Source organism: Falco rusticolus, chromosome W (assembly GCF_015220075.1).
Source record: "Falco rusticolus isolate bFalRus1 chromosome W, bFalRus1.pri, whole genome shotgun sequence".
NCBI classification, from domain to species: domain Eukaryota; kingdom Metazoa; phylum Chordata; class Aves; order Falconiformes; family Falconidae; genus Falco; species Falco rusticolus.
In genome coordinates this window covers 7,079,460-7,151,342 of record NC_051209.1, presented here as the reverse complement: position 1 = coordinate 7,151,342, position 71,883 = coordinate 7,079,460, and the positions used below count along the sequence as shown (strand labels likewise).

The following is a 71,883-nucleotide window of genomic DNA, read 5'->3' as shown; positions in this document are numbered from 1 at the left end:
AACATAAAGCAGATCATGGTCACCCAGCTACACACAACCTTTGCCTCATCGCAATTAACAAGCAAAAAAAGAGGAGGATAGAGAATGTCTGAAGAGAGATGTAGGAGAGGAAACTGGAGAATGTCTGACCTAAGAAGAGATGAGAGAACAGCTGGGTATTGTGAAGGAGACTAGGAAAGATAAACATGGTTATCTAGTGTTTAATAGGTGTCTGCACGCTTGTAGAGATATATAGCTATGTAACTACATGAACGATTTCTGCCCTGAGCCTGGTGGAGCATACAGCTGCGGTTTGTGTCCGGGCTCAGATGTAAATAGGGGCTTCTCTGTTATGGTAAAAGTGTTTCTCTTTGCATAAAAAAGAGAGGGAATGAGGGGAATGACCCCAGAGGGATGTTCAGAGAAGGCATGCGATGTTTCGATGTTTCGAACTTTTTGACTGAACCAGTTCTTGTTTGGTGTGCCCTTCCACCTACGTATAATGTTAATCCAAAAGAAGCTGATATTGTTTACACTTTGAATGTCGATAATTGTCTTTCTGTAGATGCTAATGTAGTAGGAGGCTATGATGGGAAAGTGTCGCAGCGGTTCTTCTCTTATCCAGAGTAACAGCAGGGAAAGCATTAAAGAGTTAAATCACCTTGTTTGGTAGGCAGTTAAGAATGTGAGTCAAAATTGCCACTGCTTTTTGTCGTTGGTTCAAGGACATGGCTGTCAGGATTTTGATGGTATGTGCTGTGTGGATTTTAGGCGCCCCATTGCAGCAACATGTTATCAAAATCTGAGAAAATGTCAGCCTTTTTGGCATCCATTCACTCAATTGGCAGTATTGTTTGTTTGCTGTTACCTTGGTTGCTGTCATGTTTGCAAGGGCCCTGCAGAACATGGCAAACCTGGTACTAGCTGTTCAAAAACAAAAAGGGGAAATTGTAAAATTGTACGGAACAGAGACAGTGGGTTATTTTGACATTGATAATATGCCTTAGTTGGTTTTTTATTTGTTCTATTACTTGTGCCTTGTTTTTGCTCGATTTCAGGGGTTCTTTTTGTGCAACAGGAAGGGGGAGATGTAGGACAAGGCCTCAAGGACAAGAGTCCAAGTACTGATAGCCTGATGAATAGACTTGTTAAAACTTGTAGGGCACAAGCCCTGGGAGCAAAGGAACAAGCTAACTGCAGACCCCTGAGCTGTCACAGTTGAGGAGGCAACCAGACGGACAGAGAAACAAGTAGCCAGATAAGGGAACGGATGGCACCAATATGTAATCAAAGCCGCGTAGAAAGAAACTCCCTAACCTTGGAATAGAAATTATTGCTATGTCAAGATAAACTAGTAAGTTCCTATTGTTCTAACAGTGTGCCTTAAATATCAACCAATCAGTGTTTTTTACACTTAAGATTTAACCAATCAGTGTGTAATATGTAGAAGGTAGAAACGTATATAATTGTAAGAAAATCACTAAGAGGGACAACTTGCTTGCATTAAGCTGCGTCCCATCTCTTCATTCGCCGCATTCCAGTAGTATACAAATACCTGCAAGGGCGATGTCTTCCTGCTCTTGTGACATGGAGTTGTTTAGGTTTTTATGCTAAGCTACTTGTCTTTTTGTCTGTGAACATGTTTGCTGAGGATTCCAGGGGTGGCATATATGTATGACAAACTTATTTCAAAAGCAGCAATTTGAATAGCTAAACAGTATTTTTTAGGAAAATAAGAATTGCAGAACAAAAGTTAAAAAATCCTTAGTACATTATGGTTTGTGAGATGATGTTTCAGTGTAGACTATCACTTGTGCTTTTGTTTCTTTTTCCATTTAGATTGATAAAAAAAGAGTAAAGATTTTAGCAGAAACATGGATAAAAGCCATGACAAGCTCAATAAAAGAAAGCAGTGTCTGCTCTCCTGATTCAACAGTGTCTTCTCTTTTAACAAGCTATAGCATTGACAGCAATATTCCATACTCAAACACCTTGATCCACTACAAGGGCAAGCTTTACAGCTCTGCTTCTGAGGCTTTGGAGGCGTATATTGAAAATTTTGGTTTAAGTCTCACATCTTCAGAAATAAGCACTGGAAAAATCTGCATATGTCAAAGCACTCCCAAACAAGTTAAGTTTTCAAAGCATCATGCCACAGGAAAACATGATATGTCTCTGCAAATATGTTGTTTTATAAGTTTTGGGGTTTGCCGTTCTGTTCTTTTGTTTTCACTGCCCGTGGTATTGCAGCTCCTCATCTTGCACCGGGTGTGTTTTGTTGAAGGAATAGTCCCCGCACAACTGCGTGCAAGTCTTTATGGTGGTACAGTAAATGGTGCTCCAGTTTCTGGAGTAAGTAACATAAGAATCTAATTATTTGAGGGAGTTCCCTTAAACGGGGCTCTGTCTTGGAGCAAAATTTGCCTCTTATCCATGGATTTTTGAGATGTACTTTTGGGACTGAAGTCTTACACAGCTGGGTAACATTTATGGGTTTGAATTGGCTTTTGTTACTATTAGTTAGCTTGAATAAAGATTAATTGATTATATGAACTTTTATGAGAAGTTCTTGAGTAGATAACTGTGCTTGAGCTAATTTATAATGGAAATGCTTTGGCCGTTACATCTAAAATAACAAAGTCCTAAGTACAGGCACGCTTCATACCTGAAAAAGGATGCTTTCCTGGGTTGCATTGGCATGGATAGCTATGGTAGCATGTTGTATTATTCAGGGCTTTTTTTTTTTTTTTTTTTTTCCCCTGTAGCCTATAACCTTCCACTAGTTTCACACCTTTCTTTTATCAAGACGGCTTTTTTTTAGCAGTGTTTAGCTTTTGGATTGTATTTTTTCAATACAAACCACCTTATAGTTATGTTTTACTGATCTCCCAAACAAAAATAAGCTTTCTGATTATCACTAAAAATGAGAAACTGTTCTATGAAACGTGTCATCTCCTCACATTTTACTCTGAAATTTCCTTGTTCCTGTTCTTTGCAGAAGTCTTATTGGCTCCATTCATGTATTACCTAGTCTGTCTTGTATGCTTTTTATTAGCTGTATGTTTTGTATCTTACAGTAGTCTCTAATATCAGTAACTGAAATCTCTATATTACAGTGGAAGTGAGGGGAAAAAAAAACACAACCAAAAAAACACTTCCAGGTACTAGTTGAGGCAAACCTATTTTTGTGAACAAAGAGCTTCATAGCTTCAGTAAAAAAAAGGATTTAATGCTATAATTCTTCCCTGAAAAACTGTCAAGCATGTAAATTTCTATAGAATCACAAAATGGGTCTGTAGGCCCATTATCTGGCTACTTGTCTTGCAAGCTACTGCTTTTAGCCACCTTTTTCTCTAGTAAATGTGCTCAGTTTCAGTATGGGGAAAGCCATCCCTGACATTACTGTGTGGAGGAAGCATCACTACTAGGCCTGAAATACTAAGGATGTATCTGCAAAATATACAGTTCTGAATGTGAAACTAAAAATGGACTGTATAATGTTGACTTCTTGTTTCTCAAATAAAAAATATTCAAAGCTGTAAATGTACTATGAAAGGAGGGGTAACTTGATTGGTAAGGTTCTTATCAAGATCCTGATTAGAAATGGAACAGCAAGAGCTGTAATTCAGTATCCCATGGTAAAGAATATATTTCAGCTTTAAACTATTACTTCATGTTAGATCTTACAAATGTATCCTGGTAAGCTTGAAGTATAGAGAGTCATGTAAAATACCTTTGTTTTTCAGCACTGGATGATTTTGATCGGCATGTGGGATTGGGTTTTCTTGCTTCACCCTCTAGAAGGCAGAGTGAGTGTGACCCAGATTCGATTAGTCTTGTGACAGAAGATCTGTTAGCGTTTCCAGCAGATGGATCACTACCCTTTGTCCAACACAATCCTCTTATATCAGAGCATCAAAGTAGTGAGTGGAACAGATGGTCCCTTAAAACATCTTTCTGCCCTTGCCAAACATCATCACTTGATACTGCAAGTGGTTTCAGTCTCTAGGAGAATGGGAAAGTTGTTGCTCACCAGAATCCACAAAAAGACTTCAGCAAAAAGAAACATGTGTCTGCACCGGTTAGGTGCAATTCTGTCTCCTCTAAAGGAAGTTTGAGACTCTTGTCTTTTGCAGAGAAATATAACGCTTCTAAGAATTATCCAAGGTGACTTACCAGTCAGAAGTCTGACTTAAGTGTATCTGGAATAAGTAGTGTTCCCAATTTTCATTACCCAGTCTGGCTTAAGTGTTACAGCCTTTTTTTCTGGATCAACCAAAGAAAGTGATGGTCAAAGTTCTAATATACAAGGCAAAGCTTCCTCTCCACAAGCTTTTGAGATCCTGAGAAAAAGACACTCTGTAGATAAAGACTTCTAATTTTTCTGAACAAAATGCTTGCCTGGATCTGAGAGGTGATAACAAAGTAGAAGGAAGTTGCAACTATGACAGTCCAGATGCATGCTTCCCATCTGATAACTCATTTTCAAGACATACTAAAAAGCCATTTAGAGGTAACTATATTTCATATAACTTATGTTTTAATTTTGAGGGTATGCATATAAAGACATGTATGGGTTTTTTAAATCAACACTAGCTATGTTGGTACAGTAGATTTATTCACTTCCATTTCTGACAAATCCCTTGAAGCACTTACTAGTAGCTGACCAAGTTAAACAGCTTTTATACTGTTTAGTTTTCATATATAAATCAATATTTAAGTATTACTTTTACAGCAAAGTGTATTTATTGCCGTGGCATATTTAGTACCTTAATGCAAGATAATGACATTAGTTCCTTAAATACTTTAATAGAATTTCAAGCATTAAATTAAATTACATTAATTGTAACCCTGGGGGAAAAAGATTCCTAAACATGGTGTAAATGAACCTGTCAAATTGGTAAAAAATACAATTTATTGTGCAATCTTTTTCTCTACTTTATGCAGTCAGCAGGAGGTATTTGTAACCCATATATTTAGGTTATCTAGTGCCTTCAGTTTGTGTGGAGACTTTCATTTCTCATGTAGCTACTCTTTGCAGCAGACCATTGCTCTTCTGAAGCCAGAAGGCTGTCATGTGGTGAAGCACCATCTTTGTATTATGAAATATCAGCAAGATTTGCTTTGATATGAAAGATTAACATTTCAAAGTGTTAATTACCTTCACTTTCAAGTTGATTCATTTAAAAAGAAAAATATTTTTTTGTTATGCAAAGCATAAATATTGGTCTCCCCATTTTCCAAGAGGTTATATATAAAAACTAAGTTAAAATGTTTTTTATGTTGTGAATTCAAAGCAACAAAATGTCAGATATGCAAATATCTGCAAATACCTTCCTAATGTGTATGCATGATGAACTTTGCATCCAGGGTTGTATCTTTTTTTTTTTTTTCTTCACACAGAAAATTTTATCGATCATGAATAGGCTAGGTATAAAAAAATATGTGAAAACGTGTCTGTCACTTTGAGTGCTTGTCTCAACCTATTTTAAAATGTTTGTCCCATATGTGATTTGCATGTATATGTTGCGTGGCTTCTCTCCCAAGTGTCTGTAAAAGCAGCTCTATAGAAAAACCTGTACAAAAATAGTAAGAAAACTAACTTGAGAACTTACAGTATTAAGAAGCAATATTAAATATTGCATTGCAAATTAATATTGCTGTTATTTTCTATAGCATGAAAGCACATGAAAAACATTAATCTTGAATGCTGCATATGATACTTAGCTTACATAAGTTAGAAAAAAACCCCATTTGACTACTTTAAATACTGTACTGGCTAGAACCTTGCAGGTCCCATTTGGTACTGAAGATTTATGTGCCAGACCAAGATAACCAAAGGAGCTGTATTGGTGCTGTACTCTCTGTAAAATATTTTTACTGCTAATTGATCTGTAGTAATTTTGAGTATCACATCAAATTAAAATATGGAAATAATGCCCTTGAAGATGGTTGGACGCATTGCGTCCTTGTTTTTTTAGAGGACCAGCTTGAGCTGCTTACCTTGAAGGTCAACGGAAGTCTGGAGAGTTCAACTGAAGATTTGTCAGATAATCTGAAAAATGATGGTAGTTCTACAACAGATATACTAGGAGCAGAGATGACATGGGAAAAATGTTCCAGGTGCTTTGTAAGTCAATAAAGATTTTGGACTAATCTGTTTGTGAAAATGCATAATGTATATAATTGCTTTTATATATAGATTATAAGTAACTGTGCTGTGGCATGTACATAAAAGATTTACTGTTAGATTTCTTGCTAGTGCGAAATGTTTGATATTTCAAGGTCAAGGTATTGGGGCACTGCTTTCCCTTTTTCACTGACTTGCAAGGAGTGCTATCAATATTACTTATTGTTGCCTTTTAGTAACATCTTTGTATATCGATGATATGTAAGAAATACTTGTTTCAAGAGAAAAATTATTTCATGGAACTTAAATTGACATATTTACTAGTTTATGATTAATAGTTTATGAAAAACAAGTTAATGGTGGGAAGTCCCTTGTTTAAAAAAAGCAGTGGAGCCTTGGGAAGTTTTGGAGCAGTCTTGGGAGTGAAATTCTGGTTATCCCAAGAGCTGAGAGGTTATTTCACAGGATCAAAAGTGCTAAAAATAAATACTAGAATTTCCTATGGTTTTGAAGAAGCAACTTCTGTGTACGTGGTTCTGGGTGTTGTCTCTTGGCTTCCCTTTACCTCAGAAGATTTTGAACTATTGGTTAATTTTAGCAATATTTAACAGGCAAGAGTCTCAAAATGTAGCATTCCTGCATGTGGTAACAGAAGTGGTACTACTCATGCTCCTGTTGAGAGAGAGGCTAATAATCTAACCTCCTGCTAGCCACCAGAATATTAGTGGAGGAGTACCAAGTGTAAGAAGAACACTATTGTGTAATAAATTATAGCTAAGAAGTCCTTACCTTGCATTTTTTGTTGATGTTTATGGCTACCCATGTTTTGATTATACTGGAAAAAATAGTTACAAGTTTCTCTGACATACACCAAAGTGCTGAAAGACTACTCTGTGCCCCCTTGGTGTTGCAGTGATGCGGTATATCTGGTTTCATCATAATGACTATATCCTAAACCAATTATTTTAGTTTATAAGCCTGTTGTTATTCTCCATTGCATGTTTAATGTTGGTTTAGCAAACCACCAGTGCCTGTGTGCTGTGAGGATATGGAGAATGCTCTACCATTCCCCAAGGCAGATATCATACACAAATTCTTGGAAGACTGTTTACATGACAAAAGGTCAGTAAAAGTGAGTATGTATTTCTGAGTGCCCAAAATATAAGACTGGTAAATATTAGAAGGGGGAGTACCTGTAAATTGATTTTTCTTCTATAATATATGAAGTAGAAAGTCTAACTGAAGTAGTTTAGTCATATTTGAGCATGATGAGTTCATAGTTGTTAAATCCTATAATCTAACCTTTGGTCACAATTATGATTAAGAAGGCATCTAACTATAAAATGCTTTGTTTACTAATAGTTTGGCTTGTACACTTCATGTTTTGTTTAAATAATAATTTTCCTGCATCGAGTAAAAGAAGACATTCCTTTTGTTACTGACGTATTAAATACTACTAATTTCATAGTCTGGCTGATGTACTGTTAAATATGAGTCAAGTTCAAGAGGTAAGTTAAATAATATATTTCTTATTATTTATGCTGTTGCACTGGAATTGGATTGTGAATTGAATTTGCTCTTCTGATTATTCATTATTTTATTCCCATTCTTACATATTAAACACCTTCTTGATAGTCTTAATACTGTTCAGTCTTTAATTTTGATTATATGAACCCTTTATCCTTTTCTCAGCTAGGGACATGAGCATGGAGCCCAGTATTCTAGTTAAAAGGCATACTATTAATTTATGTGCTGGTATATTTACTTTCTGCCCTATTGTCCTTGAATCTTAACTGCTCTAAGATTCTGTTTTCCTATCTTGTTAGTAAACAGAGCACCCCCCTTTAAGTTCTTCCACTGTGGTACGTACATCTGTTTCCCAAAGGAGTTCATTGATACAGAACCGAAGGCTGTGCATGAATAATTCAAATTATTCTGTCTGATGCATGGTGCTTCACTGTATTTCATTCTTCATGCTTCCCGTTCTCTTGGTTTTACTAGATAATCAGATGTTTCTGGACACAAGCATCTCTAAATTATCCACAAACTTTTTTCACCTTGAGTTAATTTGCTTTTTTGATTATAGAATGAGCAGATACCATATAGATGCTAATCATATGAATAAATCTATGTTTATCATTAGGGAAGCTTACTTGCTCTGTCAGTCATGAAATGTTGAAACATGTTCCAGTACTGCTGTCATAGCATTACAGGGACTGACAGTCTTAATGTTCTTGGATTTTTTCACACAAGCCAGGGCTGAGGCCTTTCTGTGTTGCTTCAGGCCTTCCTAACCATTTATGTATTTACAGGGACTTCACTGACAATACTGTGGCATAAATGAAGACAAACCAGCGTAGCATCATACATGTACAATTTATAAATAGACCTTTGAAGAATAGGTAGAAATAAACACTCAGAAATCAGTCTTTAAAATTGCTTCAGGGAAACTTCAGAAGTTGTTTATTTTATGTGCACTGCAAGACCAACTAACTCCTTGCGTTTTGGTTTAGGAAAATACTTTTTCTGGAGGTCATCATCACAGGCCCCTTGAAGCTTTGAAGCTAATGTTGTTTAAACTTCAAGCAATTCAGGGAAGTTTAAGCCAGAATGAAACTGCTGAGCAAAAGGAAGAGTTTGAGAAAGTAGTCAGTTTCCTTATGTCATATCTTGTCACAATGGTTGTGTACATATCTGGGAAAAACTGTTAGTTCTTTTGTTTCCAGTCTTCATAGAATACTGGCAGCAGATTCAATCCAGTTTGCATCAGAATATGCTTGTGACTGCTGTGCCCTGCATCCCCTCGGCCTTGTTGGAGGCTCAGCGCTCCCTCTCGCTGCGGCGGCTGCTGTTTTCGGGGCACTGCCTGGCAGGGCGGTAACTCCAGCGGCCTGGGCCCTGCTGCAGAAAGCAGCACCAGGAGATGGCGACATCTCAGGCAGTCCTGCCCGGAGAGAGCAGGCTTGCTCTCCGCTGCTCTAGCAACAGCTGTGCTTGGAAAAAGTTACTTTCTGGTAATATCCCCGTCAATTATTTCAGGGACATGTATCAAAATCCTTGTTTCCTTCGGCATCAGTGAGTTGGTATTTTTGTGGCACTATTGTTTCAAAACGATTTCATAGACTTTTACCCTCACTGTTTACCTTTTTCAGTGTTGCTTGCATACAGTTCTTAAACCCTGTGTCCTAGGCTTGGGTAGTGAATGAAATTGCTCCATATATACCTGGATCAGGCAGGCTCGGGGAATGGGCCAGCAGGAACCTCACAAAATCCCACAGGGGTAAATGCAAGAACTCATACCTGGGAAGGAAGAAACCATGGCAGTAATACAGGCTGGGCACTGCCTGGCTGTTCTGCTGAAAATGCTCATGAAATAGGCATTTTCATGAAATGAAATGGGTCTTGGTAGGTACAAGCTGAATAGGAGCCATCAGTGTGCCCTGGTAGAGAAGGAGGAACAGCAGGGCCCGGGCTATACGGACAGGAGCACAGGCAACACATCAAGAGAAACGCTTGTCTGTCCCTCTGTATCCCCCAGCACTTCCTAAACCACATCTCTAACGCTGCATCCAGGTTTAGGCCCCTCACTTCAGGAGAGATGTCAGGAAACTGGTAGAGGGGTACCTAGGTGTGTGGTTGGAGGCTACAGCACTTACCTGGGGCAGGGGGCTGAGGGATCTGGCCTTGTTCAGGCTGGCAGAGAGGAAGTTTGGGGGGATCTAATTGGCGTCTTCCTGCGCCTTTGAGGAAGGTATCAAGAAAATGGAGCCAGGTCTTCATAGTGGGACACAGTAGAAGGATGAGAAATGGGGATGAATTGAAACAGGAGGTTCACGCTGGATATTGGGAGAAAGTTTTTCACCCTGCAGATAGCCAAGCAGTGGAGCAAGTTGTTTGAGAGAGGTTGTGCAGTCTCTGACCTTGCAGGTTTTAGAGATGTGACTGGATAAAAGCCCTGAGCAACCTGCTGTAACCTCATAGCTTCCCCTGCTTTGAGCAGGAGCCCACCTCCTGAGATTCCTCCCAAGATGAATTACTTTGATGCTATAAAGTTGTTGGCAATCCTTTCCAATGCAATGTGCTATAAAAGTTTCCTGTTTTCTGGCATATTCAGCTATTCTTCCTTCCCTCTGTTAACATTTTCTTTTTTTTTTTTAAGCTTTCTGAAACAGCAGAGGCTGAATTAAAACTGTGTGACAGTGAGATAATCGCTCTTACTAATTCTATTCAGAAGTAAGTGACCATTGATTTTTCTGGCTTTTCAATATTTTCAGAAAGTGCAGAAAGGATATGATCAATTAGCTAAGAGCTGTCATGTGATCTGAAAAGTTTGTTAAGAATAAGCCAGTAGTGACTAATTAAAAACATGGTAGTTCATGGAGCAGAGAAATAGCTAGTGGATAGTTGCAGAGATGTACTCTGTAAGTAAGCATTTGTATTTCATTTGTATCAATAGATTAATTACTGCTACTCAATAGATTAATTATTGCTACACATAGATAGACTTTAAAATAATCAGACTTGGAATAGTATGTAATGCAGGACAAAATATTGTGGTTTTCACTACAGTGAGAAAATAATTGCTGTAAAACAGATTTTATTACTGAAATCAGCAGAGTCCTACTAAGCAGTTATAAATAACTAAAGAAATAAGTTTGAGAAAAGGCAGAATGGAAAATGAGTTTATTATGTAGGACACATGTTTCAACGAAACTGTGTTGCAGTATAGTTCTATACTGTAATGTAAAAGTAAAAGATTTTAAAGGATTTTTGAATTGAAAAAAATACAGTGACTTTCGGTATTGATCTGCTATTTTATGACATAAGTTCTGCAGTTTAATATCCTGTGTTAAATATCCAGTTTGTAATAATTTAATAGTAGCTGTGTGTTTGTGTGAGCACCTGTATTTGAGAAGACACATTTAAAATTTCAGTTGCAAAAAGTATTTTCTCTTAAACATCTTGATGTATTTTATAATCTCTACAACTGATTAAGTGGTACAGTTAGACATAGAGATGTAAACTGTCTATAATACCATTCAAACTGTTAAACTATGAGAAATCATTATCCTTTTGTCTTAAATGTATATAGTAATGTATACACTGTTCTTAAAGTCTTCATTTTTCCTAATCTAGGGCTTTACACCATTTGTCACATCGGAGAAGTCTTGTTGAAGATAACAGTAACCAATGAGAAAAGACTGATGATCATGAAGATAAACAAAAAATAAAAATAATCTGTGAAGCTGATACCTAGAAGTGTTTTAATATTGTATAATTTAAATAACTTGTCAGCCTGACCACTAGTCAGAATTTTTTTTGAAGGCTGAGCCAGTGCATGTTCTCAGAAATGTTGTATTCACTATTTCTGTACATATTTGTTCTTTTTAGTAATTCAAAGCATAATTGAGTATTAGTGCTGCCAGCAGGATCTAACAATATGTGACAAGATATACCACTTTTTAAAGAATATTTAATTAAAATAATGCCAACATTTTAATGGAAGAATCTGCGTGTTTATAAGAATTTACAAAAAAATTATTTGGCCAGTTCTACTCATTGTTTATTACATGACCTGTTAGAAATAGGGGGAGCTCAACATCGTGTGTAAAGTTAAGCAGTGAGGTTTAGCAATAAAATTACATAATATTTTCAGTGCTGTTCATTCTAACAGGACTTGAGTTGATGTAATTGTATGCTCCTGGTTCCCTGACCACAAACTTACCAAATATATTGTATCAAAAAGCATCTGAAGTCTTTTTGAATTGTCCTCCTTTCACACCCCAGTGAAGCCTGGTTCTTTGGGGAGAGAAGGCCCTTGTTTAGGGGCATCCTGTTTAGGGGCATGGAAAGTTTCAGCTGAGCTGATCCAGAGCTGTTTGTCACTGTTACTGGGAAGTCCTAATCACCCTTCCATTTTCCTTGGCTTTGTTCTTGGCTTTAGAGCATATAAAATCGTTCAGTGGGCCTAAATAGGCAGAGAAGTAATAGATTATTTCTTCCCCCCACCCCCCCAGCATAATTGAATAGAATTAGCTCGTGAAAGCCACTGATAAGCACTGGAACTTGTGCAGGGGAGAGAGGACTAGAACTTATGCCATTTGCCAACAGCAAATTGAGAGGCAAAGAGAAAAGCTGTAAGTAATAACTTGAGTTGTGAACTGAAATATATTGACAAACATTTTGAAAGGAGCCTTTTGTACCTCTTCTGAGGCTTACATAATGTAGCCTAGCATTTTGTGCTGTCAGTAGGCATGTCGCCATACATTTTGTTTTTCTAGTGAACTCTTTCCTTTTAATCTGCGTATTTATGTATGTACACATGAGAAAGCAGGTACTTGAGCATGTACTGATTCTGATAAATTAAACCAGAAGAAAAAGTAAAAAGATTACCTATGTATTTCTCCCATCTTCCTGTTAAGAATTAGTAAGTAGAGATAGAGTAATAGATGACTTCATTTTATGGCTGTCATGACATCATGAAAATATACATAGGTCATAAGTAATACATAGTGTTATTTCAGGCAGATGTTATTGGCCTTTCTTAAATGCTGCGCTAGATCAGAGTATAGAAAATAAAATCACTCCTAGAAAACTTCCTTGTAGAAACTTTTTATAACACATTGCATTGCTGAGATGTGAATGTACAAACCCATTGATACTGTGGGTATAACTGTTGTCTGCATTAAGCTGCTATCTGTTTGCCAGAGGTAATTTTATTAAAAGAATTCAGATGTGCAAAGAAAGATGAGGTGTTTTTCCTGATGTCATATGTGTTTGTGTATGGATTACAATGAATTTGCTCTACTTTTGCACTACTCTGGATGCTATGTGTAGGTGGTTACACACAGTATGTAAGCTGTATAGTTTTGAACATACCTCAAATGCTCAGCACAACTAGTGTGACGCTGCTTAAAGCCATCATAGCTCTCCTGCTCCTGAATGTGGTTTGTGCTTTTATAGCTCACAGTAGAAAAGCAGATTTATTCATCTAGGTGTATAGGTACTCCTTGGGGTGCTGGTAGCGCAAGCGAGGCGGATTCCAAGCTAAGGCTCTGGTGCCCTGTGAGAGTACTTAGAGGTTATACCACACTCCCTTTGTATCCTGCTTGCAAGGGTGCATAGGACAAATGTCAAGCACCCCCTTCTCCCTTAGAGCTTCTCTTGATGGTAGGGCAGGGTTCATTTGCTATTTAGTCTTTTTTATTAATTCCCCCTTGGAGAATCCTCATACCTATCCCTACTTGTGCGATTCCTCATTCTTTGGAGTTGTTGTTATTAGCCTCCAGATATTTTTGCTTTATCAGTTTAATGCACTTTGGAGAATTTGGCACAGGACCAACTTTTTTTTTTCATAGCGCACAGACCTAGGTAACAATGAAAAGTACTGTTGATATTAAATATTCCTATTTACTAACTTTTGTGGGCCAGGTATGAAAGGCTTTGATCATGAATAAGGTCCACTGTGTGAGGTGCTGTACTACACAAGATAAAAGTACCTTAAGTGTGTGAAACTAAGCAAGTAAGTGGCGCAATTTCTTACTGTAAACAATAGGAATTCCGGTAAGAATAGAATCAAATAATAAAAGAACCCCACCATTATTCAGTAAGTGGAGACACCTGTTCTCACATAAAAATATTTTTTTAATGACATCAAGCTTTTTATGGCCATTAAAGAGTATTTTAAAGAGGGATTTGATCCTTATCACTAGAAAAAAGTAACTTTCATTGTCTACACTGATCACTTCTTACAATTATAGCTGGAATTTAGTTTGCTTATAAGCTAGGATAAAGAAGTTGCCACTCAGGAAAAACAACAGAATATGTAAATCAAGTACTAAACAAAAGTAATTGCTATATTTAAGATATCAGTGGTGTTCTTGCTCTTGAGACTAGATCAGAGAAAAGGAATTTTATTGATCTAGTCTTCTGTAGCGATAGTGGGAAAAACAAAAGGGCAGCCAGAAAGAGAGGCCAGGGTTTGGAGGAAATAAATAAAGTAGCAAGACTATATAGGAAAGAACTGTTTGCTAAGGATGTACGCAAGTATTTGTGATCTTATGTATTTGCATATACAGGAAATTTTTATGAGGAGGCCACTTCCTGAATTACAGTGTATATATATCAGTAAAATGGAGCTGAGGGAAGTAAAGGCTTTGATGAAGACTAGTATTGTGCTCTTAAATCCTGTGAAGATCCTGTCCGGTGTAAGACTGTGACTTAGCATAGTGGGAGGAAATTAGATGGGATTTTTGTCTGGGGGATTTTAGCCCTTTAAAGACTTAATGACAGAGTCCCTTGTGATACTGATCTTGAAATGTAATCACTATATGCTGCAGTTATCTTTTCCTTTGTAACAGTTCTTTTGTATTAGGAAATCTCTCTGCATCGCTGTATTCACACTGATACAAAAAAGCGCTGATGTAAGAAAACTTAATTTCATGCTCTAGATAGCATGAAGGCTAACAGCTCTGCCAACAGAGGGTTAATTTGGCTAGAGTTTATATCCGTTTTATTCGCAAAAGGAGGATCTGAAAAACTACAAACCCTACAGTTGTTCATTGTCAACCAATTAATTCTTTTCCTATGTAACTTTGATGCTGCCAGAGCAGTTGTATTTGTTTTCCAAGAGATGCTTATGGATTCTCACATATATATAAATACCTGGAATTTTTAAACCCTTGAAAATCATGACGTGTATTTTCTTTCTTGTTGATCATGGATTCTGTGATCTACCATGGTTTTTAATTTTTGTGTTGTTACTCAAAATATTTGGTCAACTTTATAGTTGATGGGTCTCTTAATGTGCAGAGACAATTGCTGCTGAAAGGAAAATGAGAAAAACTTTTCATTAATTTTAATTGACCTGATCCTGCTGTTGCCAATTTAAATGGCTGAGCTTTTACAGCTCTTCCAGAACAGAAAAGAAAGGACTGCTGAGGAGAGATGGGCTTTTATCTCATAAGGAAAAATAAGTGCTGCTTTAAGTTTAGACTTACCAACTTGGGAAGGAAGGCTTTAAACTAGAATTATAGGGACTGATGATAGAAGAATGTAAGTGTTGTCAGTGGAAGGGTGACCAGAGGGATAGTAACCATGGATGTAGAATTTTTATAAAAAGGATTGAAGCAATACGGAAAACAGGCTATCCTGCTTAATGTTTACATGTCTATATTAGTTCAGACTGTATGGAAACTAAATGGAAGAATGTACAAGGTTCTAAAGTTGTGATTTAGACAATGTAAATGTTTACATAGTGGAATATTTCATTTGTTAATGAATTAATACAGAAAAAAAGTGGAGGTGGCTTCTGAAGAAAAAAGGAGGGAAGACACGTTTCTCTATGAATATTTACCTTTGTAGTGAAGCTTAGAATCTAGAGGGACATAATCTGTTAGAAGTATCTTTTTGATAATAGAGGAGAAAAAAGCCAGGGTACTGTTATGTTGAGGACCTACCACCAAGATCACCAAACCAAGGAGGATGAAGATGGAAAGAACATTTTTGAAAACAACTGACAGAATAATTTGCCTTGAGGGCATAGATACTAGTTAACCAAATATATGTTGGGGAAAATCAACTGAATACACAGTATCCAGGGTATTTTTAGATTAGGGTGGTGTCAGGTTTTGATATAGAAGGTGAAGTTTAATACAAGAATTTTCTTACAAGGTTTTCAAGATTTTTAGACAGAAAAGAGGAAGAACAGAAAAAAGCAATTAAAAGAAATTCAAAGATCTGTTTGCAAAATCCTATGAAAAAAATCTAGGAAAAAAGTGCTCAGGAGTTTAACAGTTAATAAAAATACATATATTGAAGACATAGTTGCAGGATATCCTAATATGGAACAGTGAAAATAAATGCAATAAGTCTTGCAACCCTCAATGGTCTTCCAGGAAGCATAATGGAAACGGCTAGATTTGTCCCTAAAGATGAGTCATCTTGGGCTTTTGTGCTTTTTGGAAAGTCCAAAGCACAAAAATGAGAGATAAGGAGAAAGAGCTTTCAAAGACAGTAAAATAACCCTAAAGTTCCTTATTGTTTATGCTAGTAAACGATAGAAACCTTATTGATGTAAGGGAGGACCAAGGAAAATTTGGCCCATGACCTCCCTACAGGGTAATACATGTTGTCAGGGAAGGTGTAATGTTTACTTAAAACATACATCAGCAGCAATGGGTGGCAGAGAAAGCTCAGATTATGGCAGGGACCATGTGACTGATAGGTCTTACACAAGCTACCCGTGTTCAGTGGACTACACCTACCAGCATTAACGCTAAGCTCTTGGAGAAATGGCTGAAGCCATCTTCAAATTTTCAGTAAGGTTTAGAATTCGGTGCAGTCCTATAATGGTCTTACCTTTTAATGACAAGTCAGCCAAATGGTACCAAAGAATTATAGGGGAATCAGTTCACCTCAGTTTCCTAGAAGTTCAGAAGCACATAATCAAACATTGAATATATCAAGGAAATGAGGGGGGGGAGCAGGAGAGAGAAAGGTTATTACATACGCTATGTATTACACAAACCTAGTTTCCTTTTTACAACTGGGTAGCAACATTTAACACTTGTGTGCCTCAAAACGAGGAATAATAGTCTATATTAAATTATTTTTAGGGAATTGTAAAGATGAGTAGACATCAGTGCTTGTGTTACCGAAATCTCGGAATGAAGAACTTATCGACACCAATGTGATGTAGATAAGCAGACACTTCTTTATTGACGGCCGGGTGCGTGAGCGAGTCCTCTCACGATCAATGCACACCAAGTTTCAGAATCATACACCATATATAGAACTTATTCATACATATTCATTAAGTATTCATGCATAATCATAATATTTCCCATAAATCATTAACATATTCTCCTCCCATATCCGATTCTGCGCAGTAGAGCTTAGAAAGGTCCAGAAATGGGTCTGGGGTACGATTTGGGTAGGTGGTATATGAGTCGGTGGTCGCGATCTCCCCCTGCCGGAATTACCTTTTACTAAAGTTCACGGTTTCTTGGCAGGTAACCACAAGCTGTTCCAGTCGACTCTCCCCAGTTCCCATTAATCCTATATACTGACATTTCAATACACTTTCTACATACGAAAGACTAGTTAACTACAAAAAAACCTTTCAAACCCTAAAGTTATTACCTAAGTTTTAACAATGGTTCTAGCCCATTCTTCTGGCCTTGGTACGGGATGTACAGAGGATCTCATAGCAGCTTTTACTATATAACTATGAGTTTCATTAAAATATATTTCTTATCCTTCTATATTTCTATTTTATAAAATTATTTTATAAAATCAAATAATCAATCAAATAAAGTCAATCAATCTTAACTTATTAGCAAATCTGTAACACTTGGAGAGCCGTTAACAGTGAAGTTATTTTCTGTTTATTGTCATAAGGCTGTGGAGTTAGAGAACATTGAAACAGTTGTGGAGATAGAATAGCTGCCTAATAGGGAGGGACTAAAAGGCCTTGGACCTTCAGCTTGGAGGGGGGAGCATGTGTCTGATGTTGCTCAGATCCTACAGTACAGAAAGATAGGGGGCCTTTAAAGGAGCTTGCAGGATATCTGTTTAGGACTGAAAAGTGCTCTTTGGTTTGACCTGCAAGCAGTAAACTTAGGAGGTCAGGGAGTATCAGCAGGTTCAGAAAAGACAAAGTCATGGAATTTTTCATAAAATGAAATCTAAAGAGAAGGAGCTGTTCCCTCTAGCAGCTCTCATCCAACAGTTATGCAGACGTGTGAGGTATGAAAGGTGTAACCTGGACATAGTGGCCAGGCTATGCTCTCCCTTGTCATTTCCTAAAGTCCTGCCAGATGGAAAATACCGGCCTGGATGTACTACTGGTCTTACCTAGTGGGACATTTTCTGTGTAATTTGGTTCCATTGTGTGGGGAGGTAAAGTCTGTTCTGTTGCAGCAGGAGTGATTTAGGCTTAGGAAGACCTTTTTAAAAATAATAATATGTAAGCAGGGAAATGGGTTGCCAAAGAAGTTCTGGAACCTCAACCGTTTTTGTGGTTGTAAAAGTAGATTACACAACCAGGCAAAACTGTAATTTAAATGTATTAGGTCCTTAGCATAGGTAAAGGAAGTAGATGAGCCTCGCTTTTTTTTAATTCCCCTCCAAATATTTGATGGTTCAGACTCTGTCTCATTATCATGTCGTGTCTTAGGGTTCATGTGATACATGAATAACATTAAATCTGAATGCGGAAATTGTCTGACCTTTCTGTTTTAGTTTAGTGAAGAAGAGTTATTTGTATTGCACCATATTTCTGCACAATGTACTGCACTAAATGCCATTCATGTTACTATGCAGAAGATGAGTCACTTCCCTGGACTCTGTAACATAACTGAGCACATATCGGAATTAACATCCTTTTGTTTTAATGTTCTTCTTGTCTTCTGTGGACCAATCTATTTCAGTTTTACTAAATGGATAACCAAGCATTTGAAATGCATGGAGAGAGCATACAAAGTTCTTCAAAAGGAAAAGAGTGGCCAAACAAAGAGGTACCAGTCATTTTCTTTTACAGTGCTATCAAAACATTGTTAATGCAGTCAGTCTGAAGATTAAACACTTATTTTGTAATACAACCTAATCCTATACTATTCAGAAGGTCCTGAAGAAAATAAAAGCTGTAAAGGGCTTCAGTTTCAGAGGTCCTGAAGTGCATAACTCCATGTGCACTAGCTAGGATCTGAACTGTGAGACATAATTCCCTGGCCCCGCTTAAGTTAATAGCTAAATTCTTTATCCTCTAACTACTGGGCAAAGTAATTATCTTTGGAGGATTCCCCATTGATTTTAACAGAAAGACCTACTTAAAAGCTCATCTTGTGGTAATGTTTAGTATCTCTACTGAGTTACACATTAGAAAACTGTTTCATCTTTTCTTCTTTTTTTTTTTGCCCTTGGGAAAAGTAATTCTCTGTAATTTTCCCATTAAAGTTTTTGCTTCTTGGGATTTGAATTAACTTCGTGCAATAAGGTCTGGAATATCGCTCATAAGCCATTACATTTGTTTGCAGTCAGCACAGTGCCGCTTCTTGGCTAGAAATAATCCAAGGCTTGTGATTTTCTTACAACATAACTCACTCCCCACAGTTGCGCTGAGGTTGAATATTCTATGTGAGTTATTATTATGTAATATGTACAGCATTCTTTTGACTTTAAAAATAATTATTGAATTGGTGCCACTACTGTGAAAATGCTATAAATTAAAGGTCCTTCAAATCTGGAAAATGGGGATTTTGAATGCATTTAACTATAAAGCCTTGAGCTCTGATGAGACTGTGGTCTGAGTGCTGCTGTTGTGATATTTGATTGAACACAAGCTTTAAAAAGGGAGTCATTTAAACAGAAGAAAAGATTATTACCAAATAGTATAGGGTGATATTTTGAGCATTTCTCTGCTGGCAAGTGAAATGTATTTGTAAAGAGCTTTTGTCAAATAGACTTATGAAAAAGGTAATTTTGTTAAAATTAGCAAGTAATCTTCAATTTTTTTTTTCATTTCTGATTGTCTAGCTTAAGAAATCAACATTCATAGCTCATTTTCAGGCACTCAATGTCTGAAAAATCAGGCCTTTAAAGGTACATTAAGCTGTGCATGCAGAATCAGTAGAGTTCTAAGGTTTGGGGCAGATAATGCAGTCTCTATTCATCTGAAGCTGCAACTCCAGCAGCAAAAAAGGTTAAGGGGTAGGAAACACTGAAAATCCTCATCAAAGTGATGGTTCATGGTGCCAGAAGTGCCTTGGCCTTCTATAAAGAGCTTGTGTGCTTCTGTTTGCCCAGCTGCTTCTCCCCTTCACCCTCCTCCAGAAGTCTGAATGTCCACAAAGGAAATTTTCGGTGAAGAAATGATGCCCAGAGCATCTTCTCCACTACCACGGAGCTGGGGCCGTGTGAGATGTGCCGTAAAGCAGCAGCAGAATTTCTGCCCCAGGCATGAAAGTTTGCCATGAGTTGACACTGCAGGTCTTCAGTGTTTTGTGATATAAATTAGAAACGGCAACGGAAAAAAAAATGTTTAACAGTTTTTAAGACCCCAGGATGATGAAGATGTGCTTTTACTTGATGAAATAACAAAAGGACAGCAACAATCTGATAGCATACGCTATAAGTTTTCCCTGTGCTGGGCCTAGTGCTTTGGTTGTACCTATGTTTCTGAAGTTTTGATTACAAAAGAACTATCACAAAATTTCTCCTGTGTGTTAAATCCAATAAAGCTTTCTTTTTGGGTGAGGTTTTTTTTTGGTTGGTTTTTTTTTATTATTTTCAGGAAAGAAAGGGCAGCTGGTCCCTGATGAAAACCTTTCTAGTTTGTCTGTTGGCCTGTGTTATCACCACTGCAATAGGAGTGCTGGTCCTGTCCTTGGTCTATGTAAACAACCCGGTCTTTATGAAAGAGACAGATGTTAAAGATGATGGCGCATCTTCCCCCAAACCAGATGAAAAAAATGTGGATATCAGATTCCAGTTCATGAATCACCTGGGGAAATCAAAGGTAAATTGTTCATCTTGTGCAATAATATTCTAGCATTGTATATAGAAGTTTAATGAATTCATTTCACCTAACTATTATTTAAGATTAGTTGATCAGTCTAAATCTGTTATTCAGGCTTTTTTTATAATCCATGGGGAGAGACACAAATTTCCTGACAACGTTTCACTCCAGTTCATAGCAGATGTTGGAAGTGCTATGGATCTCTGGAGTGCTTCTTGGAGAGCTAAATAATTGCTCCAACAAATTAGGCTTGCAAGAGAAGGCAACCATTTTATGTGTGATTCTGAAATTACAGAGTATGAAATTCTGAGAAACAAACCCAGAAAGATCAAATTTTAATGTAAGCTGAGTAGCACACTAACCTTTTCGTTCTTAGGACTGAATTTAAACAAATTGTGATGTTGCAAGAAAAAAATTAATTGCATGATCTTGTTTCAGTGAGCTAAATGGAATTAATTGGCAATGTAATGAAGCCCTAGGAACTATGTAGTTTTTGTTTAGGTGTATTGATACTCACAGAAACTTATCCTTTGAGCAAACTCTGAAGACATACTCCATCTTCTAAATCTATCTTTATATATGTAAAAAAAATTCCTGATTAATTTCTGCTTTTCAGCAAAATAGGGAAAAGGATCGATTAGGTAGTAGGGCAGTTTAAACTGACAACAGCCATTTTGGCATGTTTTCATGTTAAATCTAATTTTCAAACAGAAAATGTTTTTAAGAATGGAAACAAAAGTGTTTAAGGGGAGAGCAACCCTTTTAATATGACCTTCCTCAGTGATTCTTTCAAGTAAAAAACATGTTCTGGAGGCGGTACAAATACTGGGAAAGGAATAGTTTCAGGTGCAAATAGTTTGCAACCATAGAAATTCAGGAAAATGCCTTACTTGGGAAGTGTTCTAAATTATTTTAATCTAAAAGTTTAAGCATATATGCCACTGAATTCCCAAATCAATGTCCAGAATCATGTAAAAAGAGGAGGAGCAGATAATATTGTTCTTGATGTCACTCTTTAGCTCTCACTTGTAGAAACAATACTATTACACCATGACATGAGAAAGTATATAAATGATTGTGAAAAGTGACTAAAATACATACAGAGAGAATCCTCACTGAGAAAAGGAATAGGTACTTTCAGTATTGCACAGTCCAATAATTTTCTGAAATATTTTTGGATTGTTTGGTCACCACTGTCCACAATTAACCCAGTTCTCCACTCACACTAACTTTACAGGTACATGTGTACCCAGGTGGCGAAATTCAGTGGGCGAGATTCAGGAAGGATGCAAATGAATATCAAAGTGATGAAGAAATGGAATTTGGAAAAAGTATCAATAACCATCGCTCCAAAATGACTTTTGGAACCTTACAGATCAAAAGCAAAGGGCTTCGGGCTCCCCACTGGCACTTTAATGCCAATGAACATGGCTACCTACTACAGGTATTATCTGATTATTTGAACTTTCCCAATTGGTTTTGCAGTTTAAAGCATCATATACGTATAGAAGATGCACATATGTAAAAAATAATTACATATACATTATATACAAATGTTAACAGGTAATAAAAGCAAAATTACCATTGATTGATGCATGACATCAGTTTTCTTGCTTGAAATAACATTTTCAAATGAAGATGCTTGAAATAGGCTGTTTAATGTTGTTACTCACCTGAGTAGCAAACACCTGTAGCTTCCAAAGAAATATGAAAACTGAAGTCAGAGGAGACTTTAGACACCTGAAAGTTACATAATTTTATTTACTTATCAAAGTGCTTACAAAGATTAAAGTAATTAATTTAGAGAACCTTTGCAGAATCAGAGAGATGAACGACTGTTAAGGTTCTTAAGAAAGCCTCTGACTCCATCCCCTGTACTGATCCATGTTAAGAACACCTAAAGCATATCTCACAGTTTTCTTCAGTTTTTAAAAATTTTCAACAAAGGAACTATTACAAAATCAAAAAGTAGCTGTCTCCCATGTTTCGTCACACAAACCATTAGAACGTTCTGGTACACAAAACATTAGAATGCTCTGTTACACAAACCATGAGGTTTTTAATTGAAAAAAAAAATAATTCTAATTTCTCCCTTTGTATTGGCTTTGGAGAGCTTCAGATCATCTTTCTTTCTCACAACTTTTTCTGCATGGAAGACTCTTTTATTCCCATACAGTCTTCTCTTTCCTGGACCAAATACCTCTCCCCTTTCCCCTCCAAATAAATCTCTTTGAAAAGGTTTGCTGTCTCACCTGAGTGTCAGATTTCCAATCTGTAAAAATAAAGAAAACAAAACCAATAAATAGAATTTCTTTATTAATTTATTATATACCATGAGGAATTCAAGATAGCATATTAATTTGAAAACAAAATTATGTTTCTTTGGAAGCATAGGTGTTGGAGAATGGCTGGATGAGAAGGGTCACAGATCAGTAGAGCATTTGTACGAGCAGAGCCAAGTCTAACCAGTGTGCTATCAAGACTAGGCCTCAGCTGAGGTTGCCAGCTGTGCTGATGGCTGCGGAGTTGCAGGGACACCACGGCCTTAACAGGCTTCACAAACAACTCTAAGGAGGTATGTGCAGTAGAGATAAAGAAGTTATATAAGCTAGCTCACTGCAAGTAGGAGGACCATGTAAATGAGTAGGTAGTGATTCTAGCCAATCATAGACTGCCGAGTATGCATAATTAGATACACTGTATAAATAGGAGCTATTCGGGCTAATAAAGTGAATCATGCTTTATCACTCATACTGAGTCGGCTGCGTGTGATTCCCTGCCGCTCGCACATAGGTACATAGATCTCAATTTTTAATTTATAGCTAAGAATAATTATTCATATTTTGACCAGCATCAGAACTGAATAGCTCCAGCTGGATGGAGGATCCTCCTTGGATTAGGGCATTCCACAAACACCTGGGCCTCTGTCCAGCAGTTTTAGGTCAAAGATGACTCCTTTATAGGTGTTCAGCATCTTTAATAAGAAATGGTTTAAGTATGCGCAATGTGTATTGGTCATGTATTCCTTAAACCTTCTAAAATTTTGTCACTTAAAATTCTATTCTGGATTTAAGTTCACAAAGGCTTGTTAGAGGGTGCATCAGGATCTGTTTTTTCCTAACAGCCTTCCAGTTATTTGAATTACTGATTTGCTGCATATGGATTAAATGAGGAAACTTTCATTATGGTTCTTAAGTTGTGATTATGTGACAGGGTACTGCCTGGATTGGAGTAATTGGTGCAGATGACAGCGTGGTTACCACATACAACGTCACGGCTGGTCAAGTGGTCTTCTTCCCTAGAAACACTGTGCACTGGATAAAGAACGTAGGATCAGAAGACTGTGTGTTCTTGCTGTTTTTTACAACACATGAAGAACTTCAGACCTTGGATGTAGATGACGCCTTTTTCTCTACCCCAGAGGATATAGCAGCTAGAGTATTAAAGGTCTGTATGATGGAACAGCCAGCCTTTATCTAGTCTTCTATACATTAACATGGCAGTCCAGGTTCTCTGTTTCTTGGAGAGGATCCTCCCTACCTCAACTGCTCTCTTTAGTCCCAGCAGTGTGGAAGGACGTGCACGTGTCCTTTGTGTAGCATTGTGCTGTGCTGTGTGTTCCTTTATGTGCAAGGAGAAAGAAATGATGATGCTCTCTCCAAGAAACCTTTTCTCCTCCGCTCTTCGTATTTATTCCCGGTTCATGGAGGATCCTCCATATTTCCAAGGTTGGAAAAGGAAATTAAATAGTGAAGCCCAAAGCTAATTTCCCAATAGCCCCGTTGTTGCAGAATGGCTGTGTGATCACGGCCATGACTTCCTTAAAGATCTTTGTGAAACAAAGTTAGCGTAAGTTAGCTGGAGCAGGCCTTGCAGCTGTGCTGAGGCATGCTGATAAGGAAGCTGAGAAAACACACTGACCTTGTGCCTAATGTTGTAAATAACTTTGAGGAATTCGCGTAGACAAGAGAGAAAATAAAATATGTAGCTAGCTAACCGCAGAAACCGCAAGTAGGAGGACGTATGAAAATGTAACCCTTTAGAGCTTAGCCAATCAGCAGATGACTAGTAGGCATAATTAACTGGAACTGTATATAAGACATAATCGCGCCGTAATAAATCGAAGCTTGCTTTATCACTCATATTGAGTTTGCCCGCTTGACTTCCCTCGCCGTCGACAAGTGGCGCCAGAACAGGGACTGATGCCTTCATTATGTTCCCGTGAAGAGAGGACCCCCAATCCTCCTTCGGTGGACGGCGTGCTCGTTGAGGCCCCGGTTGCAGCGTCCGGGAAGCGGGGAACTGGCTCCGAAGACATCGTTCGCCGTCTCCCCGCTTGGACCTTCGGCAATAAGGCGGGGTCTGCCAGCCGAGAAGGAGGCTACCTAGCGAAATCGCTGCTCCGGACCAGACAACAAGTAGGTCGCGGAAATCCAACCTCGCCGGACAAGAAGGGGGGCGAGACTACAGAGTGCACGCATTGTGGAAAGAGAGGTAGCCTTTGAATTATTAAGATGCTTTTTAGAAAAGCGGGGAGTAGGCCCTTTAAAAGATCTGGCTGGATTAATTACTATGGGAAAAGCGAAAGGGTTTTTTACAGACCCTGAAAAAATGTTCGAAGTAGAGGAGTGGCGTGCGTTTGGGGACTGCTTGTGGGACTTAGTTATAGATGACGATAAGGCAGCAAAAAAATTGATGAAATCATGGCGTGAAGTAACTAATTGTATAAAAAGATATCAAGCAGAAAAGCGCCTTGCTGCAGCAGTAACAAGCCGACTTGCAAGCGCAGATCCTAATGCAGGAAAAATTATGCCATGTGAAAATCACATTCCGATACCCCCTTTATCACAAACAGTGCTCTCTGTACCACCTATAGAGCCCACTGCACCACCTCCAGACCCTTTGTGTCCTCCGCCATCCCCCTCCGGCGCCGTAGCCCCGTGTCCTCCGCCCCCCCCTCCAGCGCCGTAGCCCAGTGTCCTCCGCCCTCCCCCTCCGGTGCAGTAGCCTCGGGGGGGCCAGAGGGCGGAGACACATCTGACGAAAGTGCTGTTGAGGAAGAAAATAGCACTGGGCAGTCATTACAAAATTCTAAAAATTCAGTAAACAAACTGTTGTGTTCTACGCGCATTAATTGGCAAAAAATAGCACAAGAAGCAGCTGCTCAGGGAATATTTGATATTGCTGAGCAAGTCAACCCCCCCCAAGCTTTCCCTGTAACGTATCAGATGAATGCCGCTAACCAAAGACAGGGAACCTGGGAGGCCTTTGATTGGAAAATATTGAGTCAGTTACGTAGTACAGTGAATGAGTCAGGCCTCCACAGTGAGCCCACCAGACAAATGTTAAATTATATTTGGAGTAGTGATATATTGTGCCCCGAAGATATTAAAAACATAATGCGTCTCATTTTGAAACAATCCCAGCAATTGTTGTGGCAAGCCCATTGGCAGCGGCTGTGTGAAGTATCTGCACATAGTCCAAGGCAGCAGGGTGACCCCCTATTAGGAGTCACCGTTGAGCAGCTAATGGGCACAGGGCCATTTCAAAGCGTCGACGCTCAACTGCACCTTACCCCTGAGGTAGCAGCCGAGTCCATGAGACTGGCCCAAGAAGCCCTGCAGAGAGTAAAAACTTCGCCACCCTCACCATCGTATTTATCTGTTAAACAGGGGAGAGATGAGTGTTTTGCATCCTTTGTTGACCGAGTAACTGAAGCTATCAACTTAGCCGATATGCCTACCTTTATGAAAGGGCCATTATTGCGCCAATGTATTTTGGAGAATAGTAACAGTTACACCAAAGGCATTTTAGTGGCCCTGCCCTTAGATTCTTCTGTAGAAACAATGCTAGAGCGAATGAGTTGGGTGCCAGTAGGTCAGCAAGCCTTGCTAGTGGAAGCAATCCAAGCAGTAGGGAGAGATTTAGTGCAAGCCCAAAGTCAGGCTTTTGCAGCGCTTGCGCCTCTGTGCCCCCCTGGGGCTACCGCGCCCCCGAAGCCAGCGACCACCACGCGCCGAGACTTCCTCTGCTATCGATGCAGGAAGCCAGGACATACCCGTGACCAATGTCGACACTGTCACGTGTGGTGCCGAAATTGTCAGCAAGGAACCCACAACACCAACATCTATTGGCAGTCGGGAAACGGGAAACCGAGTGCGAGGAGCCGCAGCGCGTCGACCCCAATCGCGACTCCTGTCACCTTCACGACACCCCCTCCAGGAGAAATGACCCACCCTTATCGGCAGACACCGTGTTACAACCCACCACCCGAGGGAGCCTCAGCCTGGACCTGGCAACAGCAGTAGATACAACATTAATTGACAACCGCCCACAAAAAATCGCAACTCATGTCCGAGGACCTCTGATAATTAATGGACAAAGTTATGGTGCTCTCTTATTAGGGCGGTCTTCTAGTGGTTTGAAAGGGCTGTTTATATTGCCTGGTATCATTGATTGTGATTACACCAGAGAAATTTGCATCATTGCGCAAACAAATTTTCCGCCCATCCACATTCCAAAGGGAAGTCGAATTGCGCAGTTGGTTCCACTCCCTCAAATAACCAGTCCAGTATCACCAGCGTCCAAAGAACGTGGAGCCGTGGGTTTTGGCTCCACAGGAGGACTGGCACTTCTAACAATGCCTTTAAATCACCAGCCTATCACCCATGTCACTATTGTACATGATGAAGAGCAAAGACACTTACAAGCGTTGTTGGACACCGGCGCTGACATCACCATCGTCTCGACCGCTCAGTGGCCATCTCACTGGCCACTTCAACCTGTTTTAGGTGGAATAGAAGGAGTTGGAGGAACAGCTGCTGTTCAGCGCAGTCAGCACCGAGTTCGAATTATTCTGGATGGATGCACAGCATCTCTTTATGTGACTGTTATGCCCCTGCCTGCCGGGGTAAATGCATTAGTTGGGCGAGACGTGCTCGACCAATTAGGAATGATACTCACCACCAACACACCTTTTTAATAACGGTCACTGCAAAATGGACTTTCCCGATCCAATTACGATGGTTAACTGATGACCCCGTATGGGTCGAGCAGTGGCCGTTGAAAAAGGAGAGTCTGCAACAGGCTCACCTATTAGTTCAAGAGCAACTACGCTGTGGCCATCTTAAACTTTCTACTAGCCCCTGGAACACTCCAGTATTTGTCATCGAGAAAAAATCTGGGAAGTATCATCTCTTACATGACCTCCGAGCTGTTAATCAACAAATGCAGGCGATGGGAGCCCTTCAACCTAGCCTCCCAAATCCAGCAATGTTGCCAGAAGGATGGCAACTGTTAATCATTGACTTAAAAGACTGTTTTTTCACAATACACTTACATCCAAGTGATACCCAGCGTTTTGCATTTACGTTACCATCCATCAACCGTGAAGCACCTGCAAACCGCTACGAATGGACCGTGCTACCGCAAGGCATGAAAAATAGTCCCACCTTGTGTCAACTGTTTGTCAATTCAGCCTTAGAGCCAATCAGAACACAATGGCCTAACACCGTCATTTATCACTATATGGACGACATTCTCCTCGCTCAGCCGCAGCCATTCACAGCCCATCAAGAATCCTTTTTACATCGACAATTACGAAAACATAATCTTATCATTGCTCCAGAGAAAATTCAACGTTCTGCAGTATGGAGATACCTACGATGGCAAATTACTGACTCTCAAATTCGTCCTCAAAAGTTATCAATTCAGCAGAAGATAAAAACCCTCAAGGATGCCCAAAAACTTCTTGGTGATTTACAATGGCTGCGCCCTGTTGTTGGCATCAATAATGATGACCTTGAAGTGCTGCGCCCCCTCCTCAAAGGTACAGATCCTGCAAAGAAAGTAACGCTAACCGAACAACAGGAAGCTATGATACAACACTTAGGAACACTTATCACGACTCAAGCAGTCGATCGCTATCACCCTAATTACCCTATTGACCTAACGATCTTGTATGGCCCCTCTCATTTTATTGGTGCACTAACGCAGTGCAAAGAGAAAAAGGGGGAGACGGTCAAAGTGTTAGAGTGGTTGTTTACTAAAATGTAACCAAAAACAACACTGCAAGAAAAAACTGAGAACTTAGCTGAACTGATTCGCAAAGGCAGAAATCGAATCATTCAAATTACAGGCCGCGAGTCGGACACAATCTACTTGCCCATCCGACAAGAAGATCTTGAATGGCAGTTGCAGCACTCTCCAGCATTGCAGTTAAGTTTGTTGACACATGCAGCAGAAATAAAGCTGAGCTCCCTAAAAGCGCCAGTATTACGCTGGGTCAGCAACCATGAATGGCTCACCAGACCGAAACGAAGTGAGCGCCCTCTTAGAGACGCCCTCACCATCTATACAGATGCAGGGAAAAAATCAAGGAAAGCAGCAGCAACGTGGTATGAAGATCAACAGTGGCAGCACCACATTCTCCCTGCTGAGCGCGGCGACTCGCTGCAAATATCAGAACTTGTAGCTGTTGTCTGGGTATTCACAAAGTGGATGCACAAAGAAATAAACGTAGTCACAGATTCGCTGTATGTCGCCGGTGTCATCTGTCACATTGAGGATGCACGACTCAAAGAAGTTAAGAAAGACCGATTATTCCAACTATTACGACAACTTCAATCAGCCATTCAACAGCGATCTACGTCATATTGTATTATTCACATCCGAAGTCACCAATGGACAGAAGGGCTCGGAGAAGGCAATGCACGAGCCAACCAACTAGTATCCTTAACTGTGCCTCTAAGTGACTTTGTCAAGGCTTGTGAAGCACACCACTTTTTCCATCAAAACGCCCGTGGACTTTATCGCCAGTTTAATATCACGATGCAAGAAGCAAAGGGAATAGTGAGAGCTTGCCCCACATGTAGCCACCATGGACCAGGATTGGGAATAGGAGTAAATCCACGCGGTCTAGGGCCACGTGAAGTGTGGCAAATGGATGTCACCCACGTCCCTGAGTTTGGAAGACTAAAATATGTACATGTAACTATTGATACCTTTAGCAAATTTGTATGGGCCACAGCACAACCAGGAGAAAAGGCATCCCATGTCATCAGACACCTGATTAGTTGTTTTGCGGTCATGGGAATGCCATCAACCATAAAGACAGATAATGGGCCCGCCTATGTTAGTGAAGCAATGCGAAGATTTTGTCAAACATGGGGTGTAAAACATGTCACTGGCATCCCACATTTACCCACTGGACAAGCAATAGTCGAAAGAACTAACCAGACAGTAAAACAGTATCTTAATAAGTTTAAAGATGTTAAAGATACCCAGGAGAGACTTGCTAAAACGCTCTTTGTCATAAATTACCTGTGCATTTTTTCTGAAAGCGAGCACCCGCCTACTTGGGTGCACAACAGCCAGCTCGAAACAAAAGATAGTCAACTCCTTTTTGTCATGAATCGAGACCCCGCTTCTGGCCTGTGGCAAGGGCCCGCTGAAGTGAAGTATGCCGGAAGGGGTTACATGTGTGTACTTACTCCCACAGGGCCACAGTGGGTCCCAGCGAAGTGGACCAAAGCGGCAGTGACCGATGCTCCAGTGACCAACGTCAACTTGTGATTGAACTTATTAACACTGTTTTGGTTATATTTTAAGCATAATGTTGAGGCTTATTGTTTTAGTTAATTTTGTTGCCGTAACTGTAGCTTTTTGTGTCTAAGCCACTTTTTGATCCGCAAGAAAATGTATGGGTAACCTTGAGTAGATCTATTAACACCACCACGTTTAGTGCAAGTTTGTCAACCCCTAGTATACCCTTTTTAACTTGCTTAGTAGGCGTGCCGTTAAATGACTCAGATTGGGTCACCCTTAACCAGTCTCTTAACCAGATGCCAAAAGTTACCATATTGGCTTGAGGTAATAATATGAGTAGCTTTTTTGAAAAATTTGATAACTGGGATGACAGACTCCCTATTGGTCCTAGCCCTCAAGAAATCGAACTAGTCGATTCACTAAATGCCTCTTATTGTGTATATTTGAATTCTTCCCGGTACCCATGTGCTGGTGAAACCTCTAACATGCCTTGCAACGCAACCGTTGTTACTCCCGTATATCCAATTGGAAATCAGTTTAATTGGAACACTTGGTGTAACCATACCAGTCGAGATCTGTCCAATCCTGCACCTGGAATATTATACCCTAGGAAATTACCCCCTGGTTTGTTTTTTATCTGTGGTAATAGAGCATGGAATGGAATTCCCTCCAAGCCTGTAGGTGGCCCATGTACAATTGGTCGCCTAAGTTTAACCCTACCACATTTTCACCCTAACAAGTCAAATCCAGTGAGATGGAAAAGAGACGTTGCCCAAGTCCTTGATAACATCTGTGATGATAATGTTCAACTTTGGAATAAATGGGAAGTATTCTTTGTCTCATTCTTTACCCCAGGTGTCTTTACCCCGTGATGAATTTTGTGGCATAAGAAGATCGCATAGGAAACTATAGATAAGTCCGTCTCCTTGCTAAAATGGATCTTATTTGAACTGGCTAGTTGGCAGTGTCCTACGAGCAAGAATGTGGCCACAGTTTCTGTGGAGTCTGAGGAATTTGCGTGTTCAAATCGCAGAATTGTGATAGGCCCCTTCCCACCCTGAACCAGTTTGATGGGAGACAGATTGAGTTTCCCTTCTACTCCAGATCTCTGTAGTAACCGAGGAGGAAGGGCAGAGCAAAGGAGCAAAACAGAGTATTGACAGGGTAAGGCAATTAAAGAGATGAGGCATGTCCACAAGGCAGAATTTATCTACCACGAGGTACTAAGGTGGGATCTTCAACGAAGCAAAATTTTTATTCTGCAGTTTGCTCTGTGTATCTGTCAACTTAACATGCATCGTGTGTCCCACAGCCACAAGGTGGTGTTAACTTCATCAGAACATTCAAGAAACAGAAAGACGATCAAGCAATTAACCTCCCATCAAACTTAGATCAGCTTGTGCAAAATGCCACCTATGTGCAGTCTCCGGACAACCTGGTATGGCAGTACTTCTACAATCTCAAAGGTACACAGCTGAGAATCCTGTGTGTAAGAGCAATCTGTGTCTCTAGAGGGGGAGAGGAGGGGATCTGTAAGTGATTCACTGAAACAGGAGTTAAGTATACAGAGAAATGATAAGAAATTAAGGAAATGAAATGAAAAATATATTGATAATACATCTAATTACTGCACTTTGAAGACTTATAACCTGATTCTCACCTCAGAGTAGTTTACCCTTTTGGTTTTAATGTTTCTATCTGCAACAGCAGGTATGAGAGCAGAATGCCAGTAAGGAGCAGGGCATGAACTAACTACTTCCCAGGTCAAGATTCTTTGCTGATGTATGTAACCAGGACTGGTGTGTTCCCTGCTATGCTTAAGCAATAACCTAAACCTAAAGTTTTCATTCAGAAATTAAAATCTAATAGGCCAGGAAGCCCTGCAGCAGATTAGCTGGAGAGTGACTGCTGCTGAGCTGCTTAGAATATCTTGCATTTGCACGTGAAACGTCAGGGAATAAATACCTTACCATATACCTAATCATGTCCTCCCTTTTCTTTTACGAATACAACTTCATAAACAGTATTGAACCATATTCACTGGTTTATCAGCAATTGTATTAAACCTTCTGTACAGCCTGGATCTATCAATTATCAGTGAGCACCTAATAAAGATAGATGATAAAACTGAATTCCAAGTAGTATAGTCTATTTGAGAAGCTATAAAAAGCAAATAGAGGTCCAAAGCTCCACATGCAGCTGAGGGAGGTCATGAGAAATAGATGTGTGTGTGACAATAACCTTTGTGCTTGGAGCAAAATGTCCTTCTGCATTGGCAGTACTTTACAAAATATTGTGACACACGGTCAGTGCCGTAAAGGTTAAGGCTAATTAATATACTGGCAGTTAGCATGTTCTTTTAAGTGTGTTGATACTGATAGCGATGCAGGATGGAAAAATCTAGTTGGAGTTTTTCATTGTGGTTATCTGGCTGCAGACAAATAGTCAAGGAGATTGCAGTGTCTAGTGCCTGAAGGATAGATCAGTGAAATGGGCTTTCTTTTTGGTGCCAGAGGCTCGTAAGGTTCGAGGCCTCAAGTTTAGTACATAGTAATGACTTGAACTTGGCCAATACACTAACAAGCAATGTTAAACAAACCTTGCTGGAAATGCTTATTAGCTGTCTTTGTTTTAGGGTCAGCAGAATATCCTTTTCCAGGAGGAATCGTCCAGTGGGCTCGCTACTGCATAAACAACACCAGACTAAATGAAACAGAAAAAATTTTTAGTGAGGCGCTGAACAAGGTATGTGCTTTTAATTGGATACTGTAGCTATTTAAACATAAGGCATAGTATGCAGCTTCTGTGGGTTCATCGCTGCTTTGTCATGTATAACAGGGATATAAGAAACTTGGATGGTTTTCTGAGCATTTTTGTTCTGCTTTTCAGCATGAAAATATCCTTACCTTAGCAACTCTCCGGATATTCAGCAATGGACTGGGGCAGCCTCATTTCCACTTCAGTGCTAATGAGATGGGTTATGTCATTAGCGGCTGCGGACAGGTAATTTGTTACAGTGATGAGGGGCAAGTCAGTGGAGTTTTGGCTGTAAACAATTACAGACCTAATAACTGATTCCCAGCCCTGATTAATGATTCTACAATTAGCAGTATTATAAAACTTTCAGGGCCCACATTTTCCTTCTCCACACAAAATTTTGATCTCAGTTACATTTGTGGAAGCTTGTCCAGTCAAAGTAGAGTTATACAAAGCAGAATTTGTCCACCTTGTTAGGTTGTTCAGCAAAATGCTTATTACAGGAATCACCACTCCCCTGATTTCTGGGAGTACAAAATAAAAAAGCAATACTTTGGATTTAGCTCCATGAGGGACAGATAAATAGATAAAATGTAGTGAGGATTAAGATTTAGGGATTTTATTATACGTGGTTCACTCAGTGCAAATGTGAAGTGCAAAGATAATTGAGATGGAATGAAAGTTCTTGCTCAGGGTGTTGCCTAGGACCTTCTCACTAGGGTCTCAGTGAAAGTGCTGATGCTACGTGAGGTGATTTTATTGCCGTGCTGGGACTGTCACTGTGTATTTATCCTGTAACAATACACTGAAAATTGTTGTTGCTGAGTATTACTGCTTTACTTGCACCAGGCTGGAGTTATTCTCTCTGGAGTCACCACCAACTTCAACATTGGCATTGGAGATGTCATATTTTTCCCTGTTGGAATGCAACATTATATCAAGAGCTTATGTGATGAGGATTTGTTTTTTATTCTAGCCTACAGTACAGGAAACCAGGTGAGAATTCATACAGGCAAGGGAAGCAAAAAAAATGTTCAGCTGTACATAACCTTATGCCTTTCTCATGCATGTAAGCTTAGTCCTTTGGCACACACACCTTTCAAAACAAATTCTAAGAGTGTGTCAAGCACACTGGTGGTGCAGATTTCCTTCTGGTGTGAATGGCTGGCATGCAACACCTATCAAAACTCTGTACACGGAAACAGGAGGTGGGGGAGGCAAAGAAAAGGTCTGTGGTAGGGTGTGACATGCTGGTGCATGTGTGTGTGTAAGAGAGATGGAATTTGGATCGTGTTTGTGCGTGAGGCACTGCTGGTGTTTAAGAAAGGGAGTGTGTCCTTGGGCGGACTGGGTAGGCTGAGGGTCTTTACAAGCTGAGCCCCCCCCGAAAGGGAGAGGTCTTCAGAGGCCTTGAACAAATCTATACCCTGGGAGCCAGAGTAAGGGTGTTTTTATCTAAGATTACGCATCTCCAGTGATCTTGATAGCCCCATGTAACCTGTCATTAGTTATATACTTTTATATTCATTCATTTTCACCTGGGACTTAAGGTGCACTTTCATATTCCATAGGATCAATATTGTGAAATAGATCAGGTAGCTATAAATATTCTTTTTTAAATATTGTCTTTTTCTTCACAGCTGGAAACTCTCCGTATGAATGACTACTTCCATGCAACAGCAGATCATATCCTTGCTCAGCTTTTTTTCAAGGAACAGGCTGAATTTAAGAAGTTCCCAAAGGCTGCCAAAAAAACAGGCAAATAAACTCTCTTAGCAGTTAATGGCACCAATAATTTTTTCACAATCACCACGTTTCTAGCAATACTTTTTGGTACCGTTCTTGTTTATATTTATCCAGAGGAGATGTTCAGAAAAAAAATTTGGGTTATTAATTATAAAAAACTAATTTTCTTTTTGTATTTTTTCAGGTTTTATTTATAGCACGATGTAACTTGATAGATTGTATATTAAAGTCATTTTTACCATGACCATTGCCTTTTGCTCTGCTTAACACCCATTATCCCACCATATCTCTTCCCCCACGCTGCTGAAGGTTATGTTGATTTTCTGTGGTGTAGGCAGCACTCTGAGCTGGCAGTGTTCCTGCGCAGACAGCGTGTTCACTTGGTCTGTCCCCAAACCAGGTGGGGTGTTACATCCCTTCATCTAACAGCAACGGCAGGAATGAGCTGGTCAGACATTTAGCTCGTAGTGGCTCTCCCTCCCCTAGCTGCACTCCTCTCAGTGGGGCCGAGGACTGAAGACAATTAATTCCTTTTCTTGACTTTGCCACCAAACTGCTATCTGATTTTTGAAAGAAATCATTGAGGCTAGATTCTTGGCAGGATGTTGACTCAGTAGCAGATGAGCTCTGTGTTAGGCACTGTTCTTCCCATGTGAAAAACGGGGAGAGATAAGCCCCAAAAAGGGGCCAAAGAGAAGCAGAGATGATTTCCTGGACTGGCACCTATGCCACATTTTCAACCCTCAGGTTCCCATTCCTTCTTGTGTAAATATTTAATCACAGCCAACAGGATGGCTGCAACAGGGAGGCAAGGAGTTCTCTCTCCGTTTCCTATGAGTTTGGGCCTTTTTTTTTTATTTTTCCCCTCAGGAAATACTTGCTTAGTCCATGGGGTTTAAATCCAATCAGGATCAAAGTGGTTTATTGATTTATTATCAACACATAATAAGGATTCAGTGAAACATACAGTTGGGAGTCCATTTCATTTCTTATCAAGGCTCTTGGTAATCCCCTGGCTACTCTTTAATCTGGCTGAAGGTCATCTTCCTCTTCAGATTTATCAGTTTGGGGTACTTGGGGTGCCCTGCTTGCAGGTGCCGCCATGCTCCCCTTCCCACCCAGCTGTTTGCAGAGCAGAGGGAGCTGCCGTGCAACCCCCCTCAGCAAACACCCGCCCCAGCCACACATGCTGCCTCGTGCATGGGTTGTGCAAAGCCTCTTGGACACCAGGGAACAGCCAGACCATGGACCCCAGTGGGCCAAAGCCTGGCATTGCCTTCAGGAAAAGATACTGCATGCGTGTCCAGGAGGAGTAATTGCACCGCCCCGTGATTAACCTGCAGCTCAGCCCTGGTTGTAAAGGCCAGAAACAACAAGGGGACTCAGGTCAGGACACCACCATCCCAGAGGGACCTGCCTGGTGTTTGAGCAGTATTTCTTCTGTGCCATGTCCTCACAAGTCACCATCACCCCTGCCCCCCAGACAGCACCAGGGCTAGAGGAGCCCTCCAAGCCTCACCGAACCCCGAGGGCTGGAGACCTGGCTTGTCATTAGGTTATTAAGTGCTATCAGGTGGTAGGAGAGAAACAGGCTGGTGCCTCAGGTGCTGGGGCTCAATCAGCCCCAGGCTCTGCTTTAAAATGCAGCTGGGAAAAGGAAGGTTTAAGGACCTTCTTTAGGGATCTGGAGGCACCTATGGGGTAAGGTGTTGTTTTGCTCTCTTGTTCCTTTGCTGTGCAATGTAATAGATATTGTGGTGCAATAGCAGGTGGAAAACTGTGGGTTTTTTACTTCAAGGGCTGCAATGTCTCTTGTCCTGGGCCCCCTGACCCCTGCAGTCCCACAGCATTGTGTTTGGAAGTTGCTTGTAGGCACCTACCAAATGTTTTGGTGCTTGGTTTCAGCCAATGTTCTCAGCTGGGGGTTCCTGGGGCTGGGTTTGATCTGTGACCCGCTGTGGGAGAGGTTTGGTCTCTCTCTCTCTCTCTCATGTCTCTCAGGTTTGGTGTGCTGCTTTTATTCTGTGTTGCGTTTGACTGCAAGCTGCTCTTCCAAACAGAGCTTGATGGATGCAGGTCCTTGACCCAGGTGGATGCTTTTACTAGCAGCGTGGAGCAGGACAGTGACTGTCAGTAAAAGGGGGTGGTTGTGTCTGTGATAAAAGAAATACCTAAAGAAATAGAGAAGTATTAAAAGCCTGGAATGTCTAATTATATATAATAGGTATACAATTATATAGAGAGGAGATGATGATGTGGAATACTTCTGATTATAAATATTTCTAATTTTTCTGGCTGGTCTCTGTGAGGCCGCAGAAGGGTGTGATTAGTGTGTGCTACATAAGCAAACCAGGGGAAATATTTCCATAGCATGCTTCATCACTTTAATTAGCTCTGCTAATTGCTCCTTAAGACTGGGAAGCAGTGGGGCTTACGGCCCTGGCGGCTGCAGTGACCATGCCCTCATGCTTCCAAAGCAGGTTTGTGTTTGTGAATGCTTTAGTTTGGTTTTTACTAAAATGCATGTTTTTCCAGACTTTTTTTTTTTTTTTTTTTTTGGAAACTAAGGTTTGGTCTACTAATTGCAGACTGACCCTCCAGTGGAGTGCTTTTCCCTTAGCTGGGAGCATGTGTATATAAGAGCAGGATGCGCTGTTAGGTGTGAAGAGCAACTGAAATATGCGTATGAGGTTATCGAGTAGCTCCGTCAGATGGGATCTATGGCTGTTGCTGTGTTGTACAGTGCTGGACTGCTGTCAGCCCTCTGACTCTTGGGATTATTCTAGGCCATTAATATTACAGCTTTGCAGATAACGTTCAGCCCTTTAGAGCAGTATATTCAGGGAGTGATGAGATACGCTCTCCTCTTTTGCTTTCTCTTTGATTAGTGAATTAACTAGATTATTCCCCCCCAATACTATAGGCTCAGGATGAAAGGACCAAGATGTAGTAAGGTCTAGTTCCTAAAAAGATGTGACTCTTTAAAGTCTCCTTTATCCCTTCCAAGCCTTTTTGCTATTTACCCAGAGGACAATTGGTCAGCTTCTGTTCAAAAAGCTTTTCTAGTCATTAAATTTTTGAATTTACATATGAAGGATGGGCTTGAACTTTATCCAAAGGGATGAGGACCAAGCTTCTGGGCTCTGTTCTGAAGTGCAGAAAGGTGGCAAGCGATAGGAACTGTGGTTCAAAGAACTTCTCACACTTGGTTCTGCTCTGCTCTTCGCTCAGACTCACCCTTCTTTAAGGGATTTGCCTTAAGGCGATGGGAAGGAGTACAAGCAAACCAAGAGAATTCTGCTTGGGCTTTTAGTTTTGGTTCCTACCTCCTGGTGGTTGGTTTTTCTGTTTAAAAAAAACCCTGTTTTATCACCTGCCCATCAGGAGATGCTCTGCATCCTGGGGGCCGTGAGGGCACCCTGCCAGGGGGTGCAGATGTGCTCACTGCAAACACAGGTTAACGAGCTTGAGGTCTCAAATACAGCTGTGCAATGCACAGCTGTCTCCTAAACTCACCTCCCTTTGGTATTGCATAGCCCAAAGCCCAGGGAGGACCCTCGTTTTGGTCGCTGGGAGAATGGGAAGTTGGCAGCTCTGGCATTCTTGGGGTACCACAGGGCAATTCGCCCAAAACCAGGGGTGTTCTTCAATGCAGAAGTCTGTCCCTGGGTATGCTCTGAAAACAGCAGGTAAATCATTGACTGAAGCAGCACTACTTCAAGAGTAAAGGCTGTGTTGCATCCTATGAGAAATTTGAATTATGGCAGAAAATATTTCTTACCTTAAAAACTATATAGGTCTGTTCAGTGGAATGGACCTCAGCATCTTTAGGTAATCATAATCAGAAGCAGTAATAAAATGCATGGGACACTTGCAATACCAAATTAATTCACAAAATGCCTTACATGACTTATTAGCCCTGTACAGCTACCACAAGGGTTGGCACCACACATTCCAGAGAAACATGTAATGTCTTCCAGGGGGTGAAATTGACCTCTGAAGAAGCGACAAGAAGTTAGAAATTTGTAAAAGCCATTTAAAGCATCTCTTGAGCCAAATCGGGAGATTCAAGCAGCCCAACATCCCCGTACATGTGAGTGAAGTTTGTTCGGTGTAAGTCATCACTCACTGAAGTGACAAACCCTGACATGATTGTCCGCTGCAAGCCCTGGGGATAAATCTTGGGGGAGGGGGATGCTTCAAACTTGCTCCGAGGTGACAGAGCCACTTCCCTGGCTTGGGGGATGGCTGGTGTTAGGGGTCACCGAGGAGAAGCCTGAGGCTGATTCGGGGCTGGCTGTCCTTCATATGGCAACCTTTAGGAAAATCCCCTTTCCCGTCCCGTCTCCTTGCCAAGCCATCCCCTGGAGGTGGCTGGTGTCACGTGAAGTGGGTTTTACAGCAGAAAATGCAATAGGGTTTCTGTAACCAGCTGCCATAAACCAAAAGGTTCATGTACCCCATAAAATGCGACATGGTTATTTTTTTTGTTTGGGAGGGTTTAGCCTTTCCCAGGCCCTGCATGCCATGTGTCAGCATTAAAGTTGTGTGTTTTACAGCCTGGCAAAGTGTTACTCATGATAGTTTAAACAGTTTCCTCCTACAGAAAATTAATTGTAAAATCTTGATGGCAGTGAGATCAGCATGGGACCATTCAGAGGCTTTTAAACTCCATGAATCCACTGCCTGCATGTGGCTCGGTGCCATGGCTTGGTGCTTGCGACGTGGCTAAAATAACCAACCCCAAAGTAACAAATCCTTCACCCCAACTAATGAAAACAACCCCTAAAGCTATTGGAAATTTTTTGGTAATTCTTACAGAAGTGTCAGGGTTCATATGCATTCTTGCAGCTGTGCTGTGCCCTCCTTTTTGTTTTGAGCCTGCATCGTGTGTGCCCACACCTCCTGCAGTGCCTTCTGTCGGGATCCCACCAGCCAAAAAGCAGTGGCAGGGCTCCGTAGGACTTCAAGGGGTTCAATACGGGATGATTTAATAATTAAACCTGCTCTGTACATCTCCATCCTTGCACCTTCCTTCTCGTGCCAGTGAGCTGTTATGGCCCAGGCGAGTTCTATAGCTCGTTGAGGACAAAAGGAAATTTCCTGTGTTTTATGGTACGTTCTGAGCCCAGCCGGGTTAGAAATGTTGAGAAATCTTTATCTTTAGCAACACAAACACAAACCCAGCCCACACCCCGACCCTGGGCAACCTGCGCAGCAATGAGTCATCTCAGGAGCTGGGGACCTTTTGATGGCGAGCCAAGGGCTGTTGGATCTGAGTTGGTTTGCGATGGCTGTGTAGCTGGACATAGTATAACTTGTTTATAGAATGATATTGTTCATTATAAGGGTAGCATCCCTTTATAAGCTGGGGTTATCCATTCCTCTATCTGGGGAATTCCCAGTGCCCTCAAAGGTACCTGCCAAGTTCTTTGTGGGTTCATGGGCTGTCACCAGCCTGGGCAGCACTGTCCTCCAGCAGCTCCGTGGAGGAGATGGGTTTCCATGGATGGGTCACTGGAGATGGCAATGTCTGCGGGATGTGGGGACCCCCTCTTTGAAGGGTACCAAAAAGCTGAAATGAAAATAAAACCTGCCCATTAAATTGCCCACCTCAAAGGAGTCAGGGATGCTGCTTATTTCCCTCTCCAGCCAGGCAGGGATGTAACAGATCGAGCAGCAGCACGGATAGGAGCAAATAGCGGATTTTGTAATCAAATAGACAGACTAGGCTTTTTTTGTGGAGGCAGTGTGTGTGTTTCAGTGTGTTCGTTTTGGAAATAATAGAGAGCTTAACAAATGCTAAACTGGCAGTGCTTTATAGGAGAGCAGGAGCATCCCCAGGGACGGTGAGAGTCCAGGCTCGCAGGCGGGATGCCTCTGCTCCTGCTGCCCCTCGGCACCACGCTGGCCCAGACAGTGTTTCCTAGGAGCACCACATGTTCATAAACGCGTCCTCCTTTTCACTATGTTTTATAAGCAAACATTGCTTCTCCTGCCCAAAGTCATCAGCAAGACATTTATCTTTCCAGCTGCTTCAGCTGTGCTGAGCCACATTTATCAGGCACCCTGTGGGAACCCTCTGAAATGGAGTGTTTCCCAGGATGTGTGGGCATTTATATATATATTTTATAGATCAATATAAAATGTAATTATAAATATGTTTTCAAAATCCAGCTACGTTTTTGTTCAGGAATTAACAGTGTCCAGGTAGAAAGAGGACATTCAAGCCTTCTTCCATCAAACGAACCCTGCGGTGAAGCTCTGTTAAGGATGGAAATTTGGTGCAGCGCCTGCCTGCAGACCAATAACCACCTTCTTCCCGAGCAAAGAGCAAGTTCACAGAAATCCGTGGCAGTGCACAAGCACAGGCAGGTGGCAGCAGTGCTGGAGGTGTAAATGGAGATGTGAGCCTTCGCTGGTGCGGTGAGCTGCTGTCCTGCCACCGCTCCTGTCCTCACCTGTGGCCTCGTGCACGTGTGACACCTCATGATGCTGTGCATAACCTCCCTGCGGAGAAACCCTCTCTTTCCAAACCTGGGGACCTTGCATGACACTTCACGTGCTGCAAATTCACCCACGGCTGATGATAACCTCACCCGCGCTTGCCAGTCCCATCCCTACAGCTTTATTTCTTTACTCGTTTTGCACTTTTCTGGTTCACTGGGCAGCCACCTCTGTTTGCTGGCAGTGAGCAGGTGGTTGGTATGCTGCAGGGGAGGGGAAAAAAAAAAAAGAAAATTAACTTGCCACAATATGGGAAAAAGACAGGGTGTTCCTCAAAGCAGCTCTGGTAGGGGGTCACCCAAGGGGGAGATCCCATGGTGCCAGTGAGATCCACTCTGAGAAACTTGGTTTCCTCTCATTAATGACAAAGAATAACGTCTGTCAGGCACAAGGCAGGATCAGTGCATGCTGCTGGGCGAGGGAGGTGATTTACTGCTCCTTTTCCTTGACTCAAAGCTCGGACTCCAGGTTTCATGCAATGCTGCTCTCGTGTTTTGGGAACACAATGATACGTCTACGCCGGTGCCAGAGAACATGGTGAGAAAAACACAGAATACCCTGCAAGAATGTATTCTCACTATAATAAAAGCTCAAGGAAAGGAGGTTTTCCTGCTCCCTGCCCCTGTGAGGTAGGTGCAGTGGGGTCAGGGAGGCAAGGTGGAGCTGGAAAAAAAAAATGCAGGAAAGAATTCCAGTGTAAGGCAATGGAAAGCAGGAGGGCAAGCCCTGCCTTGCTCTGGAGCTGCGGATGCTACCTGCTGGGCTGCAGCCGTGGGCTGAGTGCTGGTGGCATGATGGTCTGTGATCATGAGCGATAGGGATGTAGTCTCTAAGGAGAAGGTAATTTAGGATCAAAAGTGAGAAATTTCAGCTGGGAATGGAAATTTTCCCTCTGGAAATGTCACGGCTGTACCTCGGGGGCGTGCAGCTTTGCAGTCCCCATCTCGTTGTACCTCCAGCCCTGCTGCGGGGGACACACCGGGAGCACTTTGTTGTTCGAAGGTTTGACCGAAGAGGTTACAATGCCAGGGAAGAGCAGATGCTTTTATTTGCAAATACAGGCTGCAACCAGGCAGGGGTGTGAGTGCTTCTCCAGAGCCCTTTGCACAGGTCCTGCGTCTGGAGTGGGGAGCATCAGTCCATGTGGTATCAGTTGCAATTTAGTCACCTGTATGATGCATTTTAAATAGATGCATTTTAACTCGAGAGGCGCACAGTAGCATCTTGAAGCAGGATTTCAGCATCTTCAGCGTGCCCCATCACTGCTGTTGGAGCCGTGTTTTATTGTCACAGACTGATCAGGTTATTTTGCAAGTTACGGAGAACGCTGGGGTTATGTCTTGCAAGTAGCTCTGAGCTGCAGCAATCCAACAGCGAGGTAGACATACTACCGGTGGGGCCAGGGAGTGTTGGACCCCCTGGGGCTGGAGAGCCAATTCTCATTAAATTCACTGGGAATCTCCTACAGGGAGGCTGGATGGGGTCAGAAAATAGCAAGAGCACTGGGGAACAGAGGATTTTTCATTCTCACCCAGCAGGTGCTTACAGCATCCGACCTCTCTTTGAGCTGTAAGTACCTTTAGCAGCTGCCACCAGCCCAGGCTGCATCCCAAACTGCCCTCCAGATGCAGGACCCATGTGTTTTGGGTTTGGTTTGCTGGAGAAGCTTGCATTTGACAGGCAGGTCACCCCCAAACTGAAGGCAGGCTGAGGGGCCAGGGCCGCCCTGTGAGGCGAGCATCCCCCCTACTGCTCACCTGCTGCACGGTGCCCAGCCACATCTCCTGCATGGGAAACAACAGCCCCTCGACCAATTTTCAGATTATTGGTCACAAATCCCTCCTCTTGCCCTGCAACATCTGTCCCCTAAATCTGTCACCGTCCCTTGTAGCTGCAATAGAGCAGTTGCCAGGAGAGATTTACAAAAGACATAATTGTGAAAAAACCCCAACCAGGCTGCTTTTTAGCAGGGAGCATTGGTGCTTTCATTTATTTGGGGCCTCATTTAAGTGTACCATGTGATTTTTCTTTCCTTCCCTTTTCTATTCTTCACCATTTCTCCCTGCCCTCAGCTCTGTCCCCTACCTGAGCCCACTCTGCTCCATCCCCTGTGCACACTGTCACATCTCCATCACTCACTTCCTTTGATCCATTGGGAAATGCCCCCCAGCACTAATTTTTTCTTCTTCTGTTCCTCTCCCCATCACCATTTGCCCTTCCCTGAGGGTGGCTGGCAGGGGCTGAGCCAGCAGTGGCATCACTCCGCAGCATCTGAGCTGCTCGGGAGGCGAAGAGCTGTTCGTTAGGATGTGGCTGTTTCTGTGGTACCCCTGCAGTGAGGAGCCTCAGTCCCTAAAGTGCCTGCTGCATCCCGGGGTGTATATAAATAGCACCCACTCATCATTTTTAGCTGAGGCTTATATAGAAAGCACATCTGTAATTCACATTCTCCAGCTCTGGGATGCTTTGCAGGTCTCGGTGGCTGCAGCAGGACCTGGAGAAGGATAGAGCCCTCTCCTGTAACACACACCCCCCGGGGGGTGCGTGCAGGGACCACCACCCAGGGCCCAGGCAGCAGTACATCCCCCTCGTGTGCCACCCGCACAGCCTCCCTGTGTCAAATCAACCCCCACCCCCGAGTACCTGCCACCCCTCCCCAGGCAGCAGGGTGATGCCATTCCACAATGGCTTTGCTTTGTTTAAAGCATGGCAGGGTGGTTATAAAACAAAAAAGAAAAGGGGGGTGGGCAGTGGGGGGGGGGGGGGGGGCTGAAGCAATGTACTGTTGCACTGTGGCTACCAAGGCAGGATGCCCTGGGGAAGTGGCCAGAGCCCGGTGTGGAGCTGTGAGGCTGCAGGAACCTCCCAAAGGAAAGAAAAGCCTCTCCTGGGGGTGTCGGGAGGACCAGCCTTGCTCCTCTCCTTCCCTGGCTATAGGGAGATGGGTGCAAGGTGCTCAGCTGCAGCGAGGGGATGCCTGTGGCCAGGGAACACCTCGATTTCCAGCCCGTGGGTGATGCCTGGGGGGTGCTTGCACCGAGCACAGCTGGGTAGATCTGGTGTGCGTGGATGCAGTGGTCCAGAGCAAAAGGCTGGCACGAAGTCCCCCTTCCCCAGGGCCAGTGCTCCGGAGGGGGCTCCAGCAAAGCAGAGGAGGGCAGAGGAAGCTCAGCAAATGCTGGCTACGCATCCCCCCAAAACCCAGGGGGGCTACTAGTCATTCCAGCGTTATTTACTGCTGTTAAAAAACAGGGATTGGTGGATTTCCTGCTGGAGAGACAGCTGAAGGGTGGGTTAATTCAGGCTGGGGCTGGTACCTTGGTGTCTGCTGGGGTGGTTGTGCAAGATTTAGGTCTGCACACAGAGCACAATTTGGGAAAACCCGAAGGAGAGGGACCTGGCTCGGCCCTGTGGCTGTCCCATGGTCACAAAGCGATGCAAGAGATGGCAGTTCGCTCCAGAGCCAGCTCAGCTTCTGCAGCTTGTACCAGACGTGGATTTTGGTGGGGTTTGCCCTTTGCTTAACTGGCAGCATCGCTAGGGCAGGCTTACCTATGTGCGTGGGGTTTCTGCATTTCGGGGGCTCCCAGGGCAGCAAAACAAATGCCCAACACCCCGGGTTTATTTTTTTTCTTCTCTCCAGCCTGTAGCAGGAAGGATTAGCTGGCAGCAGGAACCCCCTGGTCTGCAACAGCACAGAAATGAGATAAAAATCTCGATGCAGACGCTGATCTTACGGGCATGTATCATTGACATGCCATAACGTTTAAATTAGCTTGTCTCTTTGGTGGGCGAGTTGAAACTTAAGAATTTTGATAAACATTGGAATAGTAAATTTCTTCCCAGATATTCTTTATTTTCCAGACTATTACTGTGATTATTATTAGGTCTGTGGTGTTTGGGGGTTTTTTGGTTTGTTTTTTTTTTTTTTTACTCAGACAAGAAACCAAGCCTCTCTGGCTGGTTACAGAACGAGGCAGAGCCTGACTCTCCAGGTACCAATTAATTGAACCACTTCAATTTGAATCCCTTCAACTCAAGCCCATTGGAAAAACCACACAGAAGGTTTGTAGACAAGACCTATATTTTCTGAGAGTGAGTTTGCTGTAGGTAAAACCCAATTTTCTGCCTGCCAAAAATGACCTTACAATATTTTATTCTTTACTGACACATAAGCAGAATTTTTTTTTTGGCTTTTCTCCCCCTGAATTATAAAGGCACTGAAATAGTTTTGGGTTTAAACTTAGTTGCAACTAAATGTCCCTGTGCACGCAGGCAGTGCTGTCGAGTGGATGTGGTTTAGTGGTGAGGAGATGATTTAGCAGTAAGGATGCCCTCACCAGAGCAGGGACCCCAGGACAAATTTGTGCTGCCTTTATTAAAAATACAGAAATACCTTTGGGAGAAAGATCTATTCGCTGGCATGCAGGGGGGCTTCACCCTCGTGGGAAAGAAAGCTTGTCAGTATTTTGCTTCGTGCCTGGAGCCCAAATGGAGACTAAACCAGAGGGCTGGGAAGGGGGAGATGCCCCAGGGGTCTTCACCGGCTCTGGTGCTGGCCCTTTGCCCTTGCAGCTTTTCTCGCCACGCAGCCCACGGAGGGGCACGAATCCCTGCAGCGGCCGCAACCAGGGGCACCTGGGTCTCTCCAGGGGCTGGGGGACATCCAACCCTTTGCAGAGGTGCTGTGTTCCTGCATGCATGCCGGGAGAGAATCCCGGGCTGGGAGCGATGGGCAGCGGCTGGGAGCAGCAGCACTGACAGCATTGGGGATCAGTTGCTGCTGCTCTCGTGGCGCCGCCGTCTTCAGTGACCTTGGTTTTTCGTGCCACGCTGGTGGGCTGTGCTGAGGCATCCCACCTCTGCTTGCTGAGCAGCTGGCGGGGAAAACAGGGAGGAAAACCCACAGCAGGTGGGAGGAACTGGATGCAGAAACACCTCGTGACCTTCCCCCATCACTGCAGCAAGCTGTATTGCATGCAGATCCAGTTGGCAGGCAATTTCTATTTTTATATATTCATGAATCCAATGTCCTCTGGCTCAGCGATGGGGAGGGTCATGGTTTGGAGTTCCCCAGAAGCGAGCCCTGTGGTCAGGGGCACAATGCCAGCTCCAAGCCAGGTCTGGGGGTGGAGGGAAGCGTTTCTGCTCTGCTATCAGCAAAATAATTTCATTTGCACCCAGGAAAATGTAAAGAATATTATGGCTTGAACGCTGCAGTTGTGGACTTGAAGGAAACCCAATTTAATTCTTTAGAAGTGATCAGGTGGAAATGCCAGCAGTTCGATTGTTAAAGCTCATGGTAAAGCAGGGAATTCCCAATGGGATCAATGCGATAATCTTACTCTTTAATTTGCAATGTGTGTTACGATTTCATTGGAGCAATGTATAAATAACAGCACTTTCTGCATTAAGACAGACAAATTCAGACGTTTTCCTTAAAGCCATGAGCACCCACTCCTTTTCCTCGGTGCAAGGTTTACCCATGAGCTAGGCAACCCTAAGAAGAGTGTGTGTTATAACTTATTTTTTTTAGCCAAATGTCTTTGGAGGGCTGTATTGGAATATACAGACCTGAGGATTTATGACTCTTCTAATGTACTTCAGACCCCTGTTAAACACAGTGAATTGGTTTCCATATGACTTCATTTAATGGCTAGATAAAATTCAGATTACAGTGTGCTACTCAGTAATAAAAATTCATGAGACAATATTTTGTGCAGGCAGGATACAGTAAAATCAAAATGATTTCCCTGGTGCTGTGGGATGTAATAACTTGAAATCCTCTTCAACCTGTACCCCTGCAAGTTTGGCCTTTTCTTGTCAGTGAATTGAATTGGGAAACTGGTATTGCTGCTTGTGTAAGGAGAGACTCAGAATATTCTAATTTACTTCTAGTTTTCATAATTTATTTACTGAAGTTATTGTTTTCCATACTCACTCCCAGCTCTCTGCAAACCTGTGGGAGACCCGCCACTGGATACCACTGAAAGAAAAGATGTATTTTCTTGATTTCTTCTCCACAAACAGCTAATGAAGGTCTCGCTTCTGTCATTGAGCAATGGAAGGGGCTTTCTTAAATAGCCTAGAACCTCCATGCAGGAGCCGCCCGTGGGGGTTTGCTGGCCAGTGGCCCTGTAAAGGCACGTTGGGTGCTCCTGGGCCGTGCTGCTGAGCTCCCCCTGCAACTGCAGCCCCCATTTTGCTGAGCTAACAATGAGCTGCTGGTATTTATCTGATCGAGCTGTAGGGTGTCGGAGGTGCCTCAGTGAATGCTCACCCTGCACAGGGAGGCTGGGGGTCAGACATGCCCCCCCCAAAAAGGTGCACGCTCTCACGCTGCGGTAGGAACCCATGGAGAGAGATGCACCCAGTGCGATGCGGCGTTGGGGATGCTGGGGGAGTGGGGTAAAGCCTGCTGCGCCTGGGGAAGGGCTATCAACACAGTATAGCATTAAAAAAAAAATAAAATTAAAGGGTGTCCATGAAGTAGGGGAGAGAGAGGGCACTCTGACTCATTGAGCAATGTAAGGTGGTAAAAAACCTACTTTAAAAGCTCCTTAAGTATTATTTAGATATAATAATATTATATAATTTATAATTATATTATATATCTTATGTGTTCTATATAACAATATATATAATATAGACATATTACATAAATAAGTAATTCTTACTTTATTTTGCAATTCTTCCCAGACTAAAAGGCAAAAGCTATGTTAGGGGGGGAAAAAACTGCTGTGAAGCCACGGGAATGGTGCCCAACATTGTAGGAGGTGGTTGTAGTTATGGGGGGAGCTGCAGGCCATGTGTACAAGGATCCTCCGGAACCCCTGCGGTGGTCACAGACAAACCCCTGCCCGGGGGCTCATCACTGCTCCTGCCCAGCTGCGGATGCATCCTCTGAGAATTAAAATATTCCCACCTATCGCTTTGGGGGGTCCCTTTGGCAACACCAAAAAAATCCCCAACATAGACTCACGGAAGGGTTTGGGGATGGAGGGACCTTAAAGCCCCCCCAGGCCACCCCTCTGCCAGGGGTAGGGCCACCTCCCACCAGCCCAGGTGGCTCCAAGCACCAGCCTGGCCTTGGGTTCCCTCCAGGGCAGGTTTTCCCTGTTTTTTTTTCCCTGGGTACCAGCTGAAGGGCAGGAGCAGCTTTGGGCAGTGCCCAAGCAGCTGTGGATGCTGCAGGTTGCTGACAGCGCTGGGGAAACACGGGGTGGTGTCATCCCCCCAACCTTTAAAAGCCAGCTTGCTGGAGGGAAAATATTGAATCCAGAAGAAGCAATGTAGTTAGGATCACCAAATTTTCGCAGTAAAAGTTAGCAAGCTATGAAACTGCTTTTTTGGTGGGTTTGGTTTTTTTTTCAATAGACTACTACAGCACTTTTTGGTAGGAAAACAAAAGGGCATGGAGGCATTTTCACGTGTAATTAATGCACGGGAGGGTTAATTTTTTCTTGTTTGCTCATGAAGTCAGTAGACTACTAGAGCATCATCATGTTTTTCTTGGCGTGGCCAGACCATTATGAAAGATGGAGCTGGTTTGAGTAGTGCTCCCTGTATGTGATGTAGGGTGATGATGGAGCCTGGGGTTCGGGGTGTCTGGAGGCTTTCTTCTATTGAATATACCAGGGGGGTGCTGCCAGGGATCCTTGGTGCCACTGTCTCCTCCAACATTGCCCTGGGCTGTGTCCTGGTCCTGCATTTCCATCTGGGCTCTTGAGGGGGACATCCATAATTCCTTATTCCTGTCTCCACAGTTTCAGAGGATTGCAGTGCCTGGCTTTGCCTTGTGAAATGTAGCACATGTAAACACACCTGAATTTCCAGTCACCCTCCTGCTTTGAGACGGAGATCCTTTTGGACACAGGTTGGTTTTCTTTTGGCTTCATCTCTTGATTTCCACCTTGTGCCCTGCAGCACTCCTGAGGTGCCACCGGTGAGCTTTAACCCCATGACCAGGCTCCAAAAGCCAGTGAGGTCCCGGCTGGTGCTGGAAAACCTTCCCCAAAACACCATCCCTGCTGGTGGAGGGGCTTAAAAAAAAGTGCAGAAGCCCGTGCCACCGGGATTTCCTTTGTTTCAGAAGCTGAGAAGGGGAGTCCATGTGCTGCATCAGCGTCTTGGCTCTGGTGCCCGCGTTGCACAACGGAGGGCAGTCCTGGCGCATGCTGGCGGAGGCTGTGAGGACGGGTGACACACAGTGCTGTGACTGTTGTCCCCTTGAGTTCATCTAGTTTAAAAAAAAATTTGTTCCATTCTGCACGAGATTCCCTCCCATCTCGTTCTTTCTCAGGCTCTTTCAGGTGAGCGCTTTGCTTTACAGGGACTTTTCTCTTAGCTGTTATGAAAACAAGTGACCGCTTCTGTTCTGGGCACAGGGCTGCCATGAGGTCCAGCCGCTGCCTCCAGCTCCAGCTTCACCAGCAACATCTGTCACATCCTTCCATTTGTTCATCTTGTGTTAATTATTATAATTACTATAGTATATTAATAATACAGTGACCAAGCGCTGTTTCACTCTGTTGCCTATTTCCCCCCTTTTTCTGAGCAGAAACAAGGTGCAGGCGGTTCATCTCAGTGCATGTCAGGAGCATCAACATATCCCCAGGCAGGAGTGTAATCCAGATAAACCATTAAACAAGCTGGCGATAAACCCCCGTGTGTAAAGCTGCAGAGAACCAGAGGTGATGAACCAGCAGAAAATAAGCTGTATTTAGCTGTGCATGTGGGATGTTTTGGATGCATCCTCTCCTGGACGTGGTGCTAATTATGCCTGGAAATCTTTCTGATTAATTTCTTGCTAAAAAGACCCAACTAAAGAGGGTGAGCATGGTCAGGAGAGGATAGATGCTCCTTGTCATGGTTGACCAGGATGAGCTAAGAATAGGAGCGTGACACGCATTGCAGGAAAAAGCTGGTTTATAAGATTATTTTTTTTTTGAAGTTTGGGTCAGCTGATGCAGTCAAACTGCAGCGTAATGCCGGGGCACGTGTACCCTGCGAGCAGGGCTTGCCTGCCCCGCTGACAGCGTGAGCGAGTCCCCGAAGAGCCACCTCCCTCTGCCCACGCTGTCCATGGCAGGCAGCGGCAAAGGCACAGCATCCTCATGCTCCAGGCAGCGCAGTACCACGCTGTCCAGTGCTGGGGCTGGCGGGAATTACAATAAGTAAAAAGATAAATAAATAGTGAGGTTGAAATGCTTTTAAGAGGGTGGTGCGAAGAGCTGAAATAAGCATATTAAAAATGAAGTATTGCTAGTGTTTATTTTTGGCAGTGTTGGGTAACCTTCTGGAAAATACGCAAGTTTATCAACAGCTTTAAACGAAGGCAGGTGGAGGGGGCTGCTCTAAAGCTTTACTTCAGCCCGACACAGCAAAGGGCTGCTTGGATGAAAATCTGTTAGATGTGTGATGCAAGCAATCAGGTTAATAATTCTTTTTTTTTTTTTTTTTCTACTGTCTAGATCTAGAAGTCTGTAAATTATTTACTTTGAGCAGCAGGGCTCAGGCATAAACCCTGGATCCTGTTTCCTTTACACTTAACACTTTCCTTACACTGCATGCTAAAGCAGGGTCAGAAAGGACAGGAAAGGGACCCTGGGCTTGTCGCTCATCAAGTGTCGGGTAAGGGCTAGTTTAAAGCTCTGTAACAGGTTCTGCATTTTTTCTAAGGAAAAAAAAAAATTAATTTGTTTTCCAAGCCTAGGGAAGTTAAATGTTTCAGTGGTGCAGACACTGCAGTTTCTTCTCTTGAGGAACAGCCCTGAGCATCCCCATCCTCAAACCAGAATCCCCTTTGCCCTGATATTGATATATAATATCAATGTAAGTGTGTGTCCTCTTACACACATACGCAAAAAGACAAAAACCAAGAAATCCTAATATTTCTTAGGGTAACTTCTCTCTTCTTGAGATTGAGCACTGCAGCATCACACCTAATTCTCTCCCCCCCCCCCCCCCCCCCCCCCCCCCCCCCCCCCCATGTTCCTCAAATGCCTAGAAAACCACAAGTCATAGAATCATTTAGGTTGGAAACAACCTTTCAGATCATGCGGGTACATTACATTAAGATATCTAATTAATCCTCATAATTCTGTGTATTCAGGGGAAATAATCACACTCTCCTTGTTTGTTGCGCAAGAGAAAGGGTTGGGAAATTGAAGAGGCATACCGCGAGTCTAAGGAGGGGAAGGAAGAGCTGTGAAGCCAGGATTTAACAAGTTCTTGCGGATCTATGCACAGCTGCTTCCCCACGCCGTCTTTACATCACCTTACACCACTAAAATTCCCCTTCCTCACGACACTGCCCTCTCCTCTAACACAGACCGCAACCCAGGCTGGCCAGCCAGTGCGCGGGGTCGTTGTCATTTGGCTGGGGAATTTGTACTCATCAATTAACACCTATTTTTAATGAGCTCGGAGGGGCCAGGTGTGCCCGTGAAGAAGCCAAGAGCCTCTCTGCCATGCGCCCTGCCCCACCAGCCCATGGATGTGGGGGTTACTGGGCCGCTTGCTGCCCACAGGATGCACCGTGCTGCCCAGCAAGCCTGGACAGTAGGTTTGGGCAGAGAAGCGGTCACTTTGGGGTAATAAAGGCATAATAGGCGCAATAAAGCTGCGAGACAGCTGGGATCAGCTGGCCGTCCTCTGTCCTGGCCCTGGGTGGAGCAGGAGAGGTCAATGAGAGAGGCTGCAAGCTGGGTGTGGGTTGCCAGTGGAGGGATGGCATGGGAGCATACTGGGAGAAGAGGGAAAATCGGTATTAAAATGAATGCTGAACAGCCTGTGAGGGAGGATGAAAGCAATTATTAACATGCATTTGAGGAAAAGGTTAAATGAGCTCTGAAGTCTGCTGTGAAGTGACTTTTGTGCTGCTCAATGAAACCCATCCTTGGCATTTTCTGGTGAGACCAAGCGAAGCAGCGTTGGGAGCGCGAGAGGGAATGAAGTTGATGGGATTGATTTTTGCAAGAGCTGGCTGCTCTGTCGCTGTGCTAGCACAGGTATTGGGGTGATGGGGAGCAGCGGGGGGGTCCCAGGGGCTGCTTTGCCCTGGGCGTGGGGCACCATCTTGCAGCACTTGGAGCATTTCTGCTGTAAAGGGGGTTTTCAAGCTGACGACCGTGTTTTCCCCATGCTAGCAATTAAAATGGTGCGCTTGCACGCGACCGAGTGAAATCTGGGGCTGAGCAAATGTTTTCTGACACAGCTCCTTGCGTGACCCCTGCTATCAGGGCTGGGAAATGTCAAATGCCCACACGTGACATCATGCACCTCATTCCTCATCATGGGATGGTTCTCCGCTGTTTATTTTGCTATCAAAATTAAATTTTAAAGGTTTTATGCTTCCATAGCAGCAAAAAAGTAGGACGGGTCTGGAGTCAATGCCTTCTGTGCACTGGCTCTGCACAAGTTATAGACCAAGTTTGCAGCGAGAGGAACAAAATCAGGCTTCTCCAGGGAAACAATTTCCGTATGGCTGTTTCCAGAGGAGCAGAAGGTACTTCTGAAGACTCACGCTGTGCAGCAGGGCTGAAGCGCTGAATTAGCTGTAGGCGAGAGGCAGCGGGTGTCCCCGGGTGATCTTCACCACTGTCTCAGAGTGGGCACCCCACGGGCTCTGGGGACTGGTGTACGCAATGCTGCTCTACCAGGTTTGCTCAGAATTTTGGTAGATATCCCTGAGCTCCCCGAGCCTTCCTAGGGAACCTGTTTGAGAGTTTCCCAATACTGGAATTATTTTTATTATTAAAAAAAAAAAAGCACATTTTTCCCTCCCATAAATTAAGCTGGCAGACTTGTGTGCTTGATGGTTATTCTTCCATTAGAAAGATGGTAGATCTTTCCCTTTTTTCATGTAGAAATAGGTAAGATGTTCTTGAACACATGCATTATCCAACCTACTCAGGGAGTACTATCTGCACACCACCCTTGGGCAGCTGTTTACTCGTAAAATGCTTTTTTTGCTGCTTTAAATCAATCAAACAAGCAGGTAGCAAGCTGTAGCGCTGCTCCTCAGCCAAAACCATGGTTGTTTTGTGATCTGCCGTGCTGCTTTCCAGCTCCATCTGCCTGCTACCTCCAGAGGAGACAGTCCTTGCTTTCAGGCTGGGGATGCTGCCTGTCTGGAGGTCTCCCACAGCCCAGGCTGGAAATGGGGAGCTGGTTGATTTTAAGAACATCTGTCTGATGGGATGTACTTAACACTCATCCTAGATGCAGGCTGGACAACTGAACAGATGTTCTCCCAGTGTCCTTTCCACCCTCCTGAATGCAATTCTCCTGTACTGCCGTGTATCTATATATCCCGGGTTGGTTCAGAAAGCTTTCCTGTGATCGTTTGCGGTGGCTTGATGTGCAACAGCCATCTGAAATACCCTTGTTGATATTTCTGTGTGTTTTAATTGACTCATGAGATGTAGGACACAGAGTAAATGGCAGGTTTTAAATAATTAAGGTGCTGCTAATCCTCAAGAAATGTCAGAAAGTCCCTAAGAGATACCGCGTGAGATCCTCTTCCTCATGAAGTGGCTAATTAAAGGGATCCTTTTCATTGAAAATAAATAACTGTGTGAGGCTGTCAGCTACAGCACGCTCACCGTGGGGAAAGGAGGGCTGGTGGGAGACGAACAGCTCTCACTGAAATGCAGTCTTTTCATTTGATAGGTAAAAATATTTAGATAGAAATCCCAAGACGATTTTGCAGTTACGTGAATGACGAGCAGCAGGGTTTGCGGTTGAAAGCGAAGGCTGTGCAACTCGAGATGGGCACCAGGAGGTCCCAGAAGCTGTTGGAGACATGCAGGTGAGTGCAGAGCAAGGAAGGGGGCTTGAGGAGGTTTGGGAGACCCTCTGTGAGATAAGTAATGGGCTGTAAAATCAGCTCATTAGCGCGGGTGAGATGCCTGCAGGCTGTCAGGGTGGAGCCCCCAGGTTTGCATGGGACGGGTGAAACTCGGGGGCCTATAAATCTTGTTTATTTGTGCCTCATCCATCACCATGTCTGCTTCCTTCTACGCTCTTCATAAGCTACCTCTGTTTATTGGCAACACCAAAAAAACACTGCTGGGTTTTGAATATTACGTTCTGGCAATCACGGCTGTAACATGAGTTGGAGAAGTGGGGTGGGAGCTAACAAGTGGAAAATTTTAACCATGTAGAATTATGGCTCTAAGGCATTTTACGAAACAAAAATAAAAACAAGCAGTTGGAGAAAAACACATTCCCTTTGAGATTAATTTTTCATTGACAGAAACAAAAAAGTATTGCTAACAGAAAATGACTGTTCTGCCTCGGAGTTTACAGAAGCAAATAGATGCCGGGGAAAAGCAGATTGCATCTTTCCCTCAAGATATCTTGGGGGAAATCTCGATTGTGCCAGACAAGCCGATCGGGAAAACATGCTTCTCTGAAGACTGGAATGTGGTAAAGAGTATCTGGAGCCTTACATATCCACAGCGAGTCCCTAAGCACTCGGCTCTTCCCTCCCCTGGTGCCCTCAGGACCGGTGGCTTTGGTTACTGGGAGCCTGGTGCAGCTCTCGCTGGGAGCCAGTGCAAGAAGCTGGTCTCCATCAGTCCAACTCCCTCGCCAGGCTGTGCCTTGGGATATTGCCGAATCCACGCATCCGATAAATGGGTGGTTATTTTAGGGTGCGCTGACATCAGCGGCGTCCCTTTTTGAAAGAAAAGAATGAAAACATCGTTTCTGTACCAGTTCCCCCTGTTTTGGGGAAGGGTGCTCTCATGTCACCATGCTGTAACTGGAACCTGGATCTGCTCCATCCACTCAATCCACTGACATTTTGCTTGCAGTTAAAACTGGCTTTAAACTCTCACGGTTCCCCCCGCACGCCCATGGGCAGGAATATGCTGCAGGAGGGTGCCCACCTGGGAAAACGTGATTCCTGGAGGTGAGAGACAACGCACCTGGTTAAGGAGAAAGGCAGAAAATAAGGGACATGCTCATGCCTGGTGTGCTCCCTGTGTCTCCTATTTTAAGAGAAAGAAACAGCAAATTTTGGGCTACTCCAGTGTTTGCAATATGTGAGATCCCCTTGCTGCAGAAAGGCTGCGGGAGCCCGCATGGCTGCTCCTCCCGGGGCAGAGGCAAATTTGGCCCCTGACCCAAAATCTGCTTTATTCAACCCAGCAGGCCACCCAGAGAGAGACCTGGGGAGGGAGCAGCACCAGACGCCCATCGCATCCCTGGGGCTCTGCATCCTCTGTGCTGCCTGATACCCAGCTCCTGCCGCAGAACAGCAACACGTCAACCTGGGCAAGAAAGAAGATATTTTCATTTTTCTCCAGCTTCTCTCCTGTAGGGTTTCAAATCCTGCTGGCAGCAATTTGCAGCAGGGTTTGCTCTGTCTTCCTAATGGGAGATGTGAAGATGCTAGAGCCTGTTTAACTCTTCTCTCTCCTAAGCAAAATTTATCACTTAGCCCCTTGGAGCAAGAAATTAGCAGCAACATTTGATGCACTGGCACAGCATTATAACAGATCTCTCAAGACGCACCCAACGAGCTGTATCCTGCCCTTCGAGGGAAAGCATCGTCTTCTGTCATGGGGCGTATTTCCTTGCAAGAAAGGGAAAGTGCCTGCACAGGAGCTCTGGCATGGAGGAATATGAACACAGTGATCTGGCCGCCCCGGGCTCCAGGCGTGAGTGCCTTGCCAGCAGCTCCAGCTGTATGTGCATGGCGTGGGTGGGAGGCACATCCCACTCCCTTCCCGCTTCCCTGGATAAGCCGAGATGCCATAAATCGGGTGGTTTGTGCCTTTGTGGCGAGGGGGGTGAGCAGGGCTAATGGGACCCTATTTCATGTAGTCAGCAGAAATTGGTAACCGGGCAGGAATTAGGAAATGGTATGTTCAAGACCTTAAAGTATAGGGTGATGCTGCAGGCACCGGCTTTAATATTTTATATAGGAGTAATAAATTATTGCTTAGAAGTTGGAAACCAGCAGAAGGATTAAACTTGAGCTAGATCTCCAGTAAGTTGATTCCTTTTATTTCCTAATGGTATGCTTTAATACTTTGTTTATTAGTTCAGATTAATATGAAGTTTCTTACCTCCAAAGGATAAACAGGGAAACGTTCTATTAAAATTGACTCGGGGATTTATCATGTTTAACCTTTGCTTCTACTCTGCCACGTAATAAGTAGTTTTAAATGTATCTTATGTTAAAAATGTTGTTCTAGGAGACAGAGCAAACGTTTGTGGGGCTGAGGGATGCGCTGGGCGAGCTGGTTTTTGGGCTCTAGGCAGTCTGCTGTTTGCTTGCATTCCTGCCCATGTCACCTGCTTACCCAAGCCAGCAACTATTATTCCACAGTTGCCTCCAAAAACCCGGTGCCGGAGATGTGAACCGCTTTGTGTGCACACGTGTTGATGATTCGGGCCACAGAGTGAGTGGGGACCTGGTGCAGGGATCCCCGGGGCTGTGAGGGGACAGCTCGGCAGGGACGTGCTGCTCTGAATATTGTGCTGTGCAGCCATTAGTTTAAGGCTTACTGTCTTCATCTAGGGGGAAAAAAAATATCATTTTTTATATATATATTTTTTCACGTTTTAAACTTTCAGGGATGTTCAGAAGTCCCTTTCAATGGAAATTACCCTGGAACGCTGTGCTGTGTAAGAGAGCAGCAGTAAGGTAAATGACGTTACCAGGCTCCTCCAGAAGCAATCAGGGTAAAAATGAGCATAATTGACGTATGCAATTGTTTTAAAATAGCATCTGTCTCCTAAAGCAGTGAATGTGATTCTGAATCATTATTTTGTCATGAATCTCAGAGTTTCATTTTTTCTGTCCCTCCACCCCTGCAAAGGGCGGTGAAGCAGCACTGGTGCCAAGGGTGCCAGCACCCACCACAGCATCTTAACCTCATCCCTCCTCTTCCTGGGGGGCTCCTACTAAACCTGCAGGAGCGGGATTTATTTATGTCTTTTTCAGCCAAATGCGATTGGATTGGGGGTGGAATTAGGCAACTAGCCTCATTTATTTTTGATCTAATCTCCAAAAATATAGAGATCATTGGACTGGGCTGTCCAGGTGAGCAATGGTTCCTCAGGCTCGTTGGTCACCGCTGAGGGAAGACAGCACGCAGACCTTGCCGCTTTTAACCCAAGCCTGGAAGTTTGTGTCTCCCCTCAAAAGAACTATATTTTCCTAGAAGGGAGCAGAAGGCAAACCTTGGCTTCACACCTCCGAGCAGAGGTACCAAGTCGGTCGCCTATGCACCATCATATTTCCAGCCCCAGGGAAATGCAGCACTTTTTACTTAGGAAACGATTCATCTAGGGGCAAAATTCCTCTATTAGTGATAAAAAGGGATAATTCTTATTAATTTGGAGGAATATGACTGTCGCAACGGAGGGAAGACACAGTCACTCAATATGAGTGATCAGCAGACTTTCTTTATTGTCCCTTACAGTCACCTTTTATGCCTTGTTATAATTAGCTCATACATATTACAAAAGTTAAGCTCATTATTGGTTAGTTGCCTAAATACCAAGCCCGCCCCTAGTTTCTCTTCTGTAGTTATCTGTTCCCACCTGCAACATTCTTTTCCCACCGCGATCTTCCTGTTATTGTGTAACTTGTGTGACTATATGTGACCCTTTTCAGCTAGCCAGTTATCCACATATGACAACATTTGAGCTTGGTTTGTTTGGAATTCAGGCCAACAAGCTCCATGTAAATGTATCAACTAATTGCAAAGCTGTCGGAGCTGGAGCACATTTCCACGATGTTTCTTTTCCGACAGCAAAAGCATGAAAAGCAGATTTTTCCACCACAAGCCCAGTGTTCCCAATACGGCTTTGTGGATGGAGTGCTCCCTCACCTGCACCTCAGCTGCTCATGCTTGCAGGTACCTGTGTGGTGCCTGGCGTGGGGGGCTCTGAGCCAGCTGGGACCCCTGCAGACCTACGTTGATCTTGAACTTTACCATATGCTATGAAATGACAAGCAGGGCTCTAGGAAATGGCGTGTTTGGGATTTGGGGATGCTGAAGGGGAAACCCCCAGACCTGTCCAAGGAATGCTGTAGGCAGCAAAGAGGGGACCAGCAAGGGGGTTTGCAAAGAACCAGGAGCATGATGTGTGCAGGAGCCCACTGACACGGCCAAACAGGCTCCAGGGTACTCCTGAATCCCAGGATGCTCCCCAAGGCAAGGAGAAACACCTGACTTTCCCAGGAGCTTAAAAAAAAAAGAAAAAAAATATATAATGGATATATATCTATCTCCATTTTCAGGAGCAGAACCAAATGCCCCCATCAGGTGCCAAATGTCCACAGTGGGAAGGGGCACCTGGACCCCCGGCAGGTCCCTGGTCCATGCTGTCCCTCCAGCCCAGCGCCAAAAGCGCTGTGGGGCAGCAGGGAGCTGCCACCTGCCCAGCTGGGTCTCCACTGGAATAATTTATGGTGTTTCTTTTCCTTTTTTCTGCCTTCCCTGGGTTGATGCCACCTGGGGCAAGCCAGGCTGCAGCCAAGGGTGCCCAGCAGCTTTCTAAGAGCCTAGATAATATTTTATAGCTGAGCAGGCCAGGATGCGCCCATCTCTCTGGGGATAACACAGCAGCATCCCTCGAAGTGCGGGGGGAAACCCCCTGCGTATTCCTGCTCTGCAGCAGCCTGGGGTCCTTCTGGGCAGGGAAGGTGTAATTGTGTCCCTTCTCCTTCCCCAGTGCTGCAGCCCTCGGTGAGGATGAGGAGGATGAGAACCCTGACCTGTGTGCTGTGTTGCTGAGGTTTATGGTACAGCTTGGTTCTTTTTGCAACTGGTTGTCTACTTATTGAAAGGAACAGTGCAGTCTTGGGGAGGAAAAGCCAATTTCAGTTTTGGGGATTTAAAACCTCACAGATTTTAAAAGAAACCAAGAGCTATTGAGATATTAATTTTTCAAATTCTTACAGGTTTTATTTTTCATTAATAGTGTCTTAATTGAATTAAAATTAAGACATGAGGAGAGAAACTTTTCTCAGGCTATCTTTACTAAATTTACCCTTACAGTGGCTTTTACTATATCACAGAACCACCAGGATTCATCATTTTTAATGCACCCGATTTATTGCCGTAAGAGAGCAAAGTCACCCATTGCAGCACCATCTCCTCCACCCTGCCTTCATTAATCACCTCCCTACGAGGGCTGGTCTTAGAGAGCTGGGATTCCTCCACCGAATTAATCTGATTTCATCTCTTTTTTTTTTTTTTTTTTAAATGCAAAATATTTGAGTGATTTGACTATTCAGAGAACCTGAGTGTTTACACGCCACGTAGATTTCAGTGAGATGCTGGCATTTGTGTCAGTAATTTACGAACCAGGTTTTTAAAAGCCTACTGGGACCATTCGCAAAGTTTTTTGCCACCAAATTTCAAGTCTTGCAGAAACCCACCCAGCTGAAGTTGGGATTTTAATTTTTTTTACATGCTTCCTCTGTTTAAACAGACACTTGTTTCATCAAATATTGGGACACACATTTTACTCCTGTAATTGTCAGATATAATTTGCTTTGTAAAAAGCTTTGGCAATAGAAATCACCTATGTTCTCAGTTCTGTTAGTTGTTATCACTCTGAATTCATCCTCAGTGACTCAGGTGAGGGCAGGAGTTTCTCAACACTATTGCTCATTTGCAGTGGGAGTTTTTTTTGATTGTATAGTGTTTCAAGGTGCAAAGCATCTCCGGGAACATCTAAATAGGATGTTCCTAAGAGGACATCAAAATGATGTAGCCATAACGCGGCCAGGAGTGCTAAGCAAGCCTATCTGTATAAGCATCTCTGGCCGCAGGGACTGTGTGTCTGCCCAAAGTTAGGTGTAAATTTCAATATTTGTTGAGTAGTGTCTAAATGCTGCCAGCCTCAGTCCTCCCTTCTGCCTGCACAGGTCAGATGTGGCTTTTGAGTAGTGGTGAGCTTGGGCAACCAACCCCCCCCCCCCCCCCCCCCCCGCAGCTCCGCAAGATGCTGTAGCCAGTGCCTCTCTAAAAATGCCTGAGTTGATGTTTATATAGTGACACGTGTTGGGTGAGAGACTCAGCTACGCCTGCTTTGCTTGAGCTGGTCAAAGGATGCATCTCGTTTACAAAGGTGTTTCCAACAGCACATTTCACACTACCGTTTAACTAAATCCTGATGCAAATGCCAATCAGATTAGCAAGGATCTAATCTGTAAGGTTTCCAATTAAAAATAACACACCATGACTACAAAATATACAAAAAGAGATTTAAGCAACTTCTGGGAAACGCACCATTGGTTCCCTAAATACGCAGTGAAAGCCAAGGCATGAGTTGGGATTTTCTTTCTTGCTCTTGCGTTGGAGAAGTGACAGATCTGCTGCCCCGTGCCTCTGTGCCAGCAGTGTGACCTCCAGCCACCTCCCCGGGCTGCTGGGCGCAGGCGTCTTCAGTCTGTGCATGGGGGAGTTGAAAATAGATGGGTAGCTATCACTTCGGTGTAACCCCTGTGCAGCCTTTGCGGCAGCAAGGAAGTTAACCCGCACATAAACATCGCTGCAGCTGCCTCCTCTGCAAAGGCAGGCTGGCAATTAGTTGCTAAGGCAACATTTTTCCCAAAGCTTGGATCTTTCATGCAGCTTTTTAGCGCGGCTCCATCGGCACGGATATTTTACAAATTGGGCTCAACCTGCGAAGGGCTCAGCTTTGCTCCCCGACCTCCCACAGCCCCTCTCCCCAGGGTGCGAGGGAGAAGGGACAGCATCTCACCGGGGCAGATGTCTCTAAGGGGAGGCCAGGGGGACCTCCACTCCTGTGGGGTGGTGGAGGTTGAGGGGAGACCCCAGACCCCCTCCTGTGGGTCTGGTGCCTATGGAAGGAGTGAGCAGCTGTTCACAAGCCTGGTAGCAATGGCTGCTGGAATCAAAGACACTAAATAGAGTTTTCTCGTCTGAGTAAATTTATGGGTAATGGTCCCATCTGTAAAATTACTGTCTGAAATAGTAGAGGCAAACATATATTGCATGTCAGAAAGCTAAATGGTAGATAGATACTCATTTATCTAATGGAATTGCTTCCATCAGGCTTTGTTTCCAGATGTCCTCTGTTTTATAAGTTTCTCCCCAGCAATTTCCAGACAGAAACTTGGGGAAAGCAGTAAAGGGGTCTGGTTGGGACCATCTATTCTGCTCTGCAGGCAATGAGCTTGCACTGGAGTAGGAGGGAGAAAATATTTACACTGTAAACAGAGATTTATCATTCTAGATAACAAGTGCCCATTTAGTTTGTAGATAAATCCTAAAGTTTTCTGTTTGTCAGAGTATTGCATACGGCCGCTCTCCATCCTCTCCACTCCAGTAAAACACTCTTCCATTTAAAACTGGGCTGCAAATACAGTTTCTGTAACTGTCCTCTAACAGTCAAATGCTTTATGGCTATTGCTGTGTCTGCTTTGGTGCAATCACCTAATCCAAGCACACAAGCCACAAGCATGCCCACGTTGCATGAGTTCTTTGTTGCAGCAGTAAATGCAAAATACAGAGATGCAAATCTTTTCTCCACCTGCCTGGCCTCCATGGCCCGAGGTGGAGTGGTGAGGAGACCTCCTCGACTGAAACCTGCTGCAGGCTTTGTTACTGCTTTCCTGGCTTGATAGTTTTTCCACTTTTCTGTAAAATGGGGGAGCAGGAACTCGTACGGGTGCCACCAGGCTGACTCAGAAGATGCAGATCACTTGCCAGCTCTGAGATAGTAGATGCTAAAATGATCAATACTTTAAAAAAAGATACCGATCCTTTCTTTGTGGCAATTACATGAAGGCAGATGGTGTACAGTGAAAAAGGATGCTGTTTATACTTGAAATCACTGTTGAAATAAAGAGCATGGCTCATTTTTGCCTTGGAGCCTGCCTCCCTTCACTGTGCAGATGGACTGGCCGAGGTGCTTTTCTCGCCATCCCTGCACCACGTCTCGTTCCTGCCATGGAGACTCATCCTGATTAATGAATTTCATGATCCCCAGGATGCTGAGCACCCCCAGCCCGGCTTTGCCTTCAGCTAAAAATCCTACTTCAGCACAACAGAGTCAGTGGTCAGTGCAGGATCTTGTCCCTTTGTCCATACGTTTGGCTTAGAGGGCTTCTCCTGGTGTCTCAACACTGCCAAAAGTATGTTCTTCAAAAGTATGTTCAAAATGGTTCTTCCAAGTCAGCCTTCATTTAGGAAGAGAGGAAAAAAGTTGACCAGTATCTGATCACTGGGGGCTTCTCACACCAGCTCTTGTAACCTAAATTCATGAATTACTTCATATCCACCAGTTTTGAGGATGGAGATATTACATAGGAATAATGATTGGAAGTGAAAAGCGTCAAGATCTTCCTGGAAGATGCTTGTGTCTTGGGTACTGTTCTCTCATGATTTTTAACATGATTTTCAGTTATCTGTTATTTTTAGTTATTTGTTTTGGCACTGACATCCTAGGGTCTAAAGCAATTCAGGTGGCTTTCTGAAGAACTGGATTGCTGGTGAAGACTTTACATTCAAATTGTCCAGTGTGTATTCTTCAAAATGCCCCATTTGGGCTATAACTACTTCTGAATTTCACGTATATAAAAAAAAGAAAAAAAAATCCATCCAAAGAGATCCTCAAACACTCAGGCTCAGCACCACAAGCCCAGGCTGAGGCAGCGCAGAGGAATACAACCACCGCCCACCTGATGCCATCCTCAGTGCAACAGCATCCCCTAAGATCAGGAATATTTACAAAACCTTGCACAGGCTGCTCGTGTCCTCGAGTTCAGGTTGGTGCAAGAACTTTTGCAAGAGAAACGGGTGGTGAGAGCAAAGAGTATCACATGGGGTTAACTTGGGAAAAGTAGCTGATCTAAAGGAGTGGCGTCAAACTGAATTGCAGAGCTTTTTTCAGTTATTGAGGCTGCTTTGTAATCTCCCAGCACTACCTCACATGCTTCCCTCAAGGAACTGCCTGAGGAAATAGCTATAAGTCATGGAATCAATATTTCTTGCCTGATGCTGCCCCGGGGACCTGTTATTTCCCAGGGCAGATATAACCCGTGCCAGCAGCCAGGCACCGAGATGCACTGGCCAGGGGGGACCCATGGGACCTGGGAGTAGGCAACTGGGGACCTGGGGTTAGCAGGGAGGAGCAGGAGAGGCCGATGCTGCTGAGGGGGGCATGCACAGGGCTGCACCCCTACTTTGCCACAGTGTGCTCAGGCCTCCTGCATGGGTGGATGCTCCTGCTCTGAAGAAGACTTTGTGATATTTTCATAATGCAGTTTTCCCCTCTGCCTTACTGGAATATCTTCAGGTATATTTTGAATCAAGTTACAGACAATGTTTGTTACAGTAAAGATTGATTATTGCTGCTAGAGAAAGTCCCACGATTGCTGAAAAAAACAATTTAATGCCAATGGGTGGAGTGGCTGTTGAAAAGTGGTCCTGTAATGGTGTTCCCTGGGAAGCAGCTGTGCTAATGCAGGTTCTGTAGCCGGTGATGTCTGGCATTTGTATTCACTCATTCCTTTTTGCACGGCAGCATCCTCATGGAGCAGCCTCACCGCTGTGCAGCCAGTGCCCAAACTCGCCTTGCCCAGGTGCAGCCCTCCCCGGGGTGGCAGCCCCGATTCCTCCCTGTGTCTCTGTTTTGCTCCCACTCCCTTTCCAACCCTCCCTGCCCCAAAGCGTTGCGTCAACCACATGTGCAATAACGCATTGGGCCAGCCCAGGGGCTCCTGCACCGTCACGGTGGTCCTGAGTCCCCAGCCAGAACCCTCCACCTCTGCAGTTAGAGAGGAGCCCTCAAGTCATGGCAGGACGATAATAACACTTCATCTGATAGACACAACTGACAGATTTTGACAAATTGTTATTGTCTCTTCTCTGCTTTGAGAGCAGCATCACCAGCCCTGCCGTTGCCGGCTGGCCTTGAGGATGCTTGCTGCAGCTCAGCCTTGTAGTGCTGCTCAGCACTTCTCTGCAAGGCTTTGTTGCTTCTTTGATAGCTCTAAAATGGATAGGTTACGCTGGAAATATCCGATAATTCTACAGAAACTACAAAGTATAGCTTACAGGGTTGTACTGCTAATGCCATACCTGAAACATATCTGGATTTGCATGGGAACGAGGAGGAGCAGATTGCAAGGAAAACGCTGGTTAGACAGAGGTGGCACGAAACCAGTTCTGTTTCGTTACAGTTAAATCACCGATTCTCACATGTTTAAAATATTATAAAAACCCAGACAGTTCATCAGAGGCTGCAGACTCTGCTGTCTGCTTAACGCTGCAACAAACAGCCTTCATCTCTTGCCTCTGTAAGCAGATGACTAGTGATAGGTGTAGGTGGTGGAACTGGAAAACTTGGTTTGAAACAATTGCTTTTCTTCTAGACAATGCAATTATGTACATTCCCTACTATACAGCTTTTAATTTAATGAGCTTCCATATTCTTTTAGATACAAACGCTAATCCCTCTTTGCATCCCCAGTCTGTTCTTTGCAGTGCACTCCAGACAGCATTTCCCAATGTACCTGAAAGAACCTGGTGCCATTACAGCAACTATCAACTTAATTTAGTGTGTGCCCTCAAAAAGAATAACCCCTGCTTATACAAAAAGGTTTTGATATTAATTCTGCATGATTATAAGGTGTAGATTATTATCTAGGCTGCTCTGGGGGTAAGAAACCCACATTACATCCCAGCTTCCCACAGTGCCTGGCACTGTGCAGGCGCAGATCAGCCCCCTGAAACAAAATTTGCAGAACTACTCTTTCTCCAGAGGTTATCTGTTGCAGAATGGCTGTGTGATCATGGCCATGACTCCCTTAAAGATCTTTGTGAAACAAAGTTAGCGTAAGTTAGCTGAAGCAGGCCTTGCAGCTATGCTGAGGCATGTTGATAAGGAAGCTGAGAAAACACACTGACCTTGTGCCTAATGTTGTAAATAACTTTGAGGAATTCGCGTAGACAAGAGAGGAAAAAAAAATATGTAACTAGCTAACCGCAGAAACCGCAAGTAGGAGGACGTATGAAAATGTAACCCTTTAGAGCTTAGCCAATCAGCAGATGACTAGTAGGCATAATTAACTGGAACTGTATATAAGACATAATCGCGCCGTAATAAATCGAAGCTTGCTTTATCACTCATATTGAGTCGGCCGCGTGCTTCCCCTCGCTCGTCAGTTATCCAATATTTAATGTTATCAGTGAACCATTCTATGAGTCAAAGTATCTCTCTCTTTTCAGCTGAGAAATCTAAATTTTTCCTACTTTAATATATTTACTAAAATGATTACACGCTACAATAAGGTAGTATTGCACAACTGTGTGAGTAACATGAGTGATTTTTAAGAATAACTTGTCGGTTTTTAGTAACCCTTTTTAGCTTGCCACAGGAACTGCACCGAGTGTTTTGGTTTCAGCCTGCTTTGAGGCTCAGGTGACAAAGATGAGATGAGATACATCGTTCCCTTGATGGGGAGAATCCAATCTGTTCAGCTCAGTGTTTCCTTGGGGGAACAAATTGCTTCATTACTTTCTGCTTGCTTCCACTAGACTGGTTTTTCTCAGTTATCCTTCATGGTCCCTTAGAAATAGTCCATGGACTCCCAGGAGGTCTGCAATTACAAACTGGTGCTTAGTTGCACTGAAGATGTAGGATGCACAGGTATCTAGTGACCTCCCGGAGGCTTAGGATTTGCCTCGGCTCATGAGACATCAAAAGACAGACTTCAGTGAGGATGCAAAGCTCTTAAGCAGTGACGTGGACTTTTTCCCACTCCTATTTTGTGGGGAGTTGCCTGGACTGGGCTGAGACACCTAGAATAGTCCTTTCTGGCATCTCCACTTTGCAACATAGGTCGAAAGACTGAAACAGGTTCAGCTCAGCAGAGGAAAGGTCTGTGATAAGGAAACCCACCCGCAGCTTCTCCAGGGGAGGGATAAGGTGACTTCCACCTAGTTTTACATTTTTCTCCTTCAGCAGTCTGCAGCTCCCAGCCTCTTGGTCTGCCTCACAGCAGTGACCTGGTTCAGTGAAACCAAACGACCGAGCAAGCTTCCTCAGGTCTCTTCCTCACCTTCACTGGAAGGTTTAGGAGAGCATTTAGTGCAACACAATAATTCAGCTGACCACCAAAAATCGCTTACAGCCACCAAGGTGAGAAGCTGTCGGAGCCATCAGTGCCCGTGCCATGGCTGCACAGGGAAAGCCCTGGGCTGCTGTGACAGCCACCCTGGTTGTACCTATGGGGTGATGCCAGCGATGCTGTGTACAGCCGGGGATGAGTGGCCGTGTCCCCATGCAGTGACATGGCCATGCTCGCCCAGGGATGCTTCCTACCCCAGCTAGCCCTGGACCCACCTAATTGCTGCCTGTTTTCATTCACAGACCATGTTTTCTAACAGAGGTGCTGACCACCCCTGCAGTGAGTTTACCTCTTCTGACAATATTCCGGCTTTTCGTAACTATTTGCCATGGACCTTTTCCGTAGTCTATGGAAAAACATGGTTCTGACTTGCTGACTGACTGCTGGCACACTCCTGTGTGCCGTCTCACGAAGGTGGGAAATACAGGTTTAAAAATACTTCTAGCAGCAGGCAGGATGGAAAACAGATTTCCCAAATCCTTCATAAATCTCTGCCAGAAAAATTCCACAGGGGTTCCTCACCAGTTGTCTTTACAAGAAGGGAACAAACCCTGAAGCCCAAGAGATCAGCTCGACTGAGCTGCCAGGAGCAGCGGGTTCAGGGCTGTTAATCAGAATGGGAAAGTGTCCCACCGAGCAGATGTAACTCACAACACGATTGTGGCACTGGTTTCGAACAGAAATAACCATCCTCCTTTTTCCAGTGTAAGGCTAATAAGCACGGTACACGGTTACAGGGCAAAAAAGGTTAAATCCACTCTTTTGTAATCGCACACCATGGTAAATGCTTTCGGTTCCTAATGATGTCTCCTCCTGCCTCTCATGCAGCACAGCTCATAGGCAACTCGGGGAGGACATTCAACAAGAATAGTTGTCTCCATCCCACTGGGATGAAAACATCTCAGTCAAAGTAAGGAAGAAATATCCTCTTCTCTGAAACAGCTTTTAAAAATCTTCGTAGCCAGGACACTGCATTATTCAGGGAATAACGTTATTCAGGGAATTAGCGCTTGCTGGAAAGAGGGATGGCAGAAATGTGCATTAAATGCCCATGCTCAAAGACCAGCAGAGGACAGGTAGGTGACGTTTTCAGACACCCTTCATCCTCCACCAGTAACGTACAGCGGGGAGGCAGGACAAGACAGGATCTGCAGGGATGCTGCTCACTGAGCCCTACTGAACGTAAGGTCACGAACCCCTGTTCAGGGCGGCACACTCTCAACCTCTCCTTCCCTTTTCCGTGTGAACCGGACAGAAAAAGGTAATTTTTTTTCAGCAGATATTCTCCGTTCAGTGTGGTCTCCAACTTGTTTGAGCAGTCACTTCTTCAGTGAAATGTGTTTTGGTTTGTGGCCCGCCAATTACAAATTCTGCTCGGAATATTCAGTGTTGGAATTTAACCTGGTTCATGTGCTAGAGCTTCTATTCCTCAAAACTCTTTGTCTTTGGGTAAGTTATACAATGTCCTTTAAATTACCCAAAGGCAATTAATTTTTGAGTGGCAACTTGTCACAATTCAACACAGAATTCAAAGTTCACAAGTAGTCAGTAATTTTGAGTGTCTGATCTTTACATTTCTTTTCCATGAACATCTATGTGGCTCCTTAAAGACTTCAAATAGCAAAATTTTTTTTTTAAAAAAGGAGAGCATTGAAATTTCAATTTAAACATTAACATTAAAGACTGTTTTCTTGTTCATAGTCATCTCAAGACACTACCTTCTGTTCTCTGAAAAAACTATCTGTAATTCTCTTCTTGCAAGGTATAGCAATGAGAATTAGCTCCTCAAAGCAAAAAAGAAACAAAAAGAAACTTTTACCGGTTAAAAAGGGGTGCGTGCAAACCTGTGAAGACATCAGAGAAAGGAAGAAAACGCAACATCTAGAGCTATGAGTTCTTGCAGAGAGGAGGCTTAAGCTGCGCCGAGTGAGCCTCTCACCACTAATCGAGATTATAAAATCTTGACAGATTGTTTCCATGGAAAACAAAAGATATTGGCTTTCTAAAGAGAACAGGATCGCCCTGTGTAAAGCCTCACATGCTGTTTGTGCTCCAGGCGCTGGCAGCGAAAGCACTGATACATGAAACCTGCAAATAACAAACCAAAAGAAGAGACAGAGAGAGAGGAAATAACTAATAAAAGGCTCGGATAGATACTGAAATACTTAAAAGCAGGCTTCAATCGACGATCGCAGAGTCTTTCAAGGTTTCCATTCCTCAGTCACTACTCAAGAGCAGGCACGGTGGGTGGCTCGGTGCCCCCCTGCTCTGCTCATGGGGAATGAACCCCCGGCACATGCCGGCAGGGCAACGGCGCACCAAGGGAAAAGCAGGAATATTTTCCAAACGGAGGGATATTTTGTTTCCCCACAAAACCAACTGGTTTGTGCTGTGCTCCTATACGAGCGCACCATGCCAGCCGCAACAGCAGAGGGACCTTGGCTAGGCAGGAAAATGCAGAATGAGAGATGTGATCCTGGCAGAGCCTGGGAATGATGCGGAAAAGCCTGATTTCCTCCCATTCGCATCCTTTGCATAACAGTGCCTACGGTTAGAGGGGAAATAAACAAACAGCCTGGGGAGGATGTTGAGCAAGCCGTGATTATTACACCTAGAGCATGGCCAGGGTGGCAATCGACCACATGCAGGGCCCACCAGCAGCCCCAGCATGGCACGCACAGCACGTCTGCCACGCTCGCTGGAGCCTGAGCAGCTATTCAAGCTCATTTGGATGCCCAGGCCAGCAGCCCCCCTGGACCGCAGCATCTCCACACAGCAGTGGCTCTGCAGAAGCCACCTGGGACCCAACTGGGTCAATGCCAAGCAGGAGCTAACAAGGCTCGATGAGTCTGATTTGAATTTGCACTGCTGATTGCCTCCACGGCGAATTTTTATTTCATGGCGTACGCTTTCATTGAAATGTGAAGAGCCACTTCTTGTCAAAGCTGGGGAGCACTTAGGCCACATTTGTTCCTTCTGGGCCAAATCACCTGTTTTTTCTCCAAACTAGGTATGAAGTGCTTGTGAAGCACCTGTGTGACATGCGTCTACCCATGTGTTTCTGTGGCCCCTCCTGCTCTGATGTGGGGGAGCAATTCAGCTGCCTGAGCTCAGGCTCCAGCTGCGGTTTAGACCCCACTGGGTTTTGCACCTTGCCCCCACCAGCCCTTGGGGACATGGCACAGCCCTTGGCTCCAGTTTCCCGCTGGGATCGAGCATCAATTTTATTCTCCTCAGGCAGTTTCTAAAGAGAAAGGTGCAGGGGGGGAGCAAGAGGTGCCTGCGAGGAGCAACCAGGCTCCCAGCGATGCTGGCTCTGCTTTGCCAAGGCTCCCCACACCTCTCCGACCATGCAGGGTTTAATTAGCCAGAGTGCATCCAGAAGCTTTTCTGAGTGAGTTGTAATTTTACAGAAATCTTGTTAGATTAATTTTTAGCGGGGATAAAGCACGTCTCGTTCTCGGCACTCCACACTATTTTCTGGCACCCAGCAAATCAGGCTCGCTTAGCGCATTAAGGAGCACTCTGTTTCCAGGTTTTACAGATTAATTTCATTCAGAGCTTTTTAGCACTCACTATGCTGCATGTAATAAAAAATGAGCCACTTTTGGTGCAAAGAAAGATTTTTTAATGTGATACCAAGCTAAAAGGTCTTCCGTCTCCTATTCTGGACATGGGATGTATGAGCACATGGAAGTATTTCAGGGAGCTGATGGCTTGCACAAAGCTGCTTTGGTGGGTTTGGTGGTGGTGGTGACCGCTGATTGTACAGGATGTGGTGCCACATCCCCAAATGTCCCCTGTCCTCTGCCTCTGTGATTGGCTCACAAAGCCACCCTCCTTGAATCCCCACTGTGGACTTGCGAGATGGGTAAAGGAGATCTCCACAGCCACCTCCTCTGGTAGTTCAGGGCATAGACCTGATCTCCCTGACCATCGCTACCGCTTCATCCAGGCAAATACATTTTGTTTGAACTAGGGCAAACAATTTTGAGCTACTGGTTCAGAAAATGGGGGGTTTCACCATATTTCTGCCATTTCACTGGCTCATTTTGAAATCAAATTATCCCATTCTTATCACTGCATATCTTTGCATAGGATCGCTAGAGGCTCCTTTTTCTCCCTTACTTTAGCAAAGATCTTGGGAATGATATTTGCAGTGCTTCCTTCTGCTGCAGAAGTACACAACTTCATCATCCAGGTTACTGGGGTTAAATGCTGGTCTTCCTTCTTGTCTCTCCTCTAGCCCCGCAGGTCAGTCTCTGCCTCACCAACCAGGATGGCAGAGCCGCAGGGACCCGAGCCTGTGTCTGCACAGCGAGGCTCCGCTTTCCCTGTCATCCCAGAAAATCCACCCCGCAAACGAGCAGCTTCCTTTCCCGTGTTGCTAATTAACTTGGTGCACAAATCAATAGCAAATCCTGCAGTTATGCCACTGACTGGTGCCTCAGGAGACCACTGGGGGAGAGGGGGAGCTACACAAGGCTGGGTGTTTTCCTTCAGCCTATTTATCTCAGTTTATAAAAGTGATTCCACATAATTTTAAAGCAAATTTGCGGCTAGCTCTGTGGAAACACAAGAGCAGCTTGCTCAAAAGAGATGCAGTTTAGACATGCATGAAATACTTCTCCATTGTGTTTTGTTCCGGTTTTGTAATGTTTCTGCAGATAACATGGAAATGTCCAGAGGAAACTTAGGGAAAAGGAACCCACACAGACACAGTGTGATAAGCTGTTATAAATCAGCTCAAATGAAGTTAAGATAATGAGACAGGCCTGTTCAAATTAGAGCATGTTTCCCTATCACAACAGCCCCAGGTACTGAAAAGGAACATTATCACATTTCCAACTGGCCAGTGCTTACCAATTGCTGCTTCTGCAGCAAGTGAGAGTAATGGGAGACCAAGTCAAAATCAAGGACCTGATGAAGTTCAAGGTGGGCTTTACTATACAGCTTTCTTCCCCGGGAATAAATACAGGCAGATGCAGATGGTTATTTTGGTGCTGATACTCAGTCTTTGCAACATCAAAGCCATCCCGGTTTGTTTCTGAATGGTTGGGCACATCAAATATTTAAAACATTGTAACACAGGGAATTAGGAAAAATGGGCACATTTTGAAGTTAAATAACAGGTCTGATTTTAAAGAGTGATGTAAATCACAATTGAAGATTGAATTTTTGATTAGGCAGAAAGGATCAAGGTCATTATCTGCTGGCCTTGACAATGGTGAGGATTTTTTCCAGGAAAATAACATTCTCTGGGTCTGAAAAAAATCTGGGTCAACCTTCTAGATGAGACATGTATTTTGATCCAAAAACTTAGTTGCAGTAAGTAACTAAATAATTACTTTTCTTTTTGCCATCATTTTGGGCAGAAGAGGATACTGGTTTCCAACCAACCTTGTTCATTCCTCTTATTCTTAACTAATTAGTCTCTGGCTATCAAATCATGGTGCAGAAAATATGAGCATATTCTGCTAAATTATTATTGTTTAGGAAAAACATAATGGATTAAACACCCTATCAGCATAAATTGATCAAGTTTTGTTGAGCTTAGTGGAA

At 43.6% G+C, this 71,883-nt stretch overlaps 2 protein-coding genes across 2 annotated transcripts; both read left to right on the top strand.

The window, feature by feature from the left end:
* The first annotated feature begins 1,449 nt into the window (after positions 1-1,449).
* On the top strand, positions 1,450-11,857 carry LOC119140923 (lung adenoma susceptibility protein 2-like). The gene is given in 7 exon segments (XM_037372584.1): positions 1,450-2,349; positions 3,989-4,264; positions 4,345-4,492; positions 5,961-6,109; positions 8,623-8,754; positions 10,269-10,342; positions 11,246-11,857. Coding segments are annotated over 7 exon segments (1,320 nt in total). The 5' UTR covers positions 1,450-1,866; the 3' UTR covers positions 11,304-11,857.
* A 6,655-nt stretch (positions 11,858-18,512) lies between these two features.
* LOC119140866 lies at positions 18,513-34,920 on the top strand. The gene is made up of 9 exons (XM_037372516.1): positions 18,513-18,627; positions 20,403-20,627; positions 21,865-22,071; positions 23,841-24,074; positions 31,486-31,639; positions 32,809-32,918; positions 33,063-33,176; positions 33,780-33,926; positions 34,571-34,920. The coding sequence occupies exons 1-9, from the start codon at positions 18,550-18,552 to the stop codon at positions 34,694-34,696; spliced, it is 1,395 nt and encodes a 464-aa protein (XP_037228413.1). The 5' UTR covers positions 18,513-18,549; the 3' UTR covers positions 34,697-34,920.
* Positions 34,921-71,883: the final 36,963 nt, after the last annotated feature.

What these genes read in the sequence shown, in the direction of transcription:
- LOC119140866 (XM_037372516.1), top strand. Translation starts at nt 18,550, where the DNA reads ATGGATAACCAAGCATTTGAAATGCATGGAGAGAGCATACAAAGTTCT. An exon ending in AACATGGCTACCTACTACAG is followed by an intron (nt 22,072 to 23,840) that starts GTATTATCTGAT and finishes ATTATGTGACAG; the next exon opens with GGTACTGCCTGGATTGGAGT. An exon ending in TCATTAGCGGCTGCGGACAG is followed by an intron (nt 33,177 to 33,779) that starts GTAATTTGTTAC and finishes TACTTGCACCAG; the next exon opens with GCTGGAGTTATTCTCTCTGG.